Source organism: Musca autumnalis, unplaced genomic scaffold (genome assembly GCF_047663935.1).
Source record: "Musca autumnalis isolate F117 unplaced genomic scaffold, ASM4766393v1 scaffold_3, whole genome shotgun sequence".
NCBI classification, from domain to species: domain Eukaryota; kingdom Metazoa; phylum Arthropoda; class Insecta; order Diptera; family Muscidae; genus Musca; species Musca autumnalis.
The window spans coordinates 139803136-139875224 of record NW_027411866.1 but is presented as its reverse complement, the minus strand read 5'-3'; the positions used below and the strand labels follow the sequence as shown (position 1 = coordinate 139875224).

The following is a 72089-nucleotide window of genomic DNA, read 5'->3' as shown; positions in this document are numbered from 1 at the left end:
CACAAAATTGATAACCTGGTAGATGAAGTTCGACTGGAAGAGAGTTGATCAACTTATTTACAAGTCCTCCTCCTTTAACGGCTTTCTTTCTAATAAATCGTTTTGCGTTGTAAACAATCATTTTATACTTTTTCACACGTGCTAAACAAAATATATATGTAAATCGATTATATATATTATAAATAGTCATGTGTTCTTATACTAATCATTAGTTGTAAACATGAGATTAGTTGAGCAACAAGCTAAAATTACAGTACGAAATGAGGACTTTATACAAAGGAAAACCCCTCGACATAGTACTTTGTTACCCAATACTATACGAGCATTAATAGTGGGTCCATCAAACTGTGGAAAGACGAATGTTATGCTTAGTTTGATTGAAAGCCCAAATGGATTAAAATTTGAAAATGTTTACATTTATTCAAAATCGCTATATCAACCGTCATATGAGTACCTAAAGAAACTGATTTCCTCTGTAAAAGGGATGGGGTTGTTTACATTCACCAATAATGATGATGTTATACAACCAGATGAAATAAAACCAAACTCAATCATGATTTTTGACGATGTAGCGTGTGATAAACAGAACAATATTAAAAACTACTTTAGTATGGGACGACATAAGAATGTTGACTCATTTTACTTATGTCAAACATACACCCGTATCCCAAAGCATTTGTTGCGTGATAATGGCAATATGATAATCATGTTTAAACAAGACGATCTGAATTTAAAACACATATACAACGATCATGTTGGATGTGACATGAGTTTTGATATCTTCAAAGACATGTGTCATGAATGCTGGAAAGAAAAATATGAATTTCTAACGATTTCTAAAGATGATGAAATTCACTCTGGGAGATATCGAAAAGGCTTTCATACATTTATTCAACCATAATATTATTTAAAAGATGTTATATAGTATATTTACATTAGTACACCTGCAACCATGGAGGAAGCAATGTTGAAACGACTTGTAAAGTCCAAAAATGTTTTGAAAAGAAAATTTCAAAGCATTAAAATGGGCGAAGATGCTAAAACTACTGAATTGACAAACACTTTTAAACCATTAACAGAACCCATAAACAAACTACTAAAGCTTTCGACTGAGAATGCAAACAAAATGATTACACCCAAGAAGGAGAATATGGATTCATTTAGAGAATCTTTTGTCGCGAGTACACCCTTTAAAAAATATAAGCCAGAGATTAAGCTAGAGCCAAGCATTTTGGAGGAAAAAGATGACAAAGGAGATTATTCACAAAATTATGATACTTACAACACCTCGAAAGATGACACATTTTATTCAGAAAATGAAGATGATGAAGACGATCCTATTAGTCTAACACTCTTGAAGAAAAATAAAAAACTAGATACAGTATATGGACCGCATAAAGATGAAAATGGTGAATGGATGTTTGGAGATAAACCACTGAAAATCAGCGATGAAAAGATTACGATTGGAAATAAAAATTGGGCATTTACACCAGGACTGTTTGAACTCTTATTTTATCAAAACCCCAAAAAATATGATCCTACAGAACTCGACATATATAAAACAATCTTGTTGGACTCAAATGCATTTAAAATAAACTATGACCCTAATGGTAGAATCAAGGGGAACAAAGGGCAAAAATATAAGCGGATAATTAAAAAGTTAATGGGGGATACTCACAGTGGCAAAGGCTTAATGACACTAAGTCCAAGTAAACCCAACTATATATACTGGGACGATCCCAACAAGTTGGTAGAACGATTAAAGCTGTTGATGGCATCACAACAAGCCGGAAACAATAATCATACTAATGAGATTGTTTCGATTATCGAAGAACTGCGAGAAGGCAACATAATCTATTAAGTAAACTTTCAAGGAAACAAACAACCTATGACTGTTGACAAGTTTGGTCATCATTATAATCCAAAAACCCACTCAATAGAAGTAAGAGACAATGTTTCGAGAATACTGGGAATTAATATTGACGAAGATAACAACCTTGACGTGCAAAATAAAAAAGTTAGGAACGTTGCACCCCCAACAGAAGGAACGGATGCGGTCAACCAAGCATACATACATTCACAAATCAAGCACATACAAGAAGTATTAAACCAAAATATCATTCAGGAGTGTACTCAACTAAGAGAAGAAATATCCCATCTCAAACAATCACATAAGGAAATTTTTAAAGTCTTATCTCAACCCCCATTCAACTCAATTGCTCTAATATATCCCCCAAAACTTGAATAATGGAAAAGCGAGGATTGGTAAACGAACTCCACTCTCAAGCACGAAGAAATTTTAAAAGACGAAGGGTTATTACAAAGGGAATCGATGATCTTTGGCAAGCTGATTTAGTTGAAATGGGCAGCTATTCTAAAGCAAACAAGGGCTACAGATTTATGCTTACTGTTATCGACACCTTTTCGAAATTTGCCTGGTGCGAAGCACTTAAAACAAAAACAGCAACGGAAGTATATAGAGCATTTGAAAAAATTTTAAAAGATGGAAGAATTCCAAAGAATTTACAAACCGACGATGGAAAAGAATTTTTCAACAAGGAATTTAAAAAATTAATGCAGAAACATTCAATAAACCACTACTCTACATACAGTGTATTGAAAGCCTCAATTGTTGAACGCTTCAATAGAACTTTAAAGGGTATGATGTGGAAGGAGTTTAGCTACAATGGAAATTATCAATGGATTGTTATTTATAGAGACTTGGTTGATCAATACAACAAAACACATCATCGAACCATAAAAATGGCACCTATTCAAGTAAATTCATCCAATGAGCAGATGTTGTTAAAAACTGTGTATAACCAGATAAAAATCTTTAAGAGGCAAAATCTCCGTGTGGGTGATCATGTACGGATCAGCAAATATAAACATCAATTTGAAAAGGGGTATACACCAAATTGGACTACCGAAATATTTAAAATAAGAGGAATAAGATTAACCAACCCGGCTACTTATTTACTAGAAGACTACGAAGGAAATCCCATACATGGATGTTTCTATAAAGAAGAACTTTTACCCACAAAATATCCCAACACATACTTAGTAGAAAAAATATTAAAAACAAAGGGTGATAAAGTCTTTGTAAAATGGCTGGGATTTTCAAGCAAGCATAATTCCTGGATAGATAAGACAAATGTATTGTAAACTTTATATATTTTAGTATTTTAATAAATACCAAAAAAAAAAAAAAAAAAACCTATATAAACATATGCATATTTGTTGTTTTTACTTATTACTAGAAAGGAACTGACAATGTCAAGAACGTTTACTTTGACGGGTAAATCATCAATTTTACACTCAAACTATATACCTCCTATTGAATTGGGAGAGGGTAGTTATGAGTGTTGTTTAATTGATTTTCAATCCTACAATTCCATACCAAATGTGGATAATGATAACAATCTCTTCCATATCGGCGACAAAATTATAAAGATACCCATAGGTTCATATGAACTACAAGATATTGCTCACTACTTGGAAACACAATATAGAGCAATCCACATTAATAGATCAATTGAAATTAAAGCCAACAATAATACGCTACAAATAGAGATCTTATCCTCTCATGATCCCATATACTTTGATAAAGAGAAATCTATAGCAAAACTCTTTGGTTTTACCGAAAAAATTTTAGAACCAGGTAAAAAGCATACTTCAAACCTTCCGGTAAACATTCTAAAGGTCAATGCTATACAAATACATTGCAACATTGTTACTGGATCATTCATGAATGGGTCGCCTGCGCATATTCTACACGAATTTGCACTTGATGTCCCTCCAGGATATAAATTGGCTGAGAGACCGATGAATCTCATTTATTTGCCGGTGAACGTCAAAGAAATAAGTCATCTGGAGATACTTATATTAGACCAAGAAGGACGCTTGATAAACTTTAGAGGAGAAGAAATTACTCTACGAATTCATATTAGACCAAGACAACCATGATTATTTACAATAAATACAACCATAAACAAACACCAAAACACATTCAACATCAAGGTGTCAAACCGACAAGACCTCTCCTAACCAAGGAAAATAAAGAATTTTTAAAACTCATTAAATTAAAAGTTAAACGAAATGTCTGAAATACTCGATATTAATGAACGTCCAATCTCTGATGAGAATATTGTAAAGAGAGACTACCACAGCTATGTTCCATACATCCAATCATTTAAAAATAACGATGAAATTCGTATAAGTATACAAAATCAAGATCTTTACATACTACCATCGGGGAGCTATTTATACATTGAAGGAAATTTGAAAAATGCCAAGGGGGATGTTTCACAGAATGCTAAACTGAGGAATAATTGTGTGGGTTACATGTTTGATGAAATTCGCTATGAGCTAAATGGAATTGAAATTGATCGTACTCGTTATCTGGGTACAACAACAAAAGTTAAAAATTGGATTTCTCTAAGTGAATCTGAAAGCAAGGTTATGAGTAATGCAGGCTGGAATCCAGATGGTGACGTAAATACAAGCTCATTCAATTTTTGTGTTCCCTTGAATCGTCTATTGGGTTTTGCAGAGGACTTTAATAAAGTAATTTGCAATAGTAAACATGACTTGATTCTCTTAAGAAGCGCCAACGATAAAAATGTATGTTATTCAACTGCTGAAAACGAAGAAATTCAACTCACTATTACAAACATTGTTTGGAAAGTACAACACATTCATTTATCAGACTATAGAAAGATTAGTTTCTTGAAAACAATCAAGGATGGAAAAACTTTACCGATAGCTTTCCGCAGCTGGGATTGCTACTTTAATCCAACTTTTGCTGGTGGAAGGCAACACAGCTGGAGTGTTAAATTGTCTGCCAATCACGAAAGACCTCGATACGTTGCTTTGATATTTGAAAGAGACAACAAGCTACAACACTGTGAACTTCAAAATATTAAAGTTCACTTGAACTCTGAAACTTATCCGTATGATGATTTGAATCTAAAGTTTGGAGAAAATCGTTATGCAGTACTCTATGACATGTATGCCAAGTTTCAACAATCTTATTATATGAGGGAACCACAACCACTTCTCACATATGTAAGTTTTAAAGACAACCCCATTGCCGTTATTGACATCAGCAATCAAAACGAAACTGTGAAGAATGGACCCATCGATTTAAAAATTCAATTTGAAACCAATACACCAATTCCTCAAAATACCTCAGCATACTGCTTAATTATCCATGATCGTCTGGTAGAGTATGTTCCATTGACTGGAATTGTCAGAAAAATAGTATAAGTTTGTATGTATTTGTATACTTACCTTTGCATCATGCAAATTCAATAATGAAATAAAACACATGTTTATTATATAACAATATACAAGTTTGTTTTATTTAGATGTTCTTTTTTCATAATGTAAGTATTTTCTTAGGTATTACAATAACAATATATACCTTAAAATGGGGGTAAGTTATTAAAATCTTCGGTACTGAGTGATGTATCTAAATCTAAATCAATATCCATATCGGTTACAAATTCAGGTAAATTTATTAAATCATTCAATTCAGGCACGTTATTTAAATCATTTAATTCTATACTATAATGGTCCCAAGCTAAAGTATGTACTTTATCTGGCATAATCTTTCTCTTAGTATCTTTAGAACTTAAGACAACTTTATGCATTATATTTGTATATATTTGATGCATCTTAGATCTAAAATTAAGTGTTATGTCACTAGTAGTGCTTTCATTAAATAAACAATCTTTATAATCATATATGGAATATTTTGATATGACGCTCTTCTTTACACCTTTAGCCTTTTTTACCTCTTCATCCTCTTCAGTTCTAAAAGAATACATTTTTGCTCCTAAACCCACGAAAAGACTCATTATTTTGCCACAATTCTCGTCTTTCATCATTCCGATTACTTTTTTGTTTTTCCGTGGTATGTTGTAAATATTATTTTCAGGATAATCGGAAGTGTCAAAGTATAAATCTATATCAGGTTTAATTTCTTCGTAAACATCTTCTGATAAAATATCATAAATGAAAGAATCTGTATCCATATAGCATAAAGTGGCCCGATTTCCGAATTTTTTCTTAATATAATTATAGTGGAAATCATACATTTTCCACTTTGCTAATTCTAAAATACAAAATCCTAGATAGATTGGTTTATCATATAATACATTTACTCTATTCATTTGTATTGCCCAAAGATCATTATCAAATTGCGACATACTATGAAAATTTGGCTTTGCAATTAATTTTCTGGCGTCTAATGTGCGTCGATTTTCACTTTCCCACTCAGTTACTAATTTCACAATTTTTCGCTTGTCAACATTTTCCATCGTTTTACCAAATACTGCATTATTATATAATTTATATAGATCTTTAAGAAACGCATTGGTTGCTTCTTTTCTTTTAGCTGTGTTTTTATCTATATATGGCTCAAGCCATTGAGCTTGTTTGAAGGAAATAACGCTATGAACTTTTTTCAATTTAAGTCCATTTTCAAGACATTGCTTTAAAACCATATAATGAATTGGATACTCCCTCTTTGGTGCAAAATCAGCAATAAGCTTCTCATATTTAGAACCCCCTACCTTTTTATTTTGTGCACAAAAGGGTAAATCATTATGACTATCATGAAGTTCTTTTGGATAGTCCAAGTCAACTATATATATGTAACCAATGTCAGAATCTGGTTGAAGTTTCTTTATTTCTTCTTCGTCTATAATCATTTCTTCTGGCTCCAGAAATTTAAAATTTGATATGGGAAGAAATTGTTTCATTGCCCAACCGTACAAATTGTTAGCGTCTAGGTATAATAAAAAGTTTGACGGTAAATCCTTATCGAAATTCTTCATGTATTTATTGTTAGCTTTGGCATATCTTTTTGAGCATTGGGTTAGACCACCCCGTATACCCTTTTTAATTAAATTAAACATGTCTAAATCCCTAATCAGTTCAAGCGATACATTCGTATGTCTCAGCATCGCATCAAAAGCTAACCCTGGCGCAGTATAATACTGACAAGGATCGAGCTGGTGATCCTTTTTGCAAGACTTGCGAAAATTTTCAAAAACGTCAGTCAGTAGGAGCACATCTGTTTTTAAATATAATTCCATATATTCTTTCAATGATCGACAATTAAAATTTTCCCACACTTTCTTAGCATGCTCATAATCGTCTTTATCACAATGTTTATTATTTAGGTTGCTATAGAAATCCTCTATGGGAGGAAGACTTGTTTCATTGAGCTTTTGAAATGAATCTAAATATTCATAACAAAATATGCCCTTCCTCCTCATTAACGAGAATTCATTATTGTTAGGAAAGTATGATCTTACAGATAACATGTCGTCATCTTTCAAATTTTTGGCTAGAGTGTCTAAACTTGCCGCCATGAATCTATAACTATCCAAAAATCTGTATTCTAGTGTTTCATTATTTCCCATATCAATGATATGAGATAAGGAGATGTATAGCTCTTTATTTTGAGGAATTAAATTGGTTTTCTTCCTAGGTATATACTTAATGAGTTCTTTTATAAACAGATGGCAGTCATACGATGAAAAATTGTGAAACAAAATTGGGATAAATTTTGGAACTGTATAGTTGAGGTTGCACTCATTATGTGCAGCCCCTCTGTATTCGCCAGTAATGTGACAATGATCTCTAACTTTATCATTGTCTAATTTCTTTTCACATATATGGCAATTTACTGCTGCATCAAAATCTTCTAATTGTGATTGAGTTAAAGGTGACATAGGTTTATTGACGCTTAAATAGTTTGTATAGATTTCTTTGCATTCCTTATCTAACATTTCAACAAATTTTTTGGCTGCGTCCTCACCAGTGTATATAAAAAACTTATCTAAGCTACTGTCAAAACTACATTTTATATAAAAGCTAAAAGCACAGGGAATGTGCTTATTAACAATATTGTCATTATTACCTGATTTTTCTAAAATACATTCAAAGTCTGCATATATAACAAAAGGTACATACATTTGTTTTTTGAAATTCTTAAATGCTAAGGTCGATTTACCTTCTACAGGCATTCTGGTCACAATCCTGCTGCATAAATTCTTATGTCTATCCATTAAATCTTTATTAAACGTATAGTGTAAGCATTGGTTGCAGATGTATACACGTCTTTTATTCTTAGTTATCTGTGGACGTATTAACCTAAGGAAAAGTAAAAAAAAAATTAGTACAACGATGTTAAAATAATACTTGAACTATTATAACTCACCTGGATATATGCTTCACTAGAATATAGTGAGCTTTATCATCCTTTTCTAGAAGTAGCAGCGTTATATGCGTATCTTTTTCCTTTTGAGTGATGTAATACGGGCCAACGATAGCTTTTGATTTATAATCATATCCAAACACATTTATACTTAAATTTGGATTATTTTCCTCAAATATTTTTATTTGTTTGACATCCGCCGGAAACTCCATCCCTTTAAAATTAAGGACTATGCCATTCTGCAAACTAAATAAATCTGATTCAATATTAATCTTTCCGTATGATGACGTTCTTGAGGGTTTTTTGGGGTTTAACAACGCTGCAAGTATGCTCCACTTTAAGCAGTATATGTCATTATTATAGACATTTATGCATGCATGTCTATCAATCAGTTCTTCGGGGGTTGGTATGTAGTGCGAACCTCTTATAGGACAACACTTATTAATGTGAATTTTCAGGCTCATTATGTTTGAAAGAGCCCAACCAGATCCTCGTTCTTGAAATTCAGACATTTTAACTTTAATGCAGTCAAAATGATCATTTATTTGACTCTCTATATTATCAGATCTAGAGAGTTGTTTCATTTTTGTGTTGTGGTAAATATTTTTTTCTATCACCTTTTCTTGAGAAATTTTGACATATTTTCCTCCAAGCTCCAAATAGAATTTTATTAAATCATGGCGGATTAAGGCATCATCAAGCTGATTCATTAGAGCTGTTTTCGATTCACGAAATATGTAGTCGACATCAATTGTATCCCTTTTTATATTATATTGGAAAGTTTGCACCCTATTGCTGAAGCCACTTTTGACTAATGTCATGTCATCATTAATTCGTCCACCTACTTTCTGTCTGTGGCTTTTTGTTTTACAGTGCTGAAGCCAATTTGTGCTTATTACAAAAAGTTTGCAATATTCGCAATATTTAAATATAGGAGTGCTTTGATCAACTTGTTGTTCCTGTTGTTGCGGTAATTGTTGAGGATGTTGATTCATAGTATATGGATGTTGAAATTCTGCTTGTTGTTGTTGTTGTAATAACCGATGACCTTGGTTCCATATACCTGTATATTGTTGGGGTACCTGCTGTTGTTGATTGTTTTGTTGCCATAATCCGAAATCTTGATTGACTTGTTGTTGTGGTGTATGTTGCAGTTGATTATATTGCTGCCATAATCCAGGATAGTGATTCCATAAGTCTTGATATTGTTGGGATGCTTGAGACTGTTGATTGTACGGCTGCCAAAATCCAGGAGAGTTATTCCATAAGTCTTGATATTGTTGGGGTGCTTGAGTCTGTTGATTGTACGGCTGCCAAAATCCAGGAGAGTTATTCCATAAGTCTTGATATTGTTGGGGTGCTTGAGGCTGCTGATTGTATCGCTGCCATAATCGATTATCTTGATTCCAAAATCCATGATTCTGAAGAGGTTGTTGTTGTTGATATTGAGGCACCTGTCTTAATCTCGGCTGCTGATGATTAACCTGACGTTGTAGTCCTTGCGGATACTCCGGATGATAAACAGCATAGTGTGTTCTAAGCGCTTGCGAATGCAGCAGTATTCTATTGCATATATTGCAAATTTTGTGGGACTGCAAATGCTTATTTAATGCAGCGTTAGACACGCACTTTTTGGAGCAAACGTTACACTCGAATCTTTCCATTTTTTTCAAAAGCACTTTAAAACTTAAACTTTTTTTGCACTTGTTGCTTTTATACTATAGTATGTGTTCACTATTTAGAAATCTTTGGATTTGTTGAAATCGTTAAGGAACTTTAACTTAAGCTGATGTTGAATGGGATATGTTATTCCTTCAAACTCTCAATTGAAAGTGAGGAACTGGTTCCTACAGTAGCTTTATAAATCTTTCTTCACTCTTCCATACACAGATGTAAGGAAATCAAAGTCATAATCTAAACATATTCCTTTTCAAGGCCAATGTGAACATATGAATATGAAATATACATACATCTATACATACATACATCATAGGGTTTAAAGAACCAGACGTAGTGTCGTCTTTAAAAAAATTCAATAACCCAGCTTCATAACATTTAATCAAAACAAATCCGATATTGTATAATGCTGAATGTAGGTTTAATACAAACATACACAGCATAAATTTAAAGGCTATGCCTCAACAATGGTCATCGATTTCTCATTTGTACACATTGGTTCCCTTTCCCCCTTAACTCTCCCAATCATATTTGCATACATATCCAAATCCATTGCAAAGATCAATTTGAAGCAACCAAAAATTCAATCCACCCTTCAATTCAATATTAAAGATTTTGTCGCCTTCATCGAATAATAATAATAAACAAATCGAAAAGATCGATCGAATTCATATTCAAACACACAGCAAATACTCAGTACACTTGTCCTCTGACTTAAAGTAAAGCAAAAGACCCAAACGACATACACACAAACATATAATAAAGCTATCGTGGCTGCTGATCCAATGCAAAGCAAAAGGAACCAAACGACATACACACAAACATACAATAAACACAATGCCTCAACAATGGTCAATGCTTCATAATTAGATCAATCAACAGACAGACGGACAAACGACACCACCCACATTGATCATGGACACGATTCAGCATGCTTACGGACAGACGGACGGATAAACGAAGCCACCCACGTTGATCATGGAACGATTCCCCCCCACCATAAGGAATTCCAAGAATTTCCCACGGTCACTCCATTTGTTTACTTAAGATATGTAATATGATACTTTTAATTACTATATGACTTGTAATTTGAGTTTTTTAATTGGTTCTGAATCCTTCTCAATACTCTACTAATATTCCACCAAAATGGCTGAAATGAAAACTGTTCGCCAGAAATTTGTCTGTACAGGTCCACGCTTTCATATTGCCCCATTTCCGACTAAAATTCGTCGGTATAGGTCCACGTTTCGATATAGCCCCCTTAGAACAGTACCTCCAGATTTTCGTAATACTGAAGATTGTGACGTCAATATCCCACCGACATGGCTGAAATTCGTTATTTAGTCTTCCAAGAGTTATAAAATATTCCAGAAGAGTATTATCAGTATAGGTCCACGTTTTCCTATATTAGCAACATTCTCTTACCAAAATATAGGAAATTTGGTATTTAGTCTTCTTTGAGACTAAAAACTTTCCGTCAGAAATTTGTCGGTATAGATTGACGTTTTGAAACAGCCCCCATAGAACGGTGCCCCACATTGTTTTACCGAAATTTCTGAAATTTAGTATTAAGTCTTCTTCATACACGAAAGGAAACTAATTATTTCATTTTACTTCAATACAACTTGCGGTGGAGGGTGATACTATGTTTACATTTACGAAATCCACTCGATTTCATCTGTCAATTCCTTTGTATATACGTCAAATGAAAACTCATCTGAAATTGATTGGATATTATTTGACGTTTGAGCAATGGAATTGACAGTTGAAATCGAGTGGATTTCGTAAATGTAAACATAGTATTAACGCCGTTCTTACTTGTTTGTTTTGTTTTTTACAACAACAATGAGGATTTTCCCATTTAGTTGTGCTTTCATGACAAACGCTTAAGGCCTGGGTACATAAGCTGCTTTGCCTCCTTGCCTTGCTTTCCTGCTTCATTTTTGACATAACAAAAATAAAAGAATAAAGGAGGCCGAGCAAATTTCCAACTGTGTTGCCATTTTCTTTTTTATTCTTTTATCAGAAGCAAGCATGGTAAGCAGGCAAGGCAGCTTATGTACTCAGCCCTTTAGTCCCGGGCCTCACTACAGTAATTTCATTGAAATTTTGATATGAAATTATGCGTCTCTAGATCGACGTCCATAGTAGAGTAAAATCATAAAATTTGCTGTAGTGGGAATTCGATTTAAGAACACCTAATTTCATGAAATTTGTTAATGAAATTCACGCTAGTGTGGACCGGGACTTATGCTAAGTTTACATTTACGAAATCCACTCGATTTCAAATGTCAATTCCATAGCTCAAACGTCAAATGAAATCCAATCGATTTCATATGAGTTTTCATTTGACGTATACACAAAGGAATTGACAGATGAAATCGAGTGGATTTCGTAAATGTAAACATAGTATTAGCGCTGACTTTGGAAGTTATGAGTTTGGCTATGAACGCTAACACGCCGTGACAACACTTTTTTTCTGTGTTTTTCAAGGACGTGGGTTCAAACCCCAGCCTGGCTCAGCTGATTTTATTTATGTGAAAATTTTGCCTTTTTAAGCGAAGATCATTTTTCAGTATTAATTTTTAATTTTTTTAATTGAGCTTTATGATCTATAATGCAATTGAAAAAGGCAGCGCTAAGCGTTTTTCATGAAAGCACAACTAATGGGGTTTCTACACGGTATGTTTTTTACATATTCTTGCATAGCAACTGTCACTTTTTTTCGCCCATATGTGATTCCTTCTGCACGGCAAAATTTTATTTTTCATTCGTTTTCTGTTGTTTTCTTTATTTATTCCGCGTACAAACAAAACAACTGTTTACCTTTGGTTGTACAGACGAGAATAGAGCGCGTTCTATTCGAAAAATATACATATGTATGCACATAACACCTTCATCCATTGAAATTTCTGTATGGTTCACACCATGTGTACAAAATTCAGATTTGTAAAAAGTGGCAGTTGGTATGCACAAATATGTAAAAAAACATACCGTGTAGAACAGCTTTAAGCCCGCCACCAGCTGTAGTGGGATTCTGTAACTCATTTTTGCTGTTATCGACAAAAATCGGTAAAATTAAATCGCAAAATTATGACTAAAAACATAAAGAAAAGTTGGCATCACTGTTTGTGTCGGTAGAGGCTAGCGACTACTTTTTATTCATTGTTAACTTAAGTGGGGTATACACGATCAGTTTTGACTGTCAGTTTTGCTCAAATAATCCGTTGCTTGCCAGTGTGGCCGCTAACTTTTGTCAGTCGTCAGGCAACCACAAAATATTTTGTGGTTGCTGGACTGTTTGACAGTAATCGATAATTCCGAAAAATCGACAGTCAAAACTGATCGTGTGTACCCCGCTTTACCGAAAAATTTCGTTAATTATCGAAATTATAAGCATTTTAATTTTACCGACAATTATCGATAACAGCAAAAATGAGTTACAGAATCCCACTACTGATGTCATACATGTGAAAAAGCAGATGGTCTGATGGCAGCCTAAATGGGAAAATTGTTGTAAATGGAGTAGCTACGACGTAATGAAGAGCTTAATGCTTGGTTTACATTTACGAAATCCATTCGATTTCAACTGTCAAATCCATAGGTTAAACGTCAAATGAAATCCAGATGAGATTTCATTTGACGTTTGAGCTATGGAATTGACAGTTGAAATCGAGTGGATTTCGTAAATGTAAACTTAGCATTAGATTGATTAAAAACACAATCCGAAGAGTGCCTTTAAATTCAATCCAAACGACTACATCAAAAGCTGTGATTTCGATCGAAAACGGAGTGCATCCTAGCTGTGTGCTGTGGAAGCAAAATAGAGTGCATCCTAGCTGCGCGCTCTCTTGTAAAATAATTAAACATTATTTATTATTTTTTATATTAAAAAAAAGTTTATAAATTAAAAAAAGTTTCCATTAAATTCAATCACATTTGAGTTTACTTTCTCCGTTCTCCAATTAATCCAAGCGCATCTGATTTTGCTTCATCATCCGAAAGGTTTTTTATGTTGCCTTCCCTTCACTAGTTCAGCTTTCGACATGGACTCCAACTCCGCTCCATTAAAAATTTCCGTCTCATGAATTACCGCAAAAATGTTCGCAACTTAATGCCAAGTTTACACTTGCGCTCCAAAATCCACTGGATTTCACGAAATCCTGAAATACACCCCAGTGTTTACACTTATTTTTTGTTGATTTCAAACATATCACAATGATCAAGGTAGATGCATATGCGCAGCTGATTGAACATGAATTTAAAAAAAAAAGTTGTTGTAAATTGAATTAAACATCAAAAATATACGACAATATAGAACTTTACAACTATTTGGAAAGTTATCGTAAAATTATCTATATATCATATCAATTGTGTATAGTACCAAAAAATAAAAAAAAAAAAAAAAATAAATAATGATTTTTATCGTTGAGACATCATAATAATAAATTTTGATAGATAAAAGTTGTGCTCAGAACCTGCAAAATATTAGTACTTGCAGTAGTTTTCCCGTTTATTGCTAAAAATGCGTTCCAGTACTCCGAAATCTAGCAAGACTTGCACTTCTTTTTAAACAAAAATAGCGCCGAATAACAACCTCTTCTCCTGTTTTCTGCCATACAATTTTGGCCTAGTAGAAACTAGCAGCAAGCATGTTCATATGTTCATTGGTATTGAATATTATAGCTGATACGTTTATTTTGACATTTCTGCCGGAGTTTTTGCAATTTCCGTCATTTTTCCGTTCCCGTACTTTTTAAGAAAATTTGTATGGGGGAGAATTTTTTGACAATTCGATCTATTTTCTAAAATTACCATTAAAAAAGTACGGGAACACAATGAAAAATAACATTGTTACAAAGTAATTTAATATTTTTCACGTTGTTTAAAAATTTTGATACTAAAATTTTTTGTTGCAGCAATTCGCACATCTACCTTGTTTATTATGATACGTGAAAAGTGTTGCAACTTTTGGCACTTTTTTAGGCAAAAGCAAGGTTGTATATCATATGTACTGTGATTTCGATGTTGATTTCGCTGAAATTACGAAATGAGAAAATCACGAAACGCCTTCGAAATCACGAAACGACGCCGAATGTAAACCAAACATAAGTTTTTATTTCTTTATTTTATAACAAATTTTCCGAAATGTATACACTCTTGTTTGTCTTTTGAAGAAATGTGTAGGGATCAACCAACTGGTTTTTTTTCTGTAGGGATCTCTACAGCAACTGCTTATAAAATGTATCGAACGGAGTGCATTTTTCATAACTCTGTTGGACTACATCGAAAGATGTTGTGAAATCATAACTGCAATTGCACAACTTCCAAAATTTTTTGCTGGGAATTCATAAGTGAATTCATAGGAAAAGGTGTACTCCAACGGCAAATGTACCGTACACTTGTAGTGATTCAACTGCATCCGCGGATGCAAACTTTTTGCTGGGGTGCCTTTTCGAATAGTAACCTATACTATGTTTATATTTACGAAATTCACTTCATTTTAACTGTCAATTCCATTGCTCAAACGTCAAATGAAAAAGGAAAAACTTTAAACTGACACAAAGCTTTATACCCCGTTTAGACTATGCTTGGTTTAACAAATCCAGTCGATTTAAGTTGTTATTTACGTACAATACATGTCAAATAAATCGAGATAATGCACTTAATCATCGTATAAGTGCATAGTCTAAATCAAGTTTTACCCAACCTTTCTAATTAAACCATGCTTGCACCTATAAAAACGTTTAGTTCATTACTTTTAATTCATCTTTTTTCTGAAAATTTTTGTGTTTTCAATAAATTTTTATTTTTGAATTTAGATTTGTCATAATTTATTTTATTTTTTCAAATTCTCTCATTTGTTCGGTATGGGACATGTTTATTCGTTGTTCGGAGAGTATTTGTACTCAAACAACTCACAGAGTTTTTTTATAGAAAAATCATGGTATAAGTAAAGAGGTAGATTAAAATGAAAAAAATCTATAGAACCCTTGTTTTTCCTGAATTAATAAAACTTCAAAATTAGTAAACAAAAAGCAACAAGTGGGATTGTTTACGAAATACTAATATTGAGAATTTTATAAAAAACGCGAAAAATGAATGAAGGGACAAGGTTTCCCTACATAATCGAGTTGTGGTTATTATAAAATGTTTGTTTCAATAATAAGATGAAGGATTTTTTCCATACAAATGTTCTAAAAACAAATTTGAAAATCATAGAATTCGATTGTTTTTAAAATTGTTGGCATATTATTCAAACATCACACACACATACAAAAGCCCTGTTCCTTTACGTTCAAGAATCTTAAAGTTTTACAACTTTTTACTCGAAAAGCGTTCCTTTACTTCAGACACAATACAATTCATATGGGAGCAGTTTTCAACTTTTACTACTTTTGCCGGTTTTACCATTTTCAGAAGTAAAGGAACAGACCAAAAGATTGTGTATATTGTTCTGACGTTTTAGGAACAGTCCATGGCAGAACTACCAGGTAGTGGTATCACACCAGCTGATCGAATATGAAAAGTCAAATCCCTTTATAAAAAAATTATTTTTGTTGTAATTTCCCCAACAACATAAAGAAAGTTTTGACATAACATATTCAAAATTTTACGATGCCACTACCTGGGTAATTGTGCCATGGAACAGTCGAAAGAAAAAAATTTAAATTGACGGGAAGGTTTAGCTAACCTTTATTATTAAACCATGGGAAAAATAAGTAATGTATTCGTATATTCGTATAACAACGAATAGAGAACGAACGACGTACCGTGAAAACGGCACATAAACCATGAACATGATTGTTTAATTTTATTGTTGTTCAGCGCCATCTGAATCATCAATCGTACATAACATTATATGTAGCAACGCCCAAATCATTCAAGCAGTTTTGACATTTCCATTAAGCACCATTCTAGCAGTTTGACATTTTTGACAACCAAAAACTGCTATACTTTCTTTTCTAATATCCGGTTCACGCAATTGGATTGTTTTTTATAAAGGTGCGAATAAAAATTAAAAATTTTACATAGAATTTGTGAATTTTATTATTAAAGACATGTATAAAAATGTAAATAACACCGAACGAAATGTCGAACAATTGGAATTTTAGTGAAAAAACAAAATGTACGCTGGATGTTTGTGAATAGAAAAGTGGAAATAAGTTTTGTTGAGTGAACGATAACATGAAGCCGTCATCAGGATGTAAACATTGATTGTGATTTCATAGTAAAAATTAAATGATATGGAAAATAAAATTCACAAATTTATGTTAAAACGACAAAATGAGATAAATTGAAATAAATATGTGTTCAAACATGATAAAGTGTTTTTGTTGTTATTTACAGTTAAAACACAATGGCTCCCAGGAAGGCTAAAGCTCAAAAAGAAGAAGTCCAAGTTTCTTTGGGCCCTCAAGTGCGTGATGGCGAATTTGTTTTCGGTGTTGCCCACATCTATGCCAGTTTCAACGATACCTTCGTCCATGTTACTGACTTGTCTGGCCGTGAAACCATTGCCCGTGTCACTGGTGGCATGAAGGTAAAGGCTGATCGTGATGAAGCTTCTCCCTACGCTGCTATGTTGGCTGCTCAAGTAAGTATTGCAGTAATGTTTCTTAATGAGTTTGATCTAACAAATGTCATTTTTCTCTCTTTCAGGATGTTGCTGAAAAGTGCAAAACTTTGGGCATTACCGCCTTGCACATCAAATTGCGTGCCACCGGTGGCAACAAGACCAAGACTCCCGGACCTGGTGCCCAATCTGCTCTCCGTGCTTTGGCCCGTTCTTCCATGAAGATTGGCCGCATTGAAGATGTTACCCCCATTCCTTCAGATTCTACCCGCAGAAAGGGTGGTCGTCGTGGTCGCCGTTTGTAAACACTTTGCTTTTTTGTTGCCTTGTGTGTTATTACTTAGACAAAGTATGCAACAACAACAACAACATACACTATCAACAATATTGTCACTATCCAATGTGGCAGCGGCGTTCAACGTTATTGGATGGATGCTGCAAGGTGTACCAATTCAGACTACTATTTTTTAATAAGTGATCGTAAATAAAAAACACAACAAAAACAACTATGTGAACTTGACGAATTTTAAATGATTGAGTGATAACGATATTGGACTGTGAGATAATGGAAATGTCCGAAATCAAGGATAAAGTGAAGTTGAAGTTGCTTTAAGACATGCGAAAAATGTTCTCATGAATATTTTCGGAAATTTGTGGAAACTCGTTAGAGATTTAGAAGCCAGTTCCGGGATAAACATGTGCTACTCAGGGAAGAAGATTAAAGTTTCGATTGTAGCCACTCATCCTCACAAAATGAGTAATTTTCTGCATCCTACTAAACCTGAAGTCCGCAAAATTGAGTCTGTGTAAACAAAAGGCTGGGATAACATGACAGTCTAGGATGCGCTAACACAACTGACTCCTACCTCTTTTAAAAATTTATCTCCCAAATATATTTTTTCTGGCTAAAACTATTTCATCGTCGTATTGTGTTGTTGTGTCAAAACACTATAAAATAATTGGCCTTTTCCTTTACTTTTAAAAATGGTAAAATCGGCAAAAATCGTAAAAGTTGTAAACTGCTCCCATATGACTTGTATGGTGTCTGAAGTAAAGAAACGCTTTTCGAGTAAAAAGTGGTTAAACTTGAAGATTCTTGCACGTAAAGGAACAGAGTTGATGTTGACCTTTATATGTCTGGATCCTCACGGATTGTCACAAAAACGTTATTGGTGGTAAATGAAAATGTCCTCAGATTTCAAAAACTTTGAACTTTACTTTGTGGGCTACATTAATGTATGAACCGGTCTTAATAATTTTTGCGGATGTATTTCCTAGTCTAAAATACCGAATTACAAAAAAATCTGTTTGAAAAGACTAGAGTTGTGCCAATTGAACAATCTAGTTCACTTCGCAGTTCCAATGCCCAGATTTTTCCTATGATTAAACTGCGTATACTTAATATCACACGTTACATTTTATGATGTTACTCATTCGTTTTGGAACTAGTACAAGCAACTAGATTTACCAACTCTAGAAAAGACAACTCAATCAAGCGCGAAACCTAAATTAGTGCGTATGTGTTATTCAAAACAAAATACATGTATTTCAAATTTGAAATACAGTTGAACCTCGATTATCCGTGAATCGATTATCCGAGGTTCCCGGATATATTATTATACGGGATAGAAAAGAATGTTGGTATTTTTTCCATTTCCTCCATCTATACTTATAAAAGAGTTCAGTAATGATGACTCACTGACTGACTGACTGATAATCAACGCCCAGACTAAACGGCTAAAGCTAGAATCTTGAAGTTTTGGGTGAGGGTCACTCTTGGTCCGAAGGTGTCAGATAAGGCTGGATTTTTGGAAATTCGAACTAGAACTGTACTAAAAGGACTAAATATGGTACCCTTTGTATTAGGCAAACGCGAAGAGCTAGAATTCTGAAATTTGGAATGAGGTTCACTGATGGAGAGTTAGAAAGGTGTACCAAATGGTTTTTGGAAATTCGAACTATAAGTGTACGAAAAGTACTAAAAGTTACTAAATTTAGTACTATTTGGTATTACGTGAACGGATAGAGCTAAAATCTTGAAATTTGAAATGAAAATCAAGGTTTAGAAGATGAGTTGATAAAGGAGGTGGGTTTGAAAACGTGTACTCATGTGTACGAATAGTACTAAATGGTACTAAATTTGGTACAATTTGAATTTGGGCGAACCTATAAAGTTGGAATTCTGAAATTTGGAATGACTATTACTGTTGGAGCATTGGTTTGAGATATGGAGGTAGTTTTCGAAATTCGTACATATGGGTACGAAAGGTACTAAATAGTACCAAATAAGGTACAATTTGGATTTGGGGGAACGGATGCAGCTGGAATCCTGAAATTTAGAATTAGGATAACAGTCGGGGTGTAGGATAGAGGTATTTTGGAAATTCATACTTTTGGGTACGAAAAATACTAAATGGTACCAAATTTGGTACAATATGAATTTAAGTGATCGGATAGAGCTGGAATAGTGAAATTTGGAATTAAGATTACTATTGGAGAGTGGGATTGGGATACTTTTGGAAATTCGTACTTATGGCAGCGAAAAGTACTAAATGGTACCAAATTTGGTACAATTTGGATTTTTAAGATTACTTTTGGAGTGCTGGATAGAGGTAGGTTTGGAAATTCGGACCTTTGGGAAAAAAGTACTAAATTTGGTACAATTTTCATTACGGTAATCTGATGCAGCTGTAATTCTGAAATTTGGAATTAAGATTACTGTTGGCGTGTAGGATTGAGGTAGTTGTAGTTATTCGTACTCTTGGGTACGAATAGTACTAAATATTACCAAATTTGGTACAATTTGGATTTGGGTGAACGGATATAGCTGAAATTCCGAGATTTGGAATAAGGAGTACTATTGGAGTGTAGGATTGATAAAGTTTTGGAAATTTTTAGTTATGGGTATGAAAAGTACTAAATTTGGTACAATTTAGATTTCAATGATGGGATACATTTGGAATCGTGAAATTCGGAATTATAATTGCTGTTGCAGTGTTGAAAGAGGGAGGAAGGAAGAGGAAGTTTTAGAAATTCGTACTTATATGTACGAAAACTACTAAACGGTACTTAATTTGGTACAACTTGGATTTGAGCGAACGGGTAGAGCTGGAATCAAGAAATTTGGAATTAATATTACTGTTGGAGTGTAGGATTGAGATATGAAAAAAGTTTTGGAAATTCGTACTTATGAGTACGAAAAGTACTAAATTTGGTTCAATTTGGATTTGAGCGAACGGCTAGAGCTGGAATCTTGAAGTTTGGAATTAAGATTTCTGTTGGGATGTAGGATTGAGGAAGTTTTTGAAATTCGTACTTATATGTACGAAAAGTACTAAACGGTAGTATATTTGCCACAACTTGGATTTGAGCGAACGGTTAGAGCTGGAATCTTGAATTTTGGAGTTAATATTACTGTTGGGGTTAGTTTTGGAAATGCGTACTTAGTTTTGGAATTGCGTACTTATGCTTACAAAAAGTACTACATTTTGTACAATTAGGATTTGGGTAAAATTATAGCGCACGAATCCTAAAATGTGGAATTAGGTACACTTAGGGGTACGAAATGGTTCCATGTATGGTACAATTTTGTATTGGATGAACGGATAGATCTGGATTCGTGAGATTTGGAATTAAGATTACTGTTATCATTTGCTTATAACGTCCGATTTAAGACATATGTGCCATAAATATACGAAAAGTTGTAAATGGCACAGGATTTGGTACAGTTTTTGTTATTGTGTAAAGGGAATTTTGAAATAATAGGAGGAGGTTCGTATTTATGTATTTACATGTAAAGTACTTAATAGTTCTATAATTGGTTTTAGGGGAACATATAGAGCTGGAAATGAGGATGGCGGTTGTTGGGTTAGGCCGTATTTGCGCTGAGAACCTCAATTAAAATATCTCAAAAAATGTGGATTGCTCTTGATGTGTAGGCGTGACGAAAATCGAACTAAAGTGGTACGTATTAGTACACAAAATGTTTCCACCATTCTATATTATATTTTGTTTATTTGTTTTGTATATTTAACGCATACGAAGTAGCGGGCACTTTGCTATTTTTTTATAAAAAACTTCATTATCCGGGAGTAAAAACACACTTTGCACTTAATTTTATTAAGCAAACAAAAGGTGAACAAAAGAAAAATGGAAATTCTACCGTATTACACAAGCTCAATTCAGATGAATCTCATACTGATTATGATGTATCCTTCTAAAACTTGGTAGATTATTGGTTAAATATGCATAGTTTATTATTTGCTTAATACTTGCCATTTTTTCTCAAAAATATGTTCAAAAACTTCATAAAACATTGCCTCCATTATCCGGGAAAATCGATTATCCGTAATGCCTTCGGTCCCGACCATCACGGATAATCGTGGTCCGACTGTAAATGAATTTTGTTGTTGTTTTGAAGAACTCACACGCAATAATTTAGGCTTTGCCTTAAAGTTACTGAATTCCTACACATGTTTTAAACAGGATGTTACCCAACATTTTAGAGTACATAAACTTAACTTTTTTTGTATTTCTTTTTTACTTGTGCACTTCAGTGCACACATTTTGAACTTTGGTGGGGAGTGGACCATTTTATTGAAATACACTACCATTCATCTGAATAGAAACAACCAATTATTGTGTACAAATACCGTTATATCTAATGATAGGAGACGAATTGTAAATTGTATTTTAGTGGACATGTAGAGTATATAGGTAGTAGCCGATATTTTCCATACCTAACATCTTTCACATGCCACCGTGGTGCAACGGTTAGCACGTCCGCCCTGCACTCAGAAGGTCTGCGGTTCGAATTCCAGGCCAAGCAACATCAAATTTTCAATGGTGGCAAAATTCCCCCTCAGTAATGCTGGCGACATTTCCTGAGTATTTAAGCCATGAAAAACTTCTCTACAAAGTGGTGACGTAAGACACGCCGTTCGGACTCGGCAATAAAAAGTAGGTCCCATATCATTGAGCCAATATGAATCGGCGTGCACTCATTGATATGAGAGAAGTCTCCCTTGTCCCTTCAGGGATGTTGTGGGAACATATGTATGTAACATGTTTCACATATGTGTTATAACGGTACTTCTTACTCGCTTTCTGAAAAACTGTCGGAATATTAGCATGTTCTAATGGTTCACCAGGATAGAACCACCCTAAGAATTTACACAAATCCTTTGTCAGATAGGGTCTTGGAATATGATGAAAATCGATGCTTAGAACTAAAAAATCGCTATGCATAGAGGTAAAAAAACGCGCGTGAGATTGGATTTTTGTCCCATTCCAACATTTTCGTGTTCTGAATAGAATTTTGTTGGAGTTTTTTTTTCCAATCTCCACTCATTCTGAATGAAGTTGGAATTGGGAATTTGTGTAAAATGTTCGAACTTTTGTGGAAAGTGTGGGCCGATATGACATAAAAAATATGATATAAAAAATCGCTATGCATAGAGGTAAAAAAACGCGTGGGAGATGGGAATATGTTAGAGTCCTCAACGACTACGACAACGATTATAAAAATGTGGGGTTGGCTTTTCTTTTGGTTCAAAGGTATACAAGTGATCTACTAACAATTCTATTAATTTTTGCTGCAAAAACAATTTTTAAATAATGATACAACTATATTTACAGTGTTTTGTTTAACTTGCTCGGGTTCCTGTCTGTTTAGTTCAAATCTAGTAACTCATTTTTAACACAGTTGTAGTTGACCAATCTAACTGAAACTTTGCACACTTTTCACATTTGGATGACAATACCTACATGAAAACCAATATGGGTCCATTTTTTCCTATAGCCTCCGTATATCGGTACCACCCGATTTCATGTGTTTTGAGGATTTTGTCATCATTTTTAGTCCGAATTGGCATTTGGAGTTCCCAATTGTACAGGAACTTCCCCACCAAAAATTGTGGACATTTGTCAGATTTTGATGTAGTCCCCATATAACGGTACCACATGATTTCAGGCAATTTAAAGTTTTTATCTACATTTTGAACCGATATAGTCCATCTTCGATCATAATGTGCCTGCAAACAAAATACCCATCTTTTTAAAATTTCAGCGTTCTATCTTAATTTTGGTGGATGCTAGAGTGATTGCCACAGACGGACCCAAAAGTAAAAACACAAAAAATTTTACGATCTATCTATTTTTCAACCAATTTCATCAGTTTTTCCGGTTTTTGAAAGCTAAGTTAATTAGCTTTTTGGCATTGTAGAACAAACCAGGTAAAGTAAATACTACAACATTACAGCCCAGTTCAGTCTGCTGGGTATTGTTGTTACCTTTTCTTGTTCTAAAATGCCTTTTAGGTAAGAATAAAAAAAATTTACTGTTTGGTTTCTTCTAAATTGCCTGGGGCACAAAGAAAAGCATTTTCACGTTTTTTGGTGCGATTTGTTTGCACTTTAACCACTATAACTTAGCCATTTGGTAACCGATTTCAAACCTTAATGGCTTGTTAGAAAGATATTATTTGCCCCTTTGAACGAAAGGAGAAACAATAGAATTTTGCAAAATAGATGTTATGCCCGTTTAAAATTGAAAATCTTAGAAACCCCGATGTTCATTACATTTACCGTTATAAAACAAAAAAAAAAAGGAAGTGACCCAAAGGAACCAAAAGTATTTTCGTTATCCATGGACCCCAATACGATAGAATTTTTGCATTTGAAAGCTTGAATATTTTTTAGTCATCTTTTGTAGCAAAGTGTAACAGTGGGTTTAATGGACCAAAACTTTTGGGTGAAATCTTATATATAAAAGACAAAGTGTGTTTGTCAGTATGTATTGGTCTGTTCCACAACTGCAAGAATCTACTAATATTTACTATTTTTTCCGATAACATAAAGGAAAAATGCTATCGTAGTAAAAATAATAGCTTCTTGCAGGTTCTGGAACAGAACATATGTTTGTATCTTCCGTATAGACTCAAAAACGGCTGAACCGATTTTCTTGAAAATTTTAGAGAATGTACAGGGAACACCCCTGGTGAAAATAGGCTATATATATATATATATATATATATATATATATATATTTTTTTTTTTTTAATTTCAGAGGGGCGGGGTACCACCCATACGTCTATTTTTTAAATACACACTGTATGTTATACGTATGTATATCCAAAACTACTGAACCGATTTTCCTGAAAATTTCAGAGAATGTACAGGGAGGTCTCGTGGTGAAAATGGTTATATATTTTCTTGAATTTCGGTTGTGGGCGGGGAACCTCCCCTATGTCCTATTTTTAATAAACCCTATTTTAGCAAAACTGACTAACATATTGGTGAGAAAGTTAATTTGCGAAGAAATGGTGGTTGTGTCTCTGAACCTATGCACTTATCTGCGGCCTTTAGACTCGACCACTTTTTTAAATAGGTTATATCTCCAAATCTTCTGAACCGATTTCCATGTCATTTTCATATGATGTACAGGAATTTCGGAGGAGCGGGTTATCCCCTGTAACCTATTTAAATGCGCTATATGTGTAAAACTTACGAATGTGTCGGTTTCCCCGAGCCTGGTTACATACATAGTGTGAAACTGGGTTAAGCAGGGAATCAAAAAACGAGTTGAGAAATTGCCGACGCTGCACTAGGCATCCATTTTTTGAACCACTTTTGTTTTTCAATGTACGGGCCATGGTGTAAAAAAAATATAAAATATAAAAAATAATATAAAAAAATATCTGTGTACAACATCTTTCTTTGTTTAAGCTTCGCGAATAATATTTTAACGTTTTCTTCTAACTTTTGTGGATATTTCGCGCAAAAAAAAAATTGACAGCAAATGAAGACTACAACCTAACGTCAACTACTGGATCACCTTGTTAAATTCGCCTTGGTACGGGCAATAGAACTGCTGTTTGACCATACTGTAATAGCTTGTTCACCAATGTTCAACGTATTTAATTTTTTTTGCAAACTCTCATATTTTTATTGTTTACTTTTAGATAGTATTGGATACTTCGTCCTCTTCTGGATTTATTATTCTTATTTTCTATTTCTGACCCTTGATGTTGGAACATATTGGATTAATGTTTTACATGCACCTTTTTTTGCTCCCATGTCATTCTCCAACATCGTTTAAAAATGTTTCCTCTATTTTCATCGGAGATCTGCGAACATTTCACACTGCGTGTTGCCTAGGCCAGAAGGTTGTTTAGTGAAACTCGTATTACGTGTTTTTGTTATTTTACTTTTCTCCACCGTCTAAACTTTGTTCTTCAATTTTTATCACTTTAGGAGAATACGAATAAACAAGTACATATGTGTAAATAAATTATTATTTTATTAATTTATAATGTTGTTATAAAATGTCATGAAGTATATTGGCAAAAGAAAATAAAGAAGACAAACTAACTAAATAATGAAATATGTATAATTTATAACTAATTTGAGTAAATGATGATTTGGTTCTTCTTTCTCTTCTTCAAATTCATGCTGAATATTTGGTTTAATGCATTCGTAAGTACGTATTTATGTATATAACTTAAAACTAAGGCCAGCAAAACTTTGGTTTACTTCTTAGCGACCCATGCGCCAGCATCAGTCAACTATTGTCTTCCATTTGGGGCTGGCTTCATGGGTTTCGGTGTAACACGATCCTTTTTGTCACGTTTCATATAATCATATGGATCACCGGCATTAATGTTGGCTGTGTTACTCAAAGTCGTTGATACACCACTTGCTGCCTTATCCAACTTATAGGCACTAGGTAAGGCTTTATTGGGTGCTGTAGCATAATCATATGGCGTCCTTACAATTTCCGGTAAATGGGCGTAGTAGACAATACGTTTATTTGGTCTTGAATAATCCAGTGGATATTTTGCAGGATAATCAGTAGGATATTTGGTGCCATAATCTGTTGGATATTTTGCATGATAATCAGTAGGATATTTGGCGAGTACTGGATAACGTTCAGCGTATGGAATGGGAGCATAGGCGGATTTTTCATAAATTTCATTATTATGCATTGGTAGATATTCACGTGGTTCGGGTATATCATAGCGACGATCTGGATAGTTATAATACGGTTCAGGGTATTGAGGCATACGAGGACTGTAACTATCATAAGGATCATAATGGCGACGATATAAGAAATGATCTTCATAATTGTAGGGATCATAACGGGAATACTGTTCGTCGTATCTGAAAAGATTGAAATTTAAAAAATTAAAAAAAAAAAAAACGTTCAGATTGGTAATTTTTATTTCATTAATTTGCCTTCAAAATAGTAATCTGATCGATTGATTGCAGTTCTTGAAAACAGTTGGCCATACAGAAGTACAACCTGATACAGAATGTAGGAAAACAGTGTATGCGCATTATTTCCCCGTGGGTTTCGAAAACCAACCGTAATTATCATTGACACGCACGATACTCTGAGCAGAGCGATCTTGGTTTATATAGATGCAACAATATTACTTCACATATGATCTCAACATGAACAAATTCTTAAAAAAAAAACCTATAAAATCGGTCTGTCTGGATACTTTCCCACCATGAATTGACCAGCAAGAACTTTGTTAGACAGTAAGGAGTTTTCATTCTCTTTTGCAAGAAAATTTTAAAAAATAAACAGACACCACTCAGCAGAAACCTGCAAGCAATCAGCTGATTTGTCCAAACAGAGCAATTCGTCCTCCATTATAGGAACCAAAGCAAGCAAAAATTTTGTATCATATTAAAAATAAAAAGAAAATGGTCCAAAAAAGGAATTTTCCAACTTTTTATACACTCCACCATAAAATACATTTTAGTTACTTTTCTTTTCTGTCCACAATTTTAAGTGGAGATACTTTGTGACCACGTAAACCCAAATGCCTAAATAAGGTCAGAAAATGTGTCAAAAATTTTCTTCAATCGGGCGCCACCTTTCTGTGGGGGCTATATCAAAGTGTGGACCTATGTTGACAATTTTTGGTGGGGAAATTTTGTGACCACTGGGAACCTCAAATGGCAAAACACTGCTAGTTCGGTTAACAATTTTAGTTAAATGCTCTGTTATGTAACTATGTCGGGAGTGAAAAGGGGGAATGAGGCATACCAAGATGTCGCTGGTATACACTTGCCATTGAAGAAATTCGGCCTAGCTCAGTGGCCACTCCTGACTAGCCATAAACAAAATTGATTCATTATTAATTCGCAATCACAAACAGGATGCTTTATTTAAAGAAGAAAAATGATATGATGTTGCTGTTGTTGATATGGGTACCCAAGGTGTTTGTTGGGATACCATGCCCTCCCAATGGATTTTCTACAAAATCCCCAATGAGTCTCATCGATGATGATGACTCCCAAAAATCAACCACCGGCTGCCTTATTACCCCCTACATTACCTTATACAAGTAACTAGCACATAATGACTGATGGTCAACACTATTCAGATTCAGAATTCATTAATTTATTCATAGCACATTCGAATTATAAGATAGGGTGGTTCGATAAGGTATGGTTTCGGAAATCGAATTACAATTATTACTTCCAAAATGGAAGCCAATTCATTTAAGAAATCATATAAATATACGTTGTATAGAAATATATCAATGTTCATACAGGTATACGGCTAAGAATATAGATAGCTATACTCAAAAGATGTATATCCCACATATAATAGTGCTAAATCACACTTCGATTATAACTATCAAAAGTCCTATTCTATCGAGCTCAATTGATTAGGATCATATTCATTCCTTAAAAGAATGATTTAAAATTTTGAAAACGGTTAATAAAAAAACATGGGATACACATTAACAATGTGTTGCGCTGCTAATTTCAGATAAATTATTTCAATTTGCAAAAAAGTTTAAGTACCAGGAATTGACTTTAGTTCAATTATTTTTATATAAAGAAATTTCAAGATAATTTATAATTGACTTTAAAGGTCATACAAGGTTAACATAACAGCTCAATATAACGAAAATTCGGAGAAACTCTTATATAGGGGCTATACCAAAATATGGGCCTTTGTTGACAATTTCTGGTGTAGAAGATTTGTCTCCACTGCGAACCTTCTATAATAGGAAGGTCCTATGTTCACAATTATTAGTGGAGAAGTTTTGTGATCACTGAGAACCTCAATTGGCAAATTACAGCTAGTTCGGTTAAAAATTTTAGCTAAATCCCCAAAACAACCAAAATATGGACTGTGTTCACAATTTTTGGTGGAGAAGTTCCGTGACCACTGAGAACCTCAAATGCCAAATCACAAGTAGTTCGATCAAAAGTTAGTTAAAATTCTCAAATTACCTTCAATGAGTGGTTCCGTTATATAGGGGCAATACCAAAACATTTACCTACATATATTAGAAATGTTTACTTGAGTTGTTTTGTGATGACTGGGAATATTTAACGTCAAATTACAGGTACTCCCGTCAAAAAGGGAAAAAAGTCTTCTAAATACCGAAAATTGGGAGGTGCTGTTATATGGGGGCTATACCAAAACATGGATCTATGATGAACATTTTTGTTGAAGATGTTTTGTGACGTATGGGAACCTCAAATGTAAAATTACAGGTAGGTCGATTAAAAAAATGTAGCTAAAAATTCTCCAAATACCGAAAATCTGGAGGTACCGTTATATGGGGGCATGTGGCCAAACATGGATCTATGTTGACAATTTTGGTGGAGATATTTTGTGAACACTGGGAAGGAACCTATAAAAATGTACCTAAAATTCTCAAAATACCGCATATCGGGAGGTACCTTTATATGGGGGCTTACCGAGACATGGACCTATATTGAAAATTTTGGTGGTATTTTGATAAATGATAAATTACAGGTAGTTCGGAAAATTAAGCTAAAAGCTTAAAAATACCGAAAATCGAGAGGTACCGTTATATGGGGTGTATAAGTAAAACATTGAGCTGATGTAGTCCGTCTTCGAACTTGACCTGTCTATGCGTTACAAACGAAAAACAAACTTAATATACCCTCCTTACTATGGTGGAGAATATAATAACAGATGATTGATTGTTTGCAGGAAGAAGAACAGTTGCAAAAAGAAAGTTGCTTCCAGCCACAAATTGTTATAAATTGTTACAAATTTTAGGGTAACCAGACATACCTAATAATTTTTTCACAAACATCCCAGAAGGGAGAATGGAGACTTCTTTCATATCAAAGAATGCACCCCGATTCATATTAGCTCAATGATATGGGACCCACAGTTTATCGCCGAGTCCGAATGGAATTCTTCTCGAGGAATTTTACATGGCTGAAATACTCAGGAAATGTTACCGTTGAAAAATGTATGTTATCTGGCCCAGGGATCAAAACCGGGCGTTCGGCGTGCAAGGCGGGTGTGCATACCATTGCACCACGGTTAACTAACAGTTTAGTTTTTTTTTTTTTTTGAATAAATATTTGTATATGGGGAATTCTGGGTGACGTAGGGGATGAAAGACACAAAGAACGGTCCTGACCGGCTTTAACATGACAAAGTCCAGGATTTATTTTGGTCCCTCTTTCATCTCAAGCGGACACTGACCTCCACGTGGTGTCACCTGGGCTAGCTGCCTTTAACATCCGTTTAAGGTAGTGAGCTAAAATGTGCCGCGCGTTCACCCATAAAGGTAGAAACATAATGACTTTTGTTGCTTGCTTCACGCTCAATTTCATGTAAATGAATAAAGGCCAGGTACTACCTAATTCAAATGCGATCTTGGATTTCATTAATCTTTTACAGAAATTTAGGCTTGGATAAGCATGAATTTCTCATTGTGTTCTCACCATAAGAACGTTAAAAACTTGGGTTTGGGAGTCGGGTTGGAAAAAAAGCAGCCTACTATGAAAAAACGAAAGAAAAGAAAAACAAATCCCTCTGAAGTTGACGAACCCCGCAAAGGTTTTAAGGGCCATGATCTGCGAATCTGCGCCTGGAATGTTCGCACTCTTTATAGAGAAGGTTCAGTTTACGCATTGGCAGATGTACTGGAAAAGTACAAGACCGACATTACTGCCATACAGGAAATTCGATTGATTGACGCACTGTATTATAGCTGCCATGACACAAAGAGTTTGGTTGCGGATTTGTAGTTGGTCGGAGGTTAAAACATCAGCTTCACCCCAGTGAATGAAAGACTCGCTGCAATTCGATTAAAAGAAAAATTATTCAAATCAGCTTTATTTGCGCTCAGGCTCCCACTGAAGACTAGGGCGAACAGATCAAAGATATATTTTGCGAGCGCTTAGAAGAAACTTATGACCGTTGCCCTGCCCATGACATTAAAATTATACTAGACGATTTTAATGGAGAATATCTTTGGCCCAACGGTCGGGAAATTCAGTCTCCACGGCGAAACATCTGACAATGGTATGAGGCTGATAGACTTTGCAGCTGCAAAAACATGGTGGTTAGCACTACCAGATTTAAACATCTCGATATTCATAGGGGCACCTGGCTGTCGCGAGATCAAAGAACAAGAAATCAAATTGATCACGTTGTGATAGATGGAAGACATGCATCAAGCGTGTTGGATGTACGATTGTTCCGAGGTGCAAACACAGACTCCGACCACTACCTTGTTGCAGCAAAGGTACGTACCAGATTAAATGTAGCAAACAAATTGCGAACAGACACAACACCGAAGTTGGACATCGGTAAGCTGCAATCACAACAGATAGCCACAGCATATTGCACTCAACTGGCCCAACTGCTTAATCAAGCACTTCTCGTCCTGACGACATATCAGGACAATAGCAAAACATTGCCCAATCCAAACAAACAGCAAAATCAGTACTTGGATACCAGAGACCTGCACCAAGGAATTCATGGTATGACCAGGAGTATCGTACTGCTACCGAAGAGAAAAATGCGGCATATAGGGCTACTTTACAATCAGTAGCAATGCGTAGAGCACGAGAGGGCTATCGGGAGAAAAGGAGAGTGGAGAAACGTCTTTTCGGAGAGAGATGGAAAAGCGGGAGTGTGAAGAAATCGAGATGTACAGGAGACAGCATGAAGTCCGAAAATTCCACCAAAGAGTGAAACATCAAACTGATGGCTTTGGAACTGGCACATCCTCCTGTAGAGACCAGCAAGGTAATTTGCTAACTGATACAGATAGTGTCCTAAGGATATGGAAAGAGCAATTTTCCAAACTGTTGGTATCCAATAGTAGCGAAGTCGACGAAGATGCCACAGATACAATCCCAGAAGATGGTATTGAATGTATACCACCCGGCCAAGATGAGGTAAAGACACCAATAAACGGCGAGAAGACCATGTTGATAGTGTCGACGCGTTCAAGTTGGTTCCTATAATTTTGAGGTAGTAAAAGACTTCGTATACCTCGGCACCGCCGTAAACACAACAAACGAGATCAGTTGTGAAATAAAAAGAAGAATTATATTGGCCAACAGATGCTACTTTGGCTTAAGTAAAGAGTTTAAAAACAAAGCCACAACTCGTCAAACAAAAATAACGCCTTACAAAACACTGATACTACCCGTGCTGATGTATGGTTCCGAAGCCTGGTTACTTGTGCAAGCAGATAACGCAGTGCTTGGCGTGTTTGAGAGAAAATTTCTTCGAAAGTTCTACGGACCAATCTGCGTTAACGGTGAATATCGACGTCGCATGAACCACGAGCCGTATCAGCTGTACAACGACATCAGTATAGATTAACGTATCGAGATGCAGCGATTGCGTTGGCTAGGCCATATCATAAGAATGAGCGATGATGAACCCGCTAAAAAGGCGTATAAATTCGAGCCACATGGCGGTGCACGCAAAATTGGCAGGCCAAAGAATAGATGGCGCAAACAAGTGGATGAAGAGATGACAAGGCGCGGTATTTCAGAAAGCGAAGCACTAAACAGAGAGAATTGGAGATATTTTCTTAGTTCGGTCTATGGAACAGATGTTCTGTGATGGGCCAGCTAAGTAAGTAAGTATATGGGGAATTCTGAGTGAAATCGGACAATTTTGCAAATAGTGGTTTTTGATTTCTTTTAGTTTTTGCTGTGTTTATGCTCCTCAGCAAAACATTTCAGTATATTTTCAGTTTTTTTACAAACGGTTCCAGAAATTTCAAGAAAATCGAATTGAACAATCACTGCTAAAAATTGATTTTAAATATTAAATCGCGAATATTGCGCCCAAGCCCACTGTGCAAATTTTTTCTATTTTTTATTAGATATTTGATAAAAACAAAAAAATATTTGTTCCATTTTGAGCAATATTAAAGATAAAGATAAATATCTTTGTATAATTTTTACAGAACTCGACTTTTTCAAAGCGCGATATCACAGGAACCTTTAGTCAATGTTTAGCTGAGGAGCAGCAACAACAAAAACCTTTTTTGCAAAAGTATCCAATTTCACCCAGAAATCCCCTTATGAATTTTAATTAATACTTACCTATCATAACGTCTCAGGTATGGATCATAAGAACGTGATGGATATAATTCATAGTTATAAGACGGTGTTAGGGGACTGACTTTTTGATCGTATGTATTTTTAACTATTGGAGGAGGTAGTTTTGTAACCACCGGTTCTGGCAAGTCCTTAGCTGGTGTTTCGTTATCTTTACGTGGTTGTGTTATAAAGTTTACACGGGCTTGCCGAGATCTTGCAGCATATCCACTTGTAGCATCTGCCATAGTGTCATCGGATGAGGGCGAATCTTTCCACAGAGGTGATATATGTCTCTGCGAATAATAATCATAATCTGGATCCATAATTTGTTTCTCAGCTTTGGGTAGTGGCTCCTGGGCTTCGTCTTGTTGCATTCTAGCCTCAGGTTTTAATTCATCTTCCTTGCTTTGCTTTTGCCCTTTTTGATGTTGTAACGACGCTCCAGCCGGTGGAGGAGTGTGAAGTTCTATTCTATCACTTTCCACATTGTGTATTAAGCTTTCTTGTAGCTTCTTGTTTAAGCCGCTCTTAGACACTAAACCCTTAGCTTGATCATATTCCAGAGTAGAACGTTTATTACGTATGGCTTTGTTGACACCAGTTAACATACTTCGTGCCTCATAATAATTGGCATCAGTGCCATAATATTCCGGTGATTCATCAAATTCATAACCTTCAAGAATTTCCACATCTTCTGGTATTTGTAGCGTTAAAATATTTTGCAAAAAGCATAACAGCAACATAACAACAATAGCTGTTGGCCTTAAGCATTTGCGGCAGCAAATCATTTTGCTTGCCTTGACGGTTTAGCAATGTTCTGCAAATAAAATTATAATTGATGTTAAATTACTTGTAAAATTATATGTGTGAAAAAATATTTGTCGTATAATAAAGTGGATCATATGTCATGGCCACTGATCTCGAATACAATAAATCATTTTATTAATATGGATTTTTTATTGGGTGTTTTTAAACTAATGCCGATTTCGATTTTACATCGGAAAGCAAGCAGTGTTTAGGGATTCAGATTTTAGGCGGAGACGCAAATTCTCAAGTTTGATATGATTGGTAGCCCCGGTTGTATGGAGGCAATAATAAAATAAGTATGAGCAGCTCACAGTGGTTCAGGGATCGATTTTCCTGGCCAAAACCCAAATTTTTTGTCATCACCGATTGTTAATTTCTATATGGGATTTGATAGCAAACATATTGAATCTAAGGAAACCAAAAAAAAAAAAAAAAAAGCGTGGCGAGCTCCTAAAGACGAACATTTTGGAATTATGGAAAATACGTAATTTTTGCAAATTTCTCACGCAGACAAAAAATATTTTTCGGTTTTGTTGGAACAACAATATCTACTTTTGTTCCAACAATTCATTTGTTTTGTTCAAGCATTGCAATTGCAAATCCAAAAATACCATCTTTTGCTCCAAACATACAACACAAAAATTACTTGCGAAATTCCTCAATATTGTAAAAATCATTGACGATACCTTTGGTAGAAATTATCATAATCTAGAATTTTTACAAAAGCTAATGTCAGTCCAGAAAACCTGTTACTGATATTTTTGATTTGATCATATATAATTCTCATATACACTTTCCACATAGCTTTGTTATAAATGTCACGTATAATAGTATGAGTATTGACAAAGACACAATAAAAACAAGAATCTCATGGTGTACATACACAAAAAAGAACAAAGATAAAATAAAAAAACAAAGATGAGAGGAACTCTGACAAACAGAACTCGCCAAAATTTTTTTTTCAACACGGCCTTGATGAACAAGTTGAGCACTCGCCTTTACGTTTTCGTACGATTCACCATACAAACTCTCTCTTCGTGTTCATCATTGTAACACGACATCGAACACCTATAGAAGAGAATAATAAGGAATCTAACAATATCTTTACCATACATCAATCATATTTTTTTTCGCTGCGTGCTGGAGAAGAAGTATCTATTTCTCGGAAATTATAAAGGCCTGGGGCCTAATTATGTGATTCGATATCGAGTTGTTTCGACCCGATTACTCAAAGTTAGGATGACAACATTCGTTATGGAGTAAAATTGTCGAGTAATTGAGCATAAATTTGCGAGTAATTTCTCGTAGCCAAATTGCCTATCGTAAACAAATAAAATGAAAGATTTCTTATTGTCTTTTAGTTAAAAATGTAAAAACTGTTGTTTGATGTCGGTTTATTGAATAAAAACGATATTAGTAAATAATTGTCAGCATTTTTTACACAAAATGACAAGAGAAATTGGGAAAAGTCCTTTGCAGTCGTTCTGAGAAATTGGGATAAAATTAGAAATAAAATAAATAAATATGAATGTAATCATTAACCAAAGATTAGTGTTTGCTGTCGTTAACAAATAAGTTGAAAAAATAAGCTATTCTGCAAAAAAATATTTAATATTAATAGCCTTTTTTATAGGGGAACTACTTTTAATAAAGTACATTTTAAACCATTGATGTCAACGCCTGCACGTTGTCGTAACAACAGGGAATAACGAATTCAAATGAGAGCTGTGTCAGCCATTGTTTAACAAAGGGACATTACTCTGCCACCAATTCTCTCATTTCTTTTGGACATCAATGTTTTAAACCAGAGTGAGACAGAGAACATTTTTGGGTCTCTCTTGTGCTCTCAATGAGCGTAAATTTGTTGTTGTTCACAACGTGTTAGCATCTACACCGGCTGTGAGCGATAACAAATTTACGCTCACTTAGAGCACATGGGCTCTCTTGTGAGTCACAATGCCTCCTCCTGTTTTAAACATTTCATCCACAGTCATAGATGGGCAAAATTTCTCTTAAATAGAATTTAAGGGAAAAATAGAACGGGGTTTTTGTTAAAATTTGTTTGCTTTTTTAATATTTTTTAAACGCAGACGTTATCTTAACAAGCCCAAAAAACTATTATATTAAAAACAAATTTGCAAAATGACCCGTAAATGTTTATTTACGTTGTAACAACGAAAAAGAGAAACAAAACATAGCAACGCTGGCGTGCAAGAAAGCCCATCTATGTCCACAGTTGTTTACCAAAGGAAATAATCTCTCAGAGAGGATAATGCAATAAACCCACCAAGTTCTCTCTCACTTATTTTGAGAGAGAATTATTAAGGTAGATGTATTAGCAATCTGTTACAACAACGTTAAAAAGATTTTGCAAATATTAATAATTTTTCTTATTTTCTAAGCACTACTTCATTCCGAAATTATTATTCAATGTATTGTTCGAAAAAATCCACAGATATTCACATTTTCATTCATACTTTTGTTTTTTTTTTTTAGTTCTTGCTTTCAAATAAGCATTTCTTTTACATCTACTTTCATAATATTCCCTGATTTTAATAGTTCGATTACCGGTTACTCTCGAAACATCGAAACATCAATCGATCAACGATTTCGATCGAATCTCGTCATGCCGCTTTTTAATCGTGTCGAAATCTTTTTCACGAGCAAATACTCGATCGAATCGAATGACGTAATTAGGCCCCTAGGACCTAGGTACATAAGCTGCCTCGCCTGGCATAATAAAAATAAAAGAATAAAGAAGACCGAGCAAATTTGTTTAAAATCCCTTATGAAAGTACTAATCTCTTCCCTCACATAAAGGCTTATTGCTAGAAGAAATGGAGTATGCTAACTAAAGATTATCACTTTCTTTTAAACAAGTGCTCACATTTTTTTCCTTTATAAATTTGTCAAAAAGTACAATAATAGCAGATTCTCGCAGGTTCTGGAACAGAGCATTCGAATGAGACATTGATGTTTTCTACCCATTCAAAATTCCATATACAATGTTATAGTCATTCCAATTGGACGATATGTGTACAACCTTTAATATACATATGTAAAATCGAGAGTTACCTTCATATGTTGTTCATGTGAAAACCTCCACCCATTTAATACCACTTCTACTTCACATAGGGCTAAATTGTTTACGTACAATTTGAGAATCCACTTTGTCATTTCGTTTGTAACACATCGAAATATTCATCGGAGGCCCTATTCTTGATCAGGGTTAAATTCTAAGTCGATATAACCATGTTCGTCTGTCCGTCCGTCTGTTGAAATCAAGATACAGCTCGCAATTTTTAAGATAGAGCATTATAATTTAGTATAGATGTTTTTATTACTCCTAGGATGTTTGGTACTGCAAATGGGCTATACCGGTCCACGCTTTGATATAGCCCCCATAGAACGGTACCACCCGAAAGTAAGTAACCCTCCCCTCGGCATAGGTGCACGCCTTCATATAGCCCTCATAGAACCGGTATTTCGAAGTTTGTAGCCTCAATATTCATCCGAAGTGGCTGAAATTTGGTATTTAGTCTTCGTTTGGGGTATAAAACTTTCCTTCAGAAATTTGTTGGTAGAGGTCCACGCCTTAAAACAGCCCCCATAGAACGGTACTACCCGATTTCCGGTATTTGGAAGGTTTTGCTTCATTATCACACCGAAATGGCTGAAATTTGGTACTTAGCCTTCGTAAGGGGTATACAATTTTCCCCCAGAATTTTTGTTGGTATAGTTCCACGCCTACATACATATGTATAGCCCCCAAAGAACGGTGCCTCCCGATTTCCGGTATTTTGAAGGTTGTGGCCTCAATATTCCTCCGAAATTGTTGTAAAATGCGTATTTAGTCCTCATTTGAGGTATACAACTTTCCATATGAAATTTGTCGGTATAGGTCCTCGCCTTCTTATAGCCCCCATTGAACGGTACCCCCCGATTTTCGGTATTTTGAAGATTGTGGCCACAACAACCCATCGAAATGGCTGAGATTTGGTACTTAGTCTGCGTTGGAAGTAAAACCCTTTCCGACTAAATTTTGTCGGTATAGGCCCACGTCTTCCTATACCCCCATAGAACGGTACCTTTCGGTTTTCGCAATTGTGAAAGCTAACGTCAATATCCTACCGAAATGACTGAAATTTGTTAGTCTTTCATGAGGTTATTTTTTAGAAAAGAATTATCAGTGTAGGTCCACGTTTTCCTATATCTCCCATAGAAGCGTACCTTAGAGTATAGATCGACGTTTTGATATAGCTCCCATAGAACGGTGCCTGCCGAATTTCGTTTTTTTGAAGGTTAACGACATCGTTTTACCGAAATTGCTGAAATTTGGTATTAAGTCTTCTTCATAAACGAAAGGAAACTAATTGTTCCATTTTACTTAAATGCCACTCGTGGTAGAGTGGCTGAAAATAGGTACTTAGTCTTCGTTGGGGGTATTAAACTTTCCTCCTGAAATTTGTCGGCATAGAACCACGTCTTCTTATACCCCTCATAGAACGGTACCTTCCGATTTTGGGTATTTTGTAGGTTGTGGCCTCACTATGCCATCGAAATGGCTGAAATTTGGTATTTTGTCTTCGTTGGAGGTATTAAACTTTCCACCTAAAATTTGATGGTATAAGTTCACGTCTTCATATAGGCCCCAAAGAACGGTACCTCCCAATTTTCAGTATTTTGAAGGTTGTGGCTTCATATCCCACCTAAATGGCTGAAATTTGGAATTTGTTCTTTGTTGGCGGTATAAAACTTTCCACCTGAAAGTTATCGGTATAGGTCGAAACCTTCATATAGGCCCCATAGAACGGTACCTCCCGATTTTCGGTATTTTGAAGGTTGTGGCCTCAATATGCCATCGAAATGGCTGACATTTATTATTTTGTCTTCGTTGGAGGTATTAAACTTTCCACCTGAAATTTGTCGGTATAGGTCAACGTCTTCATATAGCCCCCATAGAACCGCACCTCCCGATTTTTGGTATTTTGAAGGTTTTAGCCTGAATATACCACACGAATTAGGTCGGTATAGGTCCAAGCCTTCATATAACCCCCATAGCATGGTACCTCCCGATTTTCGGTATTTTGTAACTTTCCACCAGAAATTTGTCGGTAACTAAGGATTTTTCGCATACGTTCAGCATTCGTCCACGTTTTGCAAAAGGCCCCTTTACACGGCAACATTTTAGTCACATTTTTGTACCGAATTGGTTGTTAATTGTTCCCAGAAGATAGAAAACGTACACACAAAAGACTATCTATATACACATCGCACCTGTTAAACAAAAGGGTAGTAACTCAAAATTTGGAAATTTTCACTTTTTATTAAAAACTGATACTTATTACAGTAGGGTGCCACCGTGATGCAATGATATGCACATCCGCCTTATAGTAAGGTGCCACCGTGGTGCAATACTATGCACACCCGCAGAAGGTCGTGGATTCGATTCCCCGGTTAGGCAACATCAAATTTTCAACGGTGGGAAAATACCCTTCAGTAATGTTGGCGACATTTCCTGAGTATTTCAGTGTTAGGACACACCGTTCGCACTCGGCGATAAACTGTAGGTCCCATATCATTGAGCTTAATATGAATCGGGGTGCACTCATTGATATGAGAGAAGTCTAACTTGTCCCGCCTGGGATGTTTGTGGAACAATTATTATTATTATTCGAACCGAGATTACTGTAATTTGATATTGTGTGTAGGCAGAGGATAGAAAAAACAACGATGATCTCTTTTAAAAAGTATTGCTACATTTTCCTTCTGAGGTGGATGTAACTTGGTATTTTGGAATCTCACTCAATAAAGTGATTATAATTATAATATAAGATATTATTCTCCTCCAAGAAATTTTTAATTGTTCATATTTACTTCCATACAGTGGTGGTGGAGGGTGTAAAAAGATCTGCCAGGCCGAACTTAACGCCGTTCTTACTTGTTTTGGGAGTGTTGGCCAAGATTGAATCCATTAAACCAGTTTTTAATAGTGCTTTAGGATGGTCCTTTATCGACATACAAAGATTTAATTTCAGCAATGCATTCTGGCTGATAATCACGCCAGAATGCATTGCTGAAATTAAAAATTGTGAAAAATTATCGGACGCAAATTATCGGCTAAAAACTGTCAAACTTTCCAAAAAATTTTAAGTGGCGTCTGGCAGTAAAAACTTTTAAGTACTTTAGAAGACGAAGAAAACCTGCTTCATGGTTCTTATGTGTTTTACTCATTGCCACTGTGTTTTTCAGGAAGATTTGTTGGTCTTAAGGAAACAATGCTCAGTTTCAAAAACCAAAAAAAAAAAAAAAAAATTTTCCCATTTGCAATAACAATTTTTACTATTTTAAAACCATTTCAAAATATATTTCAGATTTTTCCTTAGTTATGTTAAATTAGGTATCAAATAGTTGAACGCCTTTGCAACCGGTGCTTTTGACATCGGCGATAAATATTTTATCCATAACACAGGACAAGGACACACAATTTCAAGATTTGTTAATCTATTTTATAACCGATCAATGTTCCGCACACAATTTTTATTCATTGTAGATTATGTCCAAAACAAATTCCAGCAGTTAGTTTTATTAATAGATTTATTAATTAGTTTATTTAAATTTTCTTTCTTATTATAGTTTTCAATTATTATTGATTTTATTTTATTTTTAAATTGCTTTTATTTTTTCCGAAATTCACAATTATTTTTCCAATTATCCTTTTTTCCACAACTAACTCACCACTTAAACACAAAAACAATACAAAAATATTTTGAAAAATTTTATCGAATTTATTTCCGCGATTACACAACCGTGCCGATTGGATGTCGAAATTCAACTGTGTTAAGTGAAAATTTCGAATTTCCAATTTAAACTTGGAAAATTTAGCGTTCAGTTGACGTTCCTACAGACTTTTATTGTTTGGGCCGCAGCTCTTGCTTGTTGGTTGTTTTGGTAACACTATAATGATGATGATGAGATCAGAACCCAAGCCAAAAAAACAACAGACACATTGAAATGTGTCATTTTATCAGTTAACAAACAAGCGATCTCCTAGAATCAGCAAACAGAGAGTTGGACAGAAAAGTCATTCATTTACCAATGCATGTTACACATGACGCTACAGAGAGTTCATGGATTCACATAGCATGAAAAGTAACCGCAAACATTTAAAGAGTCACATGCCATAGCATTAGAAACACCGAAGCTGGTGGCATGGAAGGGTGTAACTCCACTCACTCTCCACTTATTACTATCGATATGCGCTATTTTCATATTATTTGGTGTTGTTGTTTTTGTGTGCTTTATTCGGCGTTGTCAAATGACAACGAACTTTAAACGGCAAATTAATTGTATACAAGGTGCAGTTCTAGCATCAAAAGAACGAGGTCTGACTTAAAATTGTTGGAAAAATTAAAATGTAAAGATATGTATTTCATAAGAGACTCAATTACCTGCGGAAAAATGTGGCATTGTGGAACAAAACTTGCTTGGGAGAATATCATTATGAATAACAAGTGGGCCAAAGCTATATTCGGTTCGGGGCCGACTATGCGATACCCTACACCACTACCCCTGTACATAAGCTTTTGACTGGTAAAATTCAAAATATTAAAATTGGGATAGTTTAGCGCCTTTGCTCTGAATGTCTTCATTAATACAGGTCAATTTTGTTGAAAAGCATTTAAGTGCATCGTAAGTACAACTCAAATAAAAAAATGGAAAAGTGGGATGTACACCAACCATCAATAGGCTTCTTTCTCTGTGAGACCCCCATTAACCCCCAAAATTTCGTGAGGATCCCATCAAGTTTCCGACCTGTAGTGTGATTGCACAAAAAATGGAAAAAGGGATGCATTACCGACTATTGCGATATCGGTGTTCTTTGACCACCTCTGACAGCCCACTTCACATCGTTGTAAAGGTGATATTTTCTACTTTCCTTGCCAGATTATGCTTTCGATATACCTCTTACAGAGAAATATTCGCTTTGAAATGAAACGTTGAATTTTTCTCCAAATAAGTTTTTGGCCCATTCCGACCCCTGAATATTATCCGACCAATACCAAAATTAATAGGCATCTTTCTCTGTAGGATATACCCCATATAAAAGCAAAGATATTTGCTTTGAAATAAGACGTTGAATTTTTCTCCAAATAAGTTTCTTCCCCTGTATGACCCCCAATAACCCCCAAAATTTCGTGACGATCCGATCAAAATTGCGACCTGTAACGTGATTACAAAAAAAAAAAAAAAAAAAAAAAAATGGAAAATGGGATGTATTACCGACTATTGCGATATATCCGTTATTTGGCTACCTACGCCAACCTACTTTGCATCATTGTAAAGATGGGATGTTTTACTTTCATAGCCAGACTTTGCTTTTGGAAAGTCGCCAACCAAAGCTGTGATATTCGTCATTGTAACTAAAATCGCCAAAATGAAAAGTTGGGTTCTATTAGCGGCTATTGCGATATCTTCGTTGTTTGACCACCTACGACAACCTTTACATCGTTAGAAAGGTGATATTTTCTACTTTCATTAGCAGGTTTTCCTTTTGGTATACCCCTTATGGAAGCTGAGATATTTGCTTTGGAAAAAAACGTTGACCTTTTCTCCAAAAAAGTTTTTTGCCCATTCCGACCACTAAATATTACCCGACCATCACCAAAATCAATAGGCTTCTTTCCCTCCGGGACCGTCATCAACACCTAAAATTTGGTGACGATCCGATCAAAATTGAGTTTCATTGCATCAATGAAGGATTTTCATTGCATTAACGAAAAAGTTTCAAAATACCTGAAATCGGGCGATGTCGTTATAACGGCGCTATACCAAAACATGGACCTATGCCCACAGACCGAAAATGTTGATTGAACTTCAAAATTTACAGCTAATTTTCATAGAAAATGTAGCCTCAACATTTAAAATATCATTAATTAATAAGAGCTTCAAACTACCTGAAATCGGGGTAACATTATATGGGGGCTATAACAAAACGTGGATCGATTATAGTCCTGTTTACAGCGATGTAATGTTTTGCGTAGGCAAGTTCATGCCTACTGATAAAGTGCCCCAAAAGGTCAAAAAAATTCATCATGACATAATAGGCTCGTTAACTATCAAAAAGAGTGACAGTAGACACGGTGCGCCTTAACTAAATTTAAATGAAAGGTGCTTACACCTGTGAAGTTTTTGCTGTTTCTGGATTTCACGATTTTGCTTGCGAACCGCAAGCCCTATCGCAATGGGATGAAAAAAAGTTTTGTAGCAGTGAAAGTCTCTACAAGATTGTCCCTTATGATGTTTTCTTAGGTATTACTTATTATATAAGTTCAAATTTTGACAAATTACTGACTGTGTCGTCTCCTTATAAAATAAGGTCATGACTGCGATTTCCCAACTTAAACTTATATATCTCAAAAAATGGTACAGCATGGGAAAAAATTATGAAAACCAATCTTATAGACAATTTTCACAGCTATAAGGTTTCCTCTAGTCACATTTCGATAAGACTTACCGTTTTCAATCGAAAAACCGAACCGAACCGAAAACCTAAAAATGTGACCTGAATTTCTATATCTAAAAAATGTTAAAACCTAGGAACAAACCATAACAGTCAATCCTACACAGCTACAAAATTTTCTTTCGATAGGACTTGCGGTTTCCAAGCAAAATCGCGAAACCCTAAAATAAACATAAACATATGAACTTTGACCGCGATTTATTTAAAAATCCCTCCAGCGATTGTTTCTTGTTTTTGGATTTTTCTCATCTATGAACATTACTGTTTCAGAATCCGTGAAAACTACCCCGGTGTAAACGGTTTTCATTCAAAGTTAGTTAAGGTGCACCCTGCATGACATTGTTTTATAGGGGGGGCCATACAGTCAGTACATTGTCCCAATTTGAACTTCTATATCTCAAAAATGGAAAACCTATGAAAATGTCAACATTTACGACAGCATAATTTTTATCCGAGATAACTCCATACTGACTGAAATAATTCCCGTTAAGCTGAAAACCCCAACGGTCACCAACTAAAATGACTCTTAAAGGGAGCCCTTTGTTTAGTTCAAATCTTTGCACATCGCAATTATTCTTACGTTAAATTCGAAGATGGACTTTATCGGTATACTTTTTCCGGTACCTCACCCACAAAAGTTCAAACATTTAGGCTTAAAAATAGGGTGAGACCTCTTCACATTTTATTTGGTCTAGTTGTCGCAGAATTCATTGTCACAGGCTAATTTCGTTTTTCCGTTTGTAACGTTTTGAAATAATAATTTGTATCCCTGATTAAGATAAAATTCTTAGTCTATCTAGTCATATCCGTCTATCCGTTTGTTGAAATCACCATAGGCAAGTCAACGTTTTAGTATAGGCCTCGGGCTCTTCCCGAGTTTTGGTATTATAAGGGTTTTAGTTACATTTTGCACTGAACTACCCGTAATTTGACACTTGAGGTACCCAGTAGTCATAAAACTCCTCCATCTATGAAAATATTCATGAAAATGTTTTGAGTTTATGGGTAAGAAGAGAGAAAGGGGTCTTCTTCAACTTCTCTCTCTACTAAGAGTTGAACAATTTTCATGTTATATTTTCAATGTGTGGCACAAGAGATAGGTCTATGTTTTGATATAGCCCCCATATAACGTTACCTCCTAATTGTAGGTAAGTTTGTGTGCTTAATCTACATCTTTTGACTGATCTACCTGCTGTCAAGAAACTTCTGAACCAAACATTTTCAACATAGGTTGATATAGCCTCCATATAACGATACCTTCCCGATTTTAGGTATTTGAGGATTTAAGCTACTTTTTTGACCGAACTATCTGTAATTTGACATTTGAGGTTCACAGTGGTCACAAAACATAGGTCCACACTTTTAGACATTTTTCTGTCTAAATCTTCCTATGTCCCCCATAGAAGCGTACATCTTGATTTTCGGTATTTTGAGGATTTTAGCCACATTGTTTTAACGAAATTGCGGAAATTTGGTATTTAGTCTTCGTGGAGTCTAAAAACTTTCCACCAGAAATTTGTAGGTATAGATCGACGTTTTGATATAGCCCTCCCGAATTTCGGTACGTCCCGAATTTCGGTATTTTGAAGGTCAGCCACATTGTTTTACCGAAATTGCTGAAATTTGGTCTTTAGTCTTCTTCATAAACGAAAGGAAACTAGTTGTTCCATTTTACTTAAATACCACTCGTGGTGGAGGGTATAACAAGTTCGGCCCGGCCGAACCTAACGCCGTTCTTGCTTGTTTAGTTGTTCTTTGGTAGTTTTTTAGACCCTCCACCATTATATGGATGGTATAATCAACTTTGTCCGTCAGTCCATCTCTATAATGTGCTACAGAATTTTTTATTACTCCTAGGCCGTTTGTTTTGAAAATGGGCTACATCGGTCCACGTTACGATACAGCCCCCATAGAACGGAATCTCCAGATTATTGGTATTTTAAAAGTTTCAGCCACATTCTATCACCGTAATGGATAAAATTTGGTAGTTGGTCTTTTATGGAGCTACAAAACTTTCCACCAACAATTTGCCGGTATAGACTCTCGTTTTGATATTACCCCCATCTAACTAAGCTTTCAGCCACTTTATCTTACCGAACTGGCTGAAATGTTTTATTTTGTCCTCTTTGGAGCTACAAAACTTTTCCCCAGAAATATTTCAGTATAGGTCCACGTTTTTATATAGCCCCCAAAGAACTGTACCTCCCGATTTTCGAAATGGCTTAAATTTATTATTTAATTTAGTCTTCTATGGGACTACAAAACATTCTCACAGAAATTTGATGGTATAGGTCCACGTTTTGATATAGCCCCCAAAGAACGATACCTCCCGATTTTCGATATTTTGAAAGTTGCATTACACAAATCCACAATTTAATATAGCACTCATGTAAGGGTACTACCCGATTTTTTGTATTTTGTAGGTTCATTGTCACATTTTTATCCGAAATGTGGATAAAATCTTTTATTCGGGAAAATGTTAATATGGGGCAATGTTTTGGTAGGGACACAGTAGCGGAGGAGCTAAGCACTTTCATAAACTAAAGGAAAATAATATTCAATTTTTTTTTTTTTTAAAACAACTTATGGTGTAGGATATAAAAAGTTCGGCCCAACCGAACTTAATTACCGTTTTTCTTTTTTTTTTATTTCACATTTGGTCCATTAGGAATCTGGTGTTGCATAGGAGTTATTTATGTTGAAAAATTTCGTTTTTGACCATTATTGATATGCTGAAGTTTTGAAACTTGAACATTAATTGGACCATCTGTTACGTTTGGAGTATCAATATATGTTCTTGAATTAATTTCAATAATCGCAAACTTTTCGATAAGTAGGCGAATGGTATGCTGCATCGTACGACCGGCATCAGTCTGCCAGATTTAAGACTCCATCCAGTTTTGTACATTCACGAGACATTTGATATTGAAAATGCTAGCGGTTCTTGATGGAGACGAAGAGTTTGAAAATCTCTCTTGGCTTCAAAAAGAAACGTTTTGTTGTATACAGTCTTTATTATATAATCGGCGGAAGTAAAGCTTCTGCTGATCATAATTATGGAAGAGGTCCGAATTCCGACTCCATATGCGATATTCACCATATACCAGCACATGTGATTTTCTGTGCTATTTTGAGGTTTCAGTGAATAGAAAACGTTCAGTGGTAAAGAAAATATATACTATATACTTCCATTTCCACTATATACTCCCGGATCCCATAGTTGTACCTCACGACTTGTGTAGTATTTTTGAAAATATAGATTCTAGCTCGCTTGGTATCTTTTCAAGATTTTCTTATCACAATGGTATTTACAATTCCCCGAATTTATTACCCACCCTCGTAAAATAAGATCAAAAACAGAAGTAAACTTTTCTGTTGGCGCTGATGAAAATCACTGAAGCGCTATGTCAACCAGTAAACATTATTTTAAAAGAGTCAAATTGGTTAGATGGCTGGTGGAAACATTACCCTACAAAATCGACAGCTCCCTGTGATGACTACGACAAAAACAAGAACAACAACAATGCATAATCATTTAGAATCTGCATATTTAGTTTAAACAACAAAAATATTGTCATGGCAACTTTAGACAACAATGAGCATAACTTCACTACTATAGAATTGCTGTTGCTATTGTTGCGTTCTGTATTTTTTGAGGGTGTTTCCCGGTTTGCATGATCAGCCCTTTTTTGTTGCGCTTTTTTATGTGTGCTGTGCTGTGGTTCCACTTGTTTTTCTTTTGTTAAAAATTTGGGTGGTGTACGACTGCACCACGAAACATCCCATCAAGGTGGTGGGAAAAATGTTGTCAACTATTATTTACATATTTTTGTCTATATGTTACTATTTTATGTTAATATTATGAATTGGTTAGTATTTAGTTATGGCTTTTTGTGCCAAATATTTAAGTGAACCGTTGGAAGCCTCACCTTTAATTTATTGAAATCTACTTACATACTAGCACAAAAAACGAAAGGGGTGGGGGAAATAAAATTTAAAATAGTTTTGAAAACAACTGAATTAACTATCAAATACAAACTATATCTTCAAAAATAATATAATTTATATGGGAATATTTGGCTATTCGGATAAGGCAATAAACGTGACTGATGATGTTATATGAGATCAAACATTATGTGGGATTATACCAAGTAGTTGTCCTAAATATGTTAGTCAAAATGACCAACTGAAATGACTGAAATTTGGTGTTTAGTCTTCGGCAGAGATATAAAACATTCCAACAGAGAATTATGTGTGTAGGTCCACGCCTTCATATAGCACCCATAGAACGGTACCTCCCGATTTTCGATATTTTGCAGGTTTCAGCCACATTATCACACCGAAATGGCTGAAAATTGGTACTTAGTCTTCGTTGGTGTTTATAGCTTTCCACCTGAAATCTGTTGGTATAAGTCCTCGTCTCCATATAGCCCCCATAGAACCGTACTTCCCCATTTTCGATATTTTGAAGGTTGTGGTCTCAATATCCTCCCGAAATCACTGAAATCTGGTGTTCAGTCTTTATATTTGTTGTGAACTTATTGAATACGTCAAACTCTTGTCTTTAAATATGAGCAATGGTCAAAAACTACCCATTTTTTGTAAAAAACCTAATTTTGACTTTCGCTGTTCACCATATTTGTTTTTAATTAATATTTTTAAAAGTCTCTCATTCAAAAGCAAGATTATTACGTAACTTATTAGCTCATAAAAATATAAGATGATCGACCCATTCGTTTTCGAGCTATAGCCAACTCCGCAAAACTCTCTGTTAAAAAAGGGGGTAACCCCTGAGTGAGGTGGTCACTGAAAAAGAGAAAAAAACATGTTCATCTGCAAACCTCTGCAGCTGGAATTTGAAGTACTCACTCTTCACAACTCAAACAGCAAATAATATCGATATACACTTTTATACACTAATTTTAAAATTTGGTTCACAAAATCGGTGTACTAAGTACCACAGACTTGGGTAGCTGTAAACACCATATGATCACTGTTCATTTCCAAACAAAATTAAATCCATGTTTATTACATCCAATGCTTCTGTAAACAATTATTTCAGAACGATAAATTACTTTAAATATAAATAATAAAAGTTATTAATTTTAGTAAAATAAGGACAAAAATATGTACATATTTCCAACAATTATCGGATTTGAACTTTCATCTGGAAAAAAACTACTTGACAAATCAATACCATTATTCAAATTCCTTCAAATTGTTCAAATGTTTACTATCAATTCTCATCAATAAATTTGTATTTCGAAGTACTTGATTTTGACCATTTTGGCCACGGTTGTGACACTGTGCAACGTAATAAATGTCGTGGGCGTGTTCTATTTCCTTCCTGTATCACTAAAAAGCCATCAGGCCACAAAATAAAATTATTCATGAACACGATAACACTTTAATTAAGTACCCGAATTGTTCCAAACTTTACTCATGGTAATATTTTTTCTTTCAATATTACCCTGGCATATCGACCAGGTAGTGGCATCGACATATTTGTAATATGTTATTTCAAAATTTGCTTTACGTTGTTGGGGAAATTACAACAAAAATAATTTTTTATAAAGGGCTTTGACACCACTACCTTGGTTCTACGTCTGTTCACTACTACAAGTGTTTCCCTAAATGGAATAATTAGTTTCCTGTTAGGTGCAAAAATTGTTTGACGATGGATACCTCAAATGTCTAAATTAGGTCAAAAATGTATCTACAAATTTCTTCAATCTGGTGGTATATTTATATGGGGGATATACCAAAACATCGACCTATGTGGACGATTTTTGATAGATGAGTTTCGGGACCTCTTAGAACTTCAAATGTCAAATTACAGCTACAGGTTCGGTTATAAATTGTAACCAAAATCCTCAAAATAGCGAAAATCGGGGGTACCGTTCTATAGGGGCAATACGAAAAAATGGACCTATGTGTACGATTTTTGGTGGAGAAGTTTCGGGACCACTCAGGGGGGGGGGTCGTCGGTAAAACCAAAACGTGGACATATCCTGGTAATTTTAGTGGAGAAGTTTGTTGGTCATTGCGAGCCTAAATGTCAAATTACAGGTAGTTCTGTTACAAATTTTAGCTAAAATGCTCAAAATACTGAAAATCGGGAAATAGGAGGGATATACTTACACGAAGGCATATATACTAGTTCTAGCTCAATTATTATGGACGCTAAAGTAATTACAACAGACGGAGAGATGGACATGGCTAGATAGACATAGAATTTTATTCTGATCAAGAATATATAGGCTTTATAAAGCCGCAAATGATTATTTCAATAAGTTACAAACGGAAAAACAAACTTAGTATACCATCCATACTATGGTGGAGGGTATAAAAATAGATTTGTGCGGCTGCGGACAGTAGGAATGTTGATCACGTAGTCGATTTGGTTATGGGTGTTCGTCCGTCTGTCCACCAAAACTTTCTAATCACGTTACAGGCCTCAAGTTTGATAGGATCGTCTTGAAATTGTTGTAGGATATGGTGAATCCAAGTTAGGAAAAAGCCTAATTATTTTGGTCAAACAATTATGTGAAGAAATAGTCATATTTTTATTTTTATGTAAATATCTCCGGTTCTATTAGGCTATTCTAAATCAAAAGCCTGACACATGAAGTAGAAAATCTCACCTTCACAGAGATGAAAAGTTGGTTGGCGTAATTGGTAAAATATCTCATATATTTGATATCTGTTTGATATCTGTAGACCAAAACCCGGGAAAAAATGTAAAAAGAAATTACATGTTGACGATTATGACCTAGAAGATGAAGTTTGATGGAGTTTATGTGTTCACAATTTTGTTTTGAGATATGCTACAACTTTGCCTCTGAGATGAATTCGAATTTTCTAACGGTTTGGAAGATATAGTTCTGACAAAATGACCCCTTTTGACATGTAAGCCTCAAACCGTTGGAGGCCTATAGACGGGAAAGTTGATGAGATAGGAAAAAAACGGCGAGACACGTGTCTTCTCTTTTTTGGTCTTCCATCACGCTGCGGCGTCAGAATATGGTTAATAATTTTTGTGTTGTATACTGTAATCTTTTTATTTTGGAAAGTCAAATTTCAATCGCCAAAATAAAACACGTTTTTCTCGAAACTGGGTTCTTCGAGATGAGTCACTCTTTGAGTAAATGAGCGATATGTCTACGTTGAAAATCGAGCCATTCGATTTTGACTTTAAGTTTTTATTCACGTTTTTTGGATACTTAGGCATACAACAGCTAAACCATTGAGATTTTCGATCCAACACTAAGAAAATTGTAGCCAAGACAATAATTAACCCTTTGAAACACGAATTTTTTTCCGTAGAGATAAAAATATTTTTCATATTTATTATGATTAGTAGTCGCAAAAATAAGTAATTTATGCAAAAAATTCTTATGAATTCCTTGCGGTTAGGGAGGTACCAAATGTTGCCTGTGGGCAACATCAGGCCATTGTGGTTATAAAAATGAACAAAGTTTGTTTCTCAAGTCTTTGTATTATCGTTATATTTCTCATTATTCATGATGTGGAAAAGCATAATCTGATGTGTTTTTTTAATTCTAGAGGAAAATTTATGGAAATGGAATGGAAAATTGGTCTATACTCGTATTTATCATATGTAGTTTACAAATTAGCCAATTTTAACCTATATGGTGGTGTTCATATAACATAAAATGGTCATATTGAGTAGAAGCGTTTGCAAAATATTTTCTGTTTTGTATGCAGACTCTCAACCTGATAATATTGACCTACATCCAATACATAAAATTATCATCATCGATATTTAAACAGTTATTCGCATGATATCATACAAATTCCTATTATGTAATATGTATATTCACCAAAAACTGTGTCAATCTCCTGTTGATTCAAGTCCAATCTCCGAATAATAATATAAATACAACATGTTTCACAACCCCGAATGTCCCAATTACCCTTTTAATTTCATTGAATACCACTAACCCGCATTTTCGACTTCCACTAATGTAACCACTTTATTACCACAATGAACCAACGTGACCACAGGCAACTTCCAAATTTCAAAAATTTATAACTACTAATTGGAACTGTAAATGTATGTTTGTTTTTTTATTATTATTAGTTTTATTTAACTTGCTTTGGTGTGTGTTTAGTTCAAATCTGGTAACTCATTTTTAACACGGTTGCAGTTGACCAATCGAACTAAAACCTTGCACACTTTTCACACTATTTTACAGTGTTTTATCTAATTTGCTTTTCAAATCTGGTAACTATTTTTTCAGCCAGGTGCAGTTGACCAATCAAACCTAAAATTTTCACACATTTCAGATTTGGATGACAATACATGAATATGAAATCAAAACCAATATTGGTCCATTCTTACAGTGTTTTTACGGTGTCTAACTCAACCCCCTTTTCAAATCTGGTAGCTGATCTCTCAAATAAAACGCTTGCATTTAAATTATAAATGGTGGCAAAATTAAACGGCAAGCGTTTTATTTGAAAGATTCCATCATGAGAAAGTATATATTTATTGAGACTAAGCGACAAATTATTTTCTAGTTTTAAGTGCACTTCTAAATAAAACACTGAAACTTAATTTTTTTAATTATTTTTTATTATTTTGTTAGATCAACATCTCAGTAAGATTTTTCAAAATATTTTGGCTGCAATTATTCAATTCGTTTGACATTTAACGGAATTTTATAAAATCACTAAAATATTTCATGTCCAAATTTTTACTCGACTACTTATACTTATACAAGCATAACTTTGCCAATGTAGCTATTTATTCAAAAGTAATTTCCATTTTTCTATTCATCTAAAATCAACCTACCTACACCCACTTAGTATATATGTATAATTTATCTCAAACGGTGTGGGAAATGCGCATACACAAACATGCAAAATTGCCCACAGGCAACATCGGGCCACAAAGGGTTAAGAGTTCTCTAGCACATCGCAAAAGCATTGGAACCTTCCTTCAGAAAATTTTGGCCTTGAGACAATGCAAATGTCGATAAATGACACTGTGCTATATAAGTTGAGCAGAAAAATATTCAAGCGTTCTGATGCAAAGAGTCTATCGTGTTGGGGTTCATGGACAACGAAAGCACTGTTGATTCCTTTGACGGTGCCCGGCCTCACAATTTTTTCCCCACTAATAAATTAAAGTTGTTTTAATAAAATATTAAAACAACGACTGTGGGATTAAGCCTGACTATTTTGAAAAACAAAATAGAAGTCGTCATCCCAAATAAAAAACGCCAATCCTCCTAACTGTGAGACCGGGCACCGTCGAAATGTTGTTTATTGCTGTAGTATGCAATACCAACAAATTAATTATGTGTTTTTCGCTGAGAATAAACGAACGCATAGCAGATTTGGTTTTGTTTGCAAGTGAAGTTGCTCGAGTTTAGGTAGTGCCAAAGAAATTCTCGATCAGAGTGTTTCTTTGCACACGTATCTATTTGAGCGTGCAATTGACACTTGGGTATAAAAAGTTTCTTGTTGAAAAACAAGAAACAAGGGAACTGATAGTCTTCCCTGCCTTACCCCTTGGTAAACATCGCCAATTTTTTCCCACTAATAAATTAAAGTTGTTTTAATAAAATATTAAGACAACGACTTTGGGATTAAGCCTGACTATTTTGAAAAACAAAATAGAAGTCGTCATCCCAAATAAAAAACGCCAACCCTCCTATTTATTTTTTTTATTTTGCCATATGCTGGATTTGAACACACGAACTTCTGCTTTGTAGCATAACACGCTACACACTCGGCCACGCACACGAACATTAAGGGTTGTTTTAACGTGACGGACACACATGGCTTGATCGCTTTATCTCGTCGAGATATGGATAATGTTATTACCCCCATGCGGTCGGTGTACGACGAATATTTCGCGGTGTTACACCGTGGTGCAATGGTATGCACACCCGCCTTGCACGCAGAAGGTCGTGGGTTCGATTCCTCGGCTAGGTAACATCAAATTTTCAACGGTGGCAAAATACCCCTCAGTAATGTTGGCGACATTTCCTGAGTATTTCAGTCATGTAATACTTCTCTACAAGTGATGTCTTAGGACACGCCGTTCGGGCTCGACGATAAACTGTAGATCCCATATCATTGAGCTAATAAGAATCGGGGTGCACTCATTGATATGAGAGAAGTCTCCCTTGTCCCGCCTGGAATGTTTGTGGAACAATTATATTACATAAATATTCAGCAAAACTAATTTATAATACCTGTTCCACTTTGTGATATAACCAAGTCCGTCTGTCCGCTGAAATCAAGATATAGCTCGCAATATTTATGATAGAACTTTACCATTTGATACAGAAGTTTCTAATATGTATTCCTAGGATGTTTGGTAATTGGCTGTACGTTTTGATATAGCGTCCATATAACGGAACCGCTCGATTCGGTATTTTCGCATTACATTTGAAAATAATTACCCTCAAACTAATATGTTTGTCATTAATAATCGTATTTTTTAACCACATTAAAAGGCAAAAAATTCCTTGTAATGATTTGAACAAAATAATATTGACCGAGGTCAATGTTTAACAAAATTTAATTTTACTAGATTTTCAAAAAACAGCAATTGTAAACTATCCAAATAAAATGACACTTATACAATAACTTATTACACAGATTTTTTTAACAATACATCGAAATAAAATTTAAATTATTTGACAATAAATAAGAGTGCAAAAAAGAAAACAAACAATGGTTTATTGTTTGAAGCGCCAAAGCAAAAACTACAAAACTACCAGCCGGCATCATGTTGGCTAGCTAGTCGGCGGCTGGTTTGATATCTGTGTCTGTAATAGCGTCCCTTTGCACTCATCGTAAATGCATATTTTCACTTTGTAAAATACGATAGCTATGAACGCGTTTTTCACTCATGGCTTGACAGTCGCAAAAGAGGTCAAACAGCCGTAAATCCGGTATTGTAATTAAACAGCAATAACAACAAAGACTGCGAAAATGGAATATTAAAATAGCAAAAAAAGAGAACAGAAACTCTGTTGCCGAACTCCCTCTGATTTTTGTCATCTAATGTTTAAAGTTCTCCCGTCATAGATATTTAGAAAATGGTTTAATTATAAAACCGCAAAGCATTTAACACGAATTGAAAACAAAAATGTTGCATAGAAATCTGCAGATAAAAGATGTCTAAGCAGTGATAAATTTTGTAGGGTAGTGTTTTCTGCAAATGTTGGTGTGTTTTTTTGTTGGATAACTAAGTACAGCCACGTAACTAGAAATAATTTGGGAGAAAATTATTTTGATATAAGAACATAAATTAAACAGCATTTGTTCTAGGTTAGCGGGACAGTGTTGAAATGTAATTAAGTATTTAAATAACCGTTTTGTTTTTATACACAACTAAGTTGGGAATGGTATTGAACGTAGAACAAAACAACAGAGAAAGATAATGGTCGACTCAACTAACAATTTTTAGATGAAAGAACGAAGTCCTTCTCCGGGCAATATTTTCAGCATAAAATGTCTACCTAAAAATTCACATTTGAATCGGCTAGCTAACACAATTTAGCTACATATGTGTGTCCGACCGTCCGTCCTTTATAAATTGTAATCAAATCCAAAAATTATAGTCCGATCATTACGAAAAGAAATTATATCGTGGGATATACAAACATGTGTACATAGCCTCCAGTATAATTCCATTGGTCTCAGAGGTAAGATCGAAAAAATAGTGGATTTCATAAGTCCGAAGAATATCATGGTCGCGGCGGTGCAGGAAACCACACCAGAAGTTGTGTTGGGGGATTAGATTTCCTATTGCACCAGTCTGTTCAATACAGACGATCTCGCTTGAGTCTGGCTCTAATGACCCGTATATGGAATGTATGGGGACAGCAGTCAGATGTGGAACTGCCGCGGTTGTTGTTTTTGTTGTAACAGTGTTTTTATTTTATGTTTGTACGTTCATTTCCTGTGTAATCAGGCACTGGGTCTATCTCCAGTTCTAAGAATGTGGTTGCCTCGATGGGATGTAACCACAGATCTACTGGAGTTAGTTGAGTAGGTTTGCAGTGTGTCGTGCGCATATGTGCCGCATGCTGGTAGATGTTTTGCACGGTGTCATCGATTCTTGCCTTTTATAAATTCAGACTGCTGCACCACGTAGTTGAGCCAGAACTACTTTGGTTTGTCGTGGCAGCTGACGCTCCTCAGATGCGATAGATGGGGGATGTTCTGCGAGGACCACATTCATAAGATAGTGTTTCATCCGTGTGAATGCTATTTAAAAGTGCTTGGACCTCTCCTTCTGCATCATAGGGTGATTAGGATGGCTCTCACGGTAACACCCGAGCAAATAATGGAACGAAAGCATGCCATTGTGTTGCTGTACCGGAAGAATCTTTGTCGCCTCATGTAGATGAAGACATGAGAAGGCGCAGTTCTCAGGGCGGCATTCTATGTGGTCAAAAAGGTTTCTTCATCTGCACCCCATGCACCCTAGCCGGCAGGGACTTGAGGACCTTGTTTCTACATCTAAACTTGTCGCAGATAGCTTTTGCATGCGAGGATACTGTGTTATGTTAACCGTTTACATTGTATGTTGAACCCGAGAGAATGTAAACGTAACATACGTAAGCGGCGGCGTATGGAACGCCATCAAATAAATTTGGCCGACCAAATTTTGACATTTTGTTTCTTGAAAGGTGGCAACATTTTAGCAAATGGCTCATTGCAGCCAACTTAATGACCACTTGCAAGAACAAATCACCCGAAGAGAACACGAACACAAGCCGGTAGAAAACAATATTTGCAAACGTTTGTTTTTCAGGTCCGGTGAGATCACACTATCCATTAACCGACATAACCGTTCGGGTTGTGCAATGCAGCCCAACGGTTATGTCGGTTAATGGATAGTGTGATCTCACCGGACCTGAAAAACAAAGTCTTCGTGTATCTAGACGATCTGTTGGTAGTCTCACCCGACTTTGAATCACATGTGGTGCTGCTCCAACAGGTAGGAGAGATGCTGTCTAAGGCCAACCTCACGATCAACTTGAAGAAGTCAAAGTTCTGCAGGCGCGAATTAAGGTACCTCGGGTATATAGTGGGTGAAGGAAAACTTAAGCCGGATCCATCCAAAATCAATTCTATCACCGACATACCAATTCCGAAGACGACTAGGGAAGTTAGGCGATTTTTAGGAATGGCTTCTTGGTTCCGTAGATTTATCCAGAACTATGCTGAAATAACAGCACCTCTCACTAATACTTTAAAGAAAGGTAAACCATTCTTTTTTGACGAAAAGGCAATCGAGGCTTTTAATAAATTGAAGATAGCGTTGACTACCAGTCCTGTCTTGCACCATCCTGTTTTCGACAAGCGCTTCTACGTTCAGTGTGACGCTTCCAACCTTGGTCTAGGTGCAGTCTTGTACCAACTGGACGCTGTTGGTCTGGAACGTCCCATCGCCTTTCATTCTGCGCAGCTTTCCAAGGCTGAGCAGAATTATAGTGTGACGGAGCGGGAGTGTTTGGCAGTCATCAGTGCGATAAAGAAATTTCGTCCCTTTATCGAGATGATGCCATTCACTGTCGTGACGGATCACAGCGCCTTGAAATGGTTGATGGGACAGAAGGATCTCAGCGGTCGGTTGGCAAGATGGAGTCTGAAAATTCAGGCTTTTAATTTTGACATCCAGCACCGCAAGGGGTCACAGAACGTAGTCGCGGATACTCTGTCCCGTCTTCAAATGGATGAATTAAATATGTTTACAGATGAGAAGCCTCTGGTTGATCTTGATTCTCCGGAATTTAAAGGTGAAGAATATTCTCAATTGATTAGCATGGTCCTCGAGAACCAAGACAGTTTACCGGATTTGAAAGTTAGCGATTCGTTTGTTTACAAAAAGACACTCCCGTCAGATGGTAATCCGGTACATGAAAATTTTATTTGGAAGCTTTGGGTTCCGAGTTCTTTAACTGAATCACTTATCGAAAAAACGCACACTTCTTCTGTAAATTGTCATTGTGGTATAGGACGTACGATCGCGGCACTGAGGCGATATTTTTATTGGCCTAAGATGGCTCAACAAGTCCGAAACTTTATCAACCACTGCATGGTTTGTAAGCAATCGAAAGCCCCAAATCACATTTTAAGACCCAAGATGGGAACCGAAACCGTTACCGATAGGCCTTTTCAAAAGATTTTTATTGATTTCATTGGACCTTTTCCGAGGTCGAGGTTAGGTAACTCGTACATTTTTATCGTATTAGACCACTTGACAAAATTTGTTTTGTTGAAACCACTGGCCAAGGCGAACTCGAAAAACGTTATAAGATTTCTAGAATCCGAAGTGTTTCACAAATACGGCGTGCCACAGATTGTTCATTCCGATAACGGAAAGCAATTCACTTCCTCGGAATTTTCTTCATTCTTAAATAAATATGGATGCCGACAGATTAAAAATGCCGTGTATTCGCCTCAGGCGAATGCATCGGAACGCGTAAATAGGACCATAATCGCGGCGATCCGGACTTATGTTTCGGAAGACCAACGCGATTGGGACCGAAATATATCGTCCATAGAATGTTCTTTGAGGTCCACCTTTCACACGACACTTGGTTGTTCACCGTATTTCGCATTATTCGGCACCCACATGGTCACACACGCGAGCACTTATAATTTAGCACACAAACTAGGAGTTTTAGAAGACGGTTTAGTTGAGGTAGTTCCGAAACACGATATTTTGAATTTAGTCCGCGAAAAGATTAAAACGAATATCCACGATTCTTTTGAAAAATCTGCGGCCCGGTATAACACTAGGACTCGTGACGTCAGTTTCAAACCGGGGCAGGAAATACTTAGGCGCAATTTTGTTTTAAGTGACGCTTCGCGCCATCTTAACTCTAAGTTATGTCAAAAATTTGTAAAGTGCAGAGTTGCCAGATGTGTAGGAAACTCCTTGTATGAAATTGAAGACCTTCAGGGAAGGAAAATAGGCGTTTATCACGCGAAAGACTTACAGCACATGGTGCCAACAAAATAATTTGCCCGGCTTTTGTTATTTTTATGATTTCTTTTTTTTTTCCTGTTCAATTTTGAATCAGGGTCGCGGTTCTTCCCCACCACAGCATACCTCGGTTAACTTCCCGAATCAGTATGGCTTCGGCAGGCCTATGCCAACGTGTTCGGGTTTGTTATGTTAACCGTTTACATTGTATGTTGAACCCGAGAGAATGTAAACGTAACATACGTAAGCGGCGGCGTATGGAACGCCATCAAATAAATTTGGCCGACCAAATTTTGACATTTTGTTTCTTGAAAGGTGGCAACATTTTAGCAAATGGCTCATTGCAGCCAACTTAATGACCACTTGCAAGAACAAATCACCCGAAGAGAACACGAACACAAGCCGGTAGAAAACAATATTTGCAAACGTAGCGCGAATTGTTCTAAATTATTCTAAAAGGAAAGTTTCATTCCAATTGGAGTTGGAAATTGCTTAAAGTTTTGGAGCCATAAAATATTTTGTGTAAATCAATTTTCATAGCATTGGAAATTAATTATAAAAGGTGAGTTTTTTTTATACTCAATGAGAAAATGCATTTGCACCGAACAAAAAAAGATTTACACAAAACTTTTATCTTCTCTAGAATATCCCGTTGGTTAACGGTACCTCATCGTCATGTATCTATTCTAGGTACACGTTACCAACGTGGAAAAAAGTGCATGATTAATGCCATTGGAATATTAAAAAACCATATGGAGCAAAAAACCAACAATCCCGAAACGATCCTTTTAAATTTTTTTTGGAAGCATTAGAACATCCTGCCCTAGATTCGATAGTGCCTGATCATAGCCTCGGAAGATTATTGGATTAGCAGAAATGATTTTCTCCGTTCCATTGTCCAAAATTTGTGAGCGCGTAACTGCAACCCCATACCAGGCTGTGTGCTTTGAAGCAATCTGTTGGATAACTTCACCAACCGTCCGCAACATTGTACAATGCTGCCGTTAGAGTTTTGGTTGTAAATTCTTTTTATGTTGCTGTAATCACACAACCTCTCACTATCTACAAAGGCCGCTAACACCTGCGCCAACTAACAGTTAACTACCGCTCATGATCGCCAGTCAGTCTGCTACAAAGAAATCGAAGGCTGCTTATCCTAATTAGCAAACTCTGTGGTAAGCCGTAAATCACCAGGCCTATACACCAGTAAGAGCAACCGGAGTAAGTACTAAAAAAAAAAAACCAACCAGTTACAAGTGAAGCAGACAAACATCATATTCATTGGTACCCACCACCTTCAGTCATAGACGGGAGGTGTGGGGCCAAGTTTTTTTTACGTGTCCCTCGACGGTCAGCCGAGAATAACCCAGCATTATCCATGAAAACATTCCTGTAATTATTCTGTATAGTGAAACCCAATAAGTAATTTATATCTAAGCCCAGTTTATTCGCTCTATTCGGGGTCCTCTATCACGTGCGAAACCTGATGACGTTGCCATAATCTTTCCTAACGGTACTTAACAACACGTGTGTTGTATAACGGATTTTTTGTTTCATTGGGGTTCTAAGTCTTCATACCCACCTGATAGCCTTCCAATTCGGAAGCCTATGAATTAACGATTTGAGACCAGATCAAAATTAGTGGTCAGTGGATTTTAAAATTTTTCCTTTTGCTTTCCAATACTAGAATTTGTACCAATTCAACACCAAATTTTGATCAATTTTAGAATCAGATCGCTTTATATTTCGCAATCAATATTAAATGTGCATACCATTAACATATTGGAATAGAATTGATACAATTTAGTTTGGGAAAGTGAATCAAATCCAAAATAGTAATTCATTCAAATTTGATATTGGATCCAAACGTTTTCCACGATCAAATTCATAGGGAATCTAATTTTGGTAGCAAACAAAATCAAACGTGGACGTTGGCTGAAAACGAATTTCGTGGCATTTTCAATTGAAGCTTGAACATGATTTGATATTGGATCTGGACCAGTTTTAATTTTGTGCTTATTTGAAATCGGATCCGGTACCATTTTTCAAATTTGATTTTGTCTCTATCCCGGTGTTGATTTCAGACCAAGCTTCGTTTCAAATTCCAGTTGAATTCGGAATTATATCCTGACATCATTTTAAGATTGGATTTTTATCGAGTTTAAATTTGGTAACCCTTTTAATACTGATTAAATTACCAATTCATGCTTCGACCAAGTTTTTAATCGAGCCTTATGTAACTTTGAAATCCAATTTTACTTGAATTAAAAATAAGTTCTGGAATACTATTCCTGATTTTGACTTGGTCTTAGATCATTCGACGAAAAACGGGTTGTGATTCTCAGAAAAGGGTAAACTTTGAACTCTGTTGTATAGAAACTTGTTAGATACAGGGTCGCACGTGAAGTGGACCTATCGATTATTAAATTGATAGTAAAGTACATCTTTTATATAACAGTCGAATTTTATTCGTCATTTTGCCTCATCTTAGATCATTGGATGAATTTACTTAAACTTTCTCATAATATATTTATGCGAAATACCCGTAACCCAAAATGTTACCCTATCCCTTACTATTAAGCGTACACATTTCCGAACGTTATCCCAATTGTAAATAGTTGCCTAAATGTACCCGTAACCCACATTGTTACCCCATCCCATACCTATAAGTTTACACAATTTCGGCGATCTTTTTTTTTATTGTTAATGTTTATCCCAGCTGATTTTTTTTTCTTTTTAAATATTGGCTTCAATCTATGAATTACGTCGTCAATCAGTTTATAACCTCCGTTGAGCTCAATAGGTAGGGTTAACTCCTAAAGTACAAATATACGAATTTTTTTTATTTGAGAGTACTAAATTTTTCTAAATTAGAAGTTGGGATTGACATCCAATAACCCACATAAATATTTTGCTTGTAATGTTGACAAAGTCAAAGGTCATTAAATTTGTTATGAAATACCTAACTAGTCTTAAGAACCATAAATTTTGATAAGAATATTTTTCTACCTGAATAAATTAATGTTGGATCTCGTATATGCAATTGATTTTTGAGCATCATTATGTTCTAGTTAGATAAACATAAAGGTAACGTAGAAGGTAACAGCCAAGGGAACTTTTGGGAGTCATCATCATTGATGAGGCTCATTGGGGATTTGTGTAGAAATCCATTGGGAGGGTAAGGTAACCCAGCAAACATCTTGGGTACCATCAACAACAACAACAACTTTAATTCTTTTGAATTTAAAGAAGCATTAATGATTTTGTGATTGATAATGAAACAATTTTGTTTATGTCTGGTCTGGAGTGGCCAACTGAGCTAGACCGAATCTCTTCAATGGCAAGTGTATACCAGCGACATCTCGGTATGCCTCATTCCCCTTTACACTCCAAACTAGTTACATAACAACTGTCAAATGAGACCCCTAAAATTTTAAGATAGTTTGTGGTCCGTGTGTCCGTGTGGTGAACAGAGTGTCTGCTCGACGTCCTCAAACATCGGGGAGCGCTTGACAGTATCATAGCTTTTGATAAGACAAGCGCCACCATCAACACGACCTTCAGTCCGTCCATATAGACAAGACGACCTTCAGTTCGTCTATAAAGACGACCTTCAGCTCGTCTATAAAGACGACCTTCAGCTCGTCTATAAAGACGACCTTCAGCTCGTCTATAAAGACGACCTTCAGCTCGTCTATAAAGACGACCTTCAGCTCGTCTATAAAGACGACCTTCAGCTCGTCTATAAAGACGACCTTCAGCTCGTCTATAAAGACGACCTTCAGCTCGTCTATAAAGACGACCTTCAGCTCGTCTATAAAGACGACCTTCAGCTCGTCTATAAAGACGACCTTCAGCTCGTCTATAAAGACGACCTTCAGCTCGTCTATAAAGACGACCTTCAGCTCGTCTATAAAGACGACCTTCAGCTCGTCTATAAAGACGACCTTCAGCTCGTCTATAAAGACGACCTTCAGCTCGTCTATAAAGACGACCTTCAGCTCGTCTATAAAGACGACCTTCAGCTCGTCTATAAAGACGACCTTCAGCTCGTCTATAAAGACGACCTTCAGCTCGTCTATAAAGACGACCTTCAGCTCCTCTATAAAGATGACCTTAAGCTCGTCTATAAAGACGACCTTAAGCTCGTCTATAACGACGACCTTCAGCTCGTCTATAAAGACGACCTTCAGCTCTTCTATAAAGACGACCTTTAGATCGTCTATAAAGACGACCTTCAGATCGTCTACAAAGACGACCTTCAGATCGTCTATAAAGACGACCTTCAGATCGTCTATAAAGACGACCTTCAGATCGTCTATAAAGACGACCTTCAGATCGCATATAAAGACGACCTTCAGATCGCATATAAAGACGACCTTCAGATCGTCTATAAAGACGACCTTCAGATCGTCTATAAAGACGACCTTCAGATCGTCTATAAAGCCGACCTTCAGATCGTCTATAAAGACGACATTAAGATAGTCTATAAACTATCAGATCGTCTATAAAGACGACTATCAGATCGTCTATAAAGACGACTATCAGATCGTCTATAAAGACGACCATCAGATCGTCTATAAAGACGACTATCAGATCGTCTTTAAAGACGACCATCAGATCGTCTATAAAGACGACCATCAGATCGTCTATAAAGACGACCTTCAGCTCGTCTATAAAGACGACCTTCAGCTCGTCTATAAAGACGACCTTCAGCTCGTCTATAAAGACGACCTTCAGCTCGTCTATAAAGACGACCTTCAGCTCGTCTATAAAGACGACCTTCAGCTCGTCTATAAAGACGACCTTCAGCTCGTCTATAAAGACGACCTTCAGCTCGTCTATAAAGACGACCTTCAGCTCGTCTATAAAGACGACCTTCAGCTCGTCTATAAAGACGACCTTCAGCTCGTCTATAAAGACGACCTTCAGCTCGTCTATAAAGACGACCTTCAGCTCGTCTATAAAGACGACCTTCAGCTCGTCTATAAAGACGACCTTCAGCTCGTCTATAAAGACGACCTTCAGCTCCTCTATAAAGATGACCTTAAGCTCGTCTATAAAGACGACCTTAAGCTCGTCTATAAAGACGACCTTAAGCTCGTCTATAAAGACGACCTTCAGCTCGTCTATAAAGACGACCTTCAGCTCTTCTATAAAGACGACCTTTAGATCGTCTATAAAGACGACCTTCAGATCGTCTACAAAGACGACCTTCAGATCGTCTATAAAGACGACCTTCAGATCGTCTATAAAGACGACCTTCAGATCGCATATAAAGACGACCTTCAGATCGCATATAAAGACGACCTTCAGATCGTCTATAAAGACGACCATCAGATCGTCTATAAAGACGATCTTCGTCTATAAAGACGACCTTCAGATCGTCTATAAAGACGATCTTCGTCTATAAAGACGACCTTCAGATCGTCTATAAAGACGACCATCAGATCGTCTATAAAGACGAACTTCAGATCGTCTATAAAGACGACCTTCAGATCGTCTATAAAGACGACTTTCAGATAGTCTATAAAGACGATCTTCGTCAATAAAGACGACCTTCAGATCGTCGATAAAGACGACCTTCAGATCGTCTATAAAGACGATCTTCGTCAATAAAGACGACCTTCAGATCGTCTATAAAGACGATCTTCGTCAATAAAGACGACCTTCAGATCGTCTATAAAGACGTCTTTCAGATCGTCTATAAAGACGTCTTTCAGATCGTCTATAAAGACGACCTTCAGATCGTCTATAAAGACGTCTTTCAGATCGTCTATAAAGACGACCTTCAGATCGTCTATAAAGACGACCTTCAGATCGTCTATAAAGACGACCTTCAGATCGTCTATAAAGACGACCTTCATATCGTCTATAAAGACGACCTTCAGATCGTCTATAAAGACGACCTTCAGATCGTCTATAAAGACGACCTTCAGATCGTCTATAAAGACGACCTTGAGCTCGTCTATAAAGAGGACCTTCAGCTCGTCTATAGAGACGACCTTGAGCTCGTCTATAAAGACAAGGCGACATTCAGCTCGTCTATAAAGACGACCTTCAGTTCGTCTATAAAGACAAGACGACCTTCAGCTCATCTATAAGGACAAGATGACCTTCAGCTCGTATATAAAGACAAGACGATCTTCAGCTTGTCTATAAAGACAAGATGACTTTCAGCTCGTTTTTAAAGACAAGACGACCTTCAGCTCGTCTATAAATACAAGATGACTTTCAGCTCATCTGTAAAGACGACTTTCAGCTTGCCTTTGAATACTATCATAAGCTCGCCTATATAGACCTCCTCCAGTTCGTCTATCACAGGGCATGCTCTGGTTGAGTACTCGACTAATATGTGTGGAGATGGCATGCAGCGCTGTTGTCGTGCTGTGCTGCTTGCGGAACCCATGCTGATGATCAACAACTGGATAGCTATTTCTGAGAACTAAAGCCTACGGAAGACAAAAGCGAAATCACCTTTGCCTGCTTCAGTAGCGGGGTGGTACAATGGGAACGATGTGGGCGGCTCTCGGCAGCTGAAGAACTTCAGATGATCTAACGACTTTTTCCAAATATGCTCACCGACCAACCTACTAATTTCCAGTATCAGCTTCTTGACTGGGGTTGGCACTACGAAGTTTATCACGCTCATTTGCTAATCTCGTCCCACTTCGGGTATTCAACCATAAGTATATGGCGAGCGGCTGCAGCTGCGATGATGTCTCGGATGGGCATATCTCTAAAGCGGCGTTTAGTGAACTCTCTGAAACTGGGCCAGAGGTGATGAAATCTTGCGGTCTTCTAATGGAGACTGCCGAGCTAGTATTGCTTACCGTATTCTCATGCCTTCGATAAATAGCTGTACTCCAGGTTATAGGCCCAACATTACCCGCTTTTGGAAGGTCATAACCGTGTGGTCTTGGGGAACTTTAATGCTCATCATGAGTTGTGACATTCGACCCTCGGCAATGACCAGAGGGGTATATTGCTGCCTGGACAGATTAATAGCTCTACGTTTTGGACGGTCAATGAGGATGCCCTTACCAGAATTATCGGAGAGTGTCACAGTACGCTAGATATAACCATCGTGTCACCTGGTCTGACAAATGACGCTACCTGGCAACCGGTCGTTTGTCTTGGGTCAGACCATTTTCCAATAATCGATATCATCAGCTCTGAACGTAGCAATGGCTTAGTCTCAGAGGGTTCACTAATCACCGCTTCAGAAATTTACCTTAAGCTTCTGATGTTCGGGTAGAAGAAATGGCGTTCCGAGACACCATTATCGCTGCAGCTGCTGCTCGTCAAATAAACGAATTGAGACCAAATTTCCCAGCAGAGGCGATGGGATTAGGAAATAGGCATGTTGAGCTTCGGCGTGGCAACACCAGTCACCCATAGTCAGGGAGCTGACACTGGAAATTAACAGGTTGGTCGGTGAGCATAAGAGGAACAAATGGCTAAATTATTGTGGGCAACGGTTGTCACACTCGGACCCTGGAAAGAAGAAAGAGAGAACCTCAGTCACGTTTGGCGATGTTACGCTACTGCGCAAGTTATTTTAATCGACAGTTTGTCGAGTCCCGTTGTGGTGGCAGGGCGAAAAGAAGAGAACTACGTCGCATTATATCTCTTCCTGCCGGGGAGGTACCACCACAAGTTTCACTAGATAATGTTGCGAATACCATCAGGAATGTTAAATCATCTAAAGTGTTGGGCCCTGAAGGAATCTCCATGGTAATTCTGAAACAGCTGGATGAACCGGAAGTTGAGTATCTCATCAAAATTCTCAACCTGTCGCTAGCCACATACATCATTACCGAAGTCTGAAAAATGTGCAGATTGTTCCAGCTACTAAAGCCAGGCAAGGATGTCAGCATAGGTGAATCGTCCAGACCGATTACGTTTTTGTCTCCCGTAGCAAAGATTCTTGAGGCTTTTCTCCTCTGCAGCGTCAGAAATATCAGCATCGGTTCCGTAAGCAATTATCAAAAGCCTTTGATACTGTCAAACACTCCACGCTGTTTGAGGACATTGAGTTGATAACCCTCAGGCCAAGTTTGAAACGTTGGTTAATGAAGTATATATGTGGACGCCAGTCGTACGTGGAATACGGTCGAAGCCCCGTAGAGTTAAACAGACAGTTCGTTACTGTGGGGTGATTCTTCGGAACTGTTTTACCTCTTCCTCTGTTATAGTCCACCCCCTCGAAACGAAATTCAGATCGTAACGTATGCGGATGATTTTACGATCTTGACTTCCGGTACCTTCCCTGATGTCATTTGTGGAAGGCTGAAATTCTATTGGACTGGTTTAACTACCTTTTTCCACGTGAGTAATATGAAATTGCTGGCAATAATCTACGACCACACTATTCACCAGATGGATTGCAGAGGTGAGTACTGAAATGAACCACTAACAAATCCATGGTTCTAGGAGTCGCATTAGATAGTCCTAAGTCCCAACCCGTCAGCACTTGGGGTGCAGATACAGAAACCTTGCTGACCACATATAACGCATTAGATCGATCCGCGATATGCTATGTGCCGCCAGTGTGGTTGCGAATATAAGTGCAACGTGATGGAAAAATATTCAAACCTGTTCAAATGCCGCACAGAGAACTTCAACAGGGTGCCTCCTTAGTCTCAGTGGACCATCTTCCTGAGGAAACAAAGATTATTCCAGTACAACAACACAATGGCATACTCTTGTTGCAGTTCTTGCTCGGTTGTTACCGTGAGAGCCATTCTAATCACCATATGGTGAATAGAACCCCCACCCAAGCAAGTCAGGACGTATCAACGTAACCCTTGGAAGGTTACGTCTTTGGGCATTTCATGTGTCAACTACATAACTACAGTAAAGGGGGCCAGTAGACCAAATATGACTTTTTGGAAGCAAAGCGAACATGCTAACCACTGCACCACGATGGTCTCTAGTACCGGAGGGCTATTGTCACTCAAAAGCGCACTAGTATCAGGCATACAACTGAATGCACAGCTGTTCATTGGCGGTATGAAAACATTAAGTACTTCTAATTTTGCAGGCAACGAATATTGCTATGGGTCTACTTTGCTGCAATGGTAAGCATGTTCGCTTTGCACTCAGAGGGTCTGCGGTTCAATCTCCGGTAACAAATCCCATCAGTGTCATTAATGTTGGCTTATATTTCAGGCATGAAAACTTCTCTACAAGTGGTGTCGTAAGACATCTCGTTTGGACTCCTTGATAAAAAAATAGGTCCCACTTTCCTTCGGGAATGTTGTTGGAACATATGTATGTGTGTGCTGGGGGCAAATAGTTAACTGTAAAAGGTTAGTAAACTATCATAAGTGGAAAAAGTGACTAAACCACCAGAATAAATTCAATATTTGTAAGGGACTGAGTAACTTGTGGATAAGGGTTAAATCAGCCTCGAAGCCCAGAGAAGGGCGCCATATCAACAAAAATCAGTCGAAGACTGAGCCACAACAGGTCGTGCGACAGAACAGTCATGGCGATTCTTGGCCTGTCGAATATAGTCAAATATGCCAAACCTTCCTTTGAAATAAGAGGTTTCTCCGGAATTGTTTAACCTCTCCCTTTCTGAAATTGCGCACTCTCCGGAAATAGCTGACTTAGCGCAGCGCTCTTCTATCTGATGAATATGAAAATATCCGCCATTAAATCTAAGACCACACCGTTCACTACATGGACTGCTGACATTTCAGCCCCCCTGAACATATCAAACGGTGGATAGTGTCCTAATTCCGGTCACCAACATATAAAAGAATAGGTGAAACAATATTCAAGTCTGCTACAATGACGATCTGAGGACTGCAACAGGGTGCCTACTTATTACAGAAGTAGACCATTTTCATAATGAGATGAAGAATTAACCTGTTCATCGCTTGTTGGTGTATATGCGAAAGCTCTCCTTCTACCCTACTTGTCAGGGATCGAGCCACTGGCCCTCCAACGCTGCATGACGACATCCTGTACACTCGGTTAGAGATGACAACTTTAAGATATTCAATGATTTTCCTATGTACAATGGCAATATAAACTAATTTAAAAAATCCGCATTTCCTATGCCAAATTCATGCATAAAATTAGACACTTAAATTTTATGCAATTTCACATAATCATGCGACTGTGTGTGTACATATGTCATACCATTTTAATTCAGATGACTTTACATATATCTGTTAACTATTATTATTTGAAATTATTTAATATTATCAATCATATTTCATTATTGTTGTTTAACTTTAGCTTGTGCAATCATGATTTTACAGTACGACAATGTCAATAAACATGCTCGTTCCGATCACTGCATTCATTACCATTTTAAAAATAGTTTAAAGCACTTTTTAAGCGAAAAGAAGAATGTTTTGTTTTTAAATTGAAATCATGTTGACATTGTTAATGTGTAAATAGACATGATAATTTGTCATAAAGATTGCAGGTATTACCTGCGAATGACTTCAACATGTCGTTATAAAAAAATCCAATCCAAGTAATGCGTTTAAGCGTTGAGTTTAAAATCCATATAAAAAAAGAACACCTTCATATCCCTTTATCATAGCGTGATGAGTTTCTACATAAGATTACATAAAATTTTAATTATTAAGTGATTCGATAAAAAAGCTTCCACACAAAAGCTTTTACAGTTTTTATTTTTCAGAACTTTTGACCATTTTTTGAAGTCACTATAAGCAGATATTTAATAGAAAACAAGGTATAGGGACACACGACGTAATCGAAATGACATAACCGTTGGTTTCTCACTATTTTAACGTCGAATTATTACATATATGTATATCATGTTATATTATATAACATTATTACATATATCATAAAAATTAAAAGTGGTTCGTGTGGGACCTTTTTTCAATATTTATATGAAATAAAAGTTATTTTAGTCATTAATAGGCAAAAGGTCATTCATTCTCACTACAGGAAACAATTTTTGAGAAAAAATGTCAAAAAGTCATAACCCTAATAGACAACAAACCTGCAATGGTTTTAAGGTATATAGAAGGCAAAACATCACGTTTAAAGATGGTGTACACTAATATTCGAATATAAAATAGGCTGATACTGGGACACAAACGCCAAGATGCTACTGTAGCACTTTCGACGATTTTATCGGTATTTGTAGTGTGAAGTTAAAATCATCAAGCAAGAACGCTGTTAAGTTCGGCCGGGCCGTACTTGTTACACGCTCCACCACGAGTGGTATTGAAGTAAAATAGAACAATTAGTTTCCTTTCGTTTATAAGGAAGACTATATACCAAATTTCAGCAAACATCCGTAAAACCCCAGCAAAATCTTCGATGCCAATGATGCTATTCAAGAATGGGTGCAAGTGAAATGGAATGTCATTTTTTTAGCATCTTCACTCATTCTTTTTACAAGAGCGTGACCCCCAAAAGATGCAATTCATTTTCAGATTCTAAGCATGTCATCTCCACTAACTCGGTGAAATGGCATCTTCAACAATTCTTTGGCATGGCATCTATACCAATTCTTTGGCATGTCATCTTAATTAATTCCCTAGAATAGCATTTTCGCTAATCTTTGGCATGTCATTTTCACCAACCCTTTGGCATGAATTTTTCACGTCTTGTTTGGGAAATTCTGTAATGAAATATGATTTTCATGGCTTTTTTATTTATTCAAAGCAATTTATGAAATAACTATAACTTAATTATAATTGCAGTTTGTTGTTGTCTTGTTGATCTTTTGTGTCATGAAACCTTGCTCTATAGAATGTTAAACGGCAGTACCATCCCGAGCGTATTGAGCCAAAAATACTCTGCTTTGTCCTGACAGCTGATGCTCCTCAGCTGAGATAAATGGTCGAAATTTGCTTATTGAATCTGCGACTGCATTCATGTGAATACTTCTTAAACCTGCTTGATAGGCTTGTTGATCCTGGTTCTGCTCCCAGCTTCCATGACATTCAACTCTATTGTTCTCAACTCTGCCGCCCAGATGGTGAACAAAGTGGCCGTAGATTTATTGGCTGATATTTGTATATTCCTCGCGTGGAAAAGGGTGGTATGATCAGACAAAAATGAGTTCAGCTATTCACAAATTTCATGTGAATACTTCTTAAACCTGCTTGATAGGCTTGTTGATCCTGGTTCTGCTCCCAGCTTCCATGACATTCAACTCTATTGTTCTCAACTCTGCCGCCCAGATGGTGAACAAAGTGGCCGTAGATTTATTGGCTGATATTTGTATATTCCTCGCGTGGAAAAGGGTGGTATGATCAGACAAAAATGAGTTCAGCTATTCACAAATTTCATCAGGGAAGGCACCTGACACCAAGATCGTACAATCATCCGCATACGTTATAGGTTAGACAGTTCCTGCAATATCACCGCGGACAACTCCAAGTTTCACTCTACGTGTCTCGGACATCTTGATCCTAAATTCTACGCACTACAGGCGTCCAAACATATAATTTATTATCCAACGTTTTAAACATGGCCGGAGCGTAGTCTGCTCGATGAACTCAAACAGCGTAGAGTGCTTGACAATCTCAAAGGTTACTATCACTGTTCTATCGCACGGCTTACTTTGATTGAGTCCTCGACTAATATGAGTAGAGATGGCGTGTAGCGCAGTTGTTGTGCTGCTTGCGGATCTCGTTGTATTGATCGGTAACTAGACAGTTATTTCTGATGCTGGGGTCTTTGTTACGGGCGACTAAAGCGAAATTGGTCTGCACGATGTACCTTTGCTGGCATACTTGCTAGGCTTCAGTAGCTGGTATATTTTCCAGACTTACGGGAACGATATGTGTGGCTAGCGACAGGTTGAGAACTTTATTGAGATACTTGACATTCGGCCGTCCAGCTGTTGCAGTTTAAGCACCGCCGCTACTCGCAACATAGTTTAATTCCTCCGCAACTGATTGATTGATTAATCTTACAAAAGGTTTTTCAGTTCCCATCACCAGTACAGATTTCAACATGGACTCTAACTGTAAATTACTATTTCGTGAATTTTATTTTACGAACATTTTGGAAATGTAGGGACCTACAAATCGACTTGTAGAGTAGGGCTCTCTAGAGCAGACAAGGAAAATTTTATAATACCAAAGATTGCAGTCCGACTCTATTTTTTGCTCAATGATTGGGACTTCCTAGCGTAATAAATCTGACATAGCTTTAATAAATCTTAGATAAGTAAAAGAAAAACTATATACATGTGTATAAATAAAAACACAAAATTCATCTCTATTGGATCGATGGAATGGGTTCAAATGCTGATGAAAAGATCGGATCTATCACGACTTCCTCTGAATGGGTTCAAATGCTGAGGAAAAGATCGGATCTTTCACGACTTCATTTGAACCAATGCAAAAGATTCAGTGAAATCATGGCATCTCACGGAACCACTTCCATAAAATTTTGCTGGGACAATGTGGCTAACCTTCAAAATACCGAAATTCGGGTGGTATCGTTCTATGGTGGCTATATCAATAGCCCTTTTGCAATGTCAAACGTTTATACCAAATTACAGAACTCTATGTTAAAAATTGCGAAGTGTATCTTGATTTCAACAGACGGACACACGGATGGACGGACGGACATGGTTATATCGACTTAGAATTTTACCTTGATCAAAATATATATTTCGATGTGTTACAAACGGAATGACAAATTTAATTATACCCTCCATAATATGGTGGATGGTATAATAACACCGTATTTCATAGTACTTTTTCATGCTCTACACGGGTATGCGGTGATATTTTTGGTATTTGCAAAAATTGCAAAAAAGTTATAACCCTAATAGACATAGGTACTTTCGTAACAGAAATAAAACTAATTATGATTTTTCAAAATAGTCTGGCTTAATCCCTTTTTGTTGTTTTAATATTTAAAACAACAAGTTTATTAGTGGAGAAGGTTTGGCATTGTTC

General features: G+C 36.2%; 2 protein-coding genes and 1 long non-coding RNA gene across 3 annotated transcripts; 2 read left to right on the top strand and 1 right to left on the bottom strand.

The window, feature by feature from the left end:
• The first annotated feature begins 16781 nt into the window (after window positions 1-16781).
• LOC141400143 (small ribosomal subunit protein uS11A) lies at window positions 16782-17992 on the top strand. The gene is made up of 3 exons (XM_073979592.1): window positions 16782-16912; window positions 17258-17504; window positions 17570-17992. Exons 2-3 carry the CDS (start codon window positions 17268-17270, stop codon window positions 17786-17788), a joined length of 456 nt encoding a protein of 151 aa, XP_073835693.1. The 5' UTR covers window positions 16782-16912; window positions 17258-17267; the 3' UTR covers window positions 17789-17992.
• A 7768-nt stretch (window positions 17993-25760) lies between these two features.
• Window positions 25761-40500, bottom strand: LOC141397810 (uncharacterized). Its single transcript, XM_073974549.1, has 3 exons — window positions 40397-40500; window positions 32855-33668; window positions 25761-26641 (listed from the first exon to the last, which is right to left on the bottom strand). The coding sequence occupies exons 2-3, from the start codon at window positions 33637-33639 to the stop codon at window positions 26047-26049; spliced, it is 1380 nt and encodes a 459-aa protein (XP_073830650.1). The 5' UTR covers window positions 33640-33668; window positions 40397-40500; the 3' UTR covers window positions 25761-26046.
• Window positions 40501-58524: 18024 nt separating this feature from the next.
• LOC141400142 (uncharacterized) lies at window positions 58525-61203 on the top strand. The gene is made up of 2 exons (XR_012412089.1): window positions 58525-58729; window positions 58811-61203. It is a non-coding gene; the product is annotated as an uncharacterized lncRNA (long non-coding RNA).
• The last annotated feature ends 10886 nt before the right edge of the window (window positions 61204-72089 follow it).

Bases quoted from the DNA above. Each gene is read 5' to 3' on its own strand.
- LOC141400143 (XM_073979592.1), top strand. From the start codon at position 17,268: ATGGCTCCCAGGAAGGCTAAAGCTCAAAAAGAAGAAGTCCAAGTTTCT. The intron at 17,505-17,569 runs GTAAGTATTGCA...TCTCTCTTTCAG, and splicing joins CTGCTATGTTGGCTGCTCAA to GATGTTGCTGAAAAGTGCAA.
- LOC141397810 (XM_073974549.1), bottom strand. From the start codon at position 33,639: ATGATTTGCTGCCGCAAATGCTTAAGGCCAACAGCTATTGTTGTTATG. The intron at 26,642-32,854 runs GTAAGTATTAAT...CAATCTTTTCAG, and splicing joins TACCTGAGACGTTATGATAG to ATACGACGAACAGTATTCCC.